At 42.2% G+C, this 72,089-nt stretch overlaps 1 protein-coding gene and 1 long non-coding RNA gene across 2 annotated transcripts; both read right to left on the reverse strand.

Annotated features, from left to right (window-relative positions):
- Window positions 1-8,964: 8,964 nt before the first annotated feature.
- LOC310758887 lies at window positions 8,965-11,539 on the reverse strand. Its single transcript, XR_014546057.1, has 2 exons — window positions 9,042-11,539; window positions 8,965-9,005 (listed from the first exon to the last, which is right to left on the reverse strand). It is a non-coding gene; the product is annotated as an uncharacterized lncRNA (long non-coding RNA).
- A 1,527-nt stretch (window positions 11,540-13,066) lies between these two features.
- Window positions 13,067-34,816, reverse strand: LYPLAL1 (lysophospholipase like 1). The gene is made up of 5 exons (XM_083606262.1): window positions 34,681-34,816; window positions 29,748-29,847; window positions 21,449-21,618; window positions 13,727-13,842; window positions 13,067-13,322 (listed from the first exon to the last, which is right to left on the reverse strand). The coding sequence occupies exons 1-5, from the start codon at window positions 34,763-34,765 to the stop codon at window positions 13,104-13,106; spliced, it is 690 nt and encodes a 229-aa protein (XP_083462388.1). The 5' UTR covers window positions 34,766-34,816; the 3' UTR covers window positions 13,067-13,103.
- Between the last annotated feature and the right edge of the window lie 37,273 nt (window positions 34,817-72,089).

Here is a 72,089-nt window from a genome sequence, read left to right on the forward strand (position 1 = left end):
TCTATAAGTTCACATCCTGTAGCTATCTGGGAAAGAAAACAACCGCTATGAACAATCCATTCTAGCAAAGTTGTTAACTCGAGTGGGCCAGATAAGGCTTTCTCGATGCCAAGATCTTTAATTTGGTTGTAATTTAGGATTCTGTGACATGGTTATTAACTAATGGATGAACTATGCACACATTCCCTGCCCCCAGGCTTCTCTTTAAACAATTAAGTAAAAGAAAACAGAGTAATTATATGCTTCCCCCCCCCCGCCCCAGTCAAATGTATTTTTGCTGCTTTCTACCATCGTCTTTGGCGCTGTGGGGGGACGTGGGTGGCACTGTGGGTTAAACCACAGAGCCTAGGACTTGCTGATCAGAAGGTTGGTGGTTCGAATCCCCATGACGGGGTGAGCTCCCGTTGCTCAGTCCCTGCTCCTGCCAACCTAGCAGTTCAAAAGCACATCAAAGTGCAAGTAGATAAATAGGTACCGCTCCAGCGGGAAGGTAAACGGCATTTCTGTGCACTGCTCTGGTTCACAAGAAGCGGCTTAGTTATGCTGGCCACATGACCCAGAAGTTGTACTCCGGCTCCCTCGGCCAATAAAACGAGATGAGCGCCGCAACCCCAGAGTCGGTCATGACTGGACCTAATGGTCAGGGGTCCCTTTACCCTTTCCTTACCATCGTCTTTATAAAATTTTGCTGGGTTTCCTTTACACCAGTATTGGCTATAGACCTGCCCAGTGATATCCCTGACACTGTTTAGTGGAAGGGGACAAACCTAGACTTGCTGAACGTTGGGCAGGTCTTTCTTTTAAATGCATTTATCTATTGCATTTCTATCCCATCTTTCTTCTCTGAAACATAGGGTGGCATACATGGTCTTTCCCATATTATCCTTACAACCACCCTGGGAAGTAGGTTCAGGTAAGAGAGAATGATTCGTCAGTGGAGCTTTCAACAAGGGTTCTCACCAGTCCTACTCTAACATGCTGATAACCTGCACCATGCACTCTCTTTTGAAATTGAGGCCATGGTGAGTGCCAAACCTCTGAAGAAGCAAGAATAATTCAAAGAGAGCTTTTCTGATATTTTCCTTTTCTTTTCTTCACCTGCTTTTGCATCATTTCTCCAAATATTATCCACCATATCTGGGGTTTTCTTCTCCTTTGGGGACAAAAAATGGATGGGGAATGTGTGAATCTCCAGATTTTGCTGGACTCTAATGGTTAGGGATGATGGGAGTTGTTCAACAACTTTTGGAGGACCACAGAGTCCCCATCCTTGACATAGGTCTATCTATGAAGGCAGACAGTTTATTTAAACATGTTTTTAGGGGGCAGTGGGTGGGTTTAATAAATTGTGTAAACTCATTTGCAAGGCTGCTTTTTAAGGAACAAACAGTGCACAGTTAAAACACGAGTTAATTCTGTTTTTACTGCATCTTCTGGCAAATGGGAAAGTTTTAAATGAAGACAGCTCTGGGCCAGCCAATGAATCAAGACATAACTGTTTTTCCCTTTCAAACCAGACTGGCAATTGGGAAATAACTAACATGTCATGTGGATGTGAACAAAAGCTGACAAAGAGACAGAGACACAGAGAAAGAGATGTTGGCAAAGAGCATTCTTTTGAAGCATCTCTTTCATATGTACTTTACTAGAACCTTTTTTTAAAAAATACACGCACACATACCAAATAGAAATGACTCTCTTGTCATTTATTCATTCATGGCCACGGAACTCCAACTCTCCATAAAACTCCACTCATGCAAGTAGGAATTTGTCCACGTATTTATTTAGGGGCTGAAGTTTTATGAATCCTACTCTCTCCGTGTACCTTTTCCTAAGAATAAAAATGGGCAATATGAGTCGTTTGTCTTGGTCACTTCATACCCTCAGGAAACATATCTCCAGGAAAGGACAGGCAGGTGCCAAGGCAAATAGAGAGAGTGGCAACTCTAAAAGGGAGCCGGAGAGAGAAATTTGTTTTATTACCACAATTTTCAACCCTTTTCTGTTTTCACATCTTGTATGAGCATTTGGATGCTTTACAATATGCAACATTTAAGTGGATTGGTGTGTTTTTTTTAGTGGAACATTTAAGTACAGCCCATCAACAGGAGGATTTTGGAATTAAGTCACTGCCAAACCTGTCACAGCTGCATGAAGAGTCCTCCCTCCCTGCCTCAACTTTTTGTCACAACTGCTTCAGCACATGTGTGTGTGAGGAACAGGTTTGTCGCGCGGCCAGCCAGCTTGCCAAACGCAAACACAGCCAAGCTTGAGGGTAGCAGTGTTCTGTCAGAGAAGCTGACAGGGTAACAAACTTCCTGATTTCCTGGCATGGAAGAAAAATGACTATATATTATTTCCAAGAAGAATTTAGTGATGCTGACGGGGGGCGGCAGCAGGGGGGCGGGGCGGTAAGTTATTTGCTGATTTAGGCACAGGTGCCGATCATTTTAGCAACACGATACTTTCCTTTACACCTTTTTATTTTTTAAAATATTTTTGTTGTGTTTCATTACATATTGAAAGGAGAGAAAAGACAAGCTAAACACTCCCCCACCCAATCTGAAGAGATAGTTCAAGATGTCAATATGGAGGAAGACATTAACACAGCGATATACGTGAATTATGGAATGCACTGTTTCTCCTGTAGAGTCTTTGTTTGTGTGCTGGATAAATGGCCATGAGTCCACCATTGAAGTTTCTCTTCTTCTCTCTCTCTCATTTTCCTTTTTGCTTTCTAGTCATGCCAAGTTTCTGTGTCAGTTTGTATCTTACACCATTATGTGCTTGCTCAGTCCCCTTGTTGTGTGAAACAGGAACAAAAAATGCCATGTGAGGCCATGTTGAAGGCAAAAATATAAATAAATAAAAGAATAACAATAAGAATAATAATTGCATACTGATTATATCAATTGAAGGTCATATTTAAAGCACTCATATCAGTTTAACAGGCATGGCTTCCGCAACGAATAATGGAAACTAGTGTGTTAAGGCTGCTAACCTCACAGAACTACAACTCCCAGTGTCCTCAACAAACTACAGATCCGAAGGATTCTCCACAACTGATAAAGTGGTATAAGAATGTTTTTGAATGCTGACCCAGGGAAGAAGACTTGAGCTCTTCCTCTTCCTTCCAGCTTGGGTCTACAACTCACAACATCCAGCTAAACTTTGCTGCTATTTGGTGGCAGCAACCTGGGGTTCCCAGGCCCAGATCTGATGCTGAACATCTAATTCCATCCACTCTGCATGGTTTTAGCTATTATTCTGAATCAATTTTTACCAAATAACGTATTTTTAACAGTGCCGGGTAGATGGTTCTAAAGCAACCAGTAAACAGGCAAGCCAAATCCTCTTCAGAAGAATTTACAACGAAGCCGTACTTTTCGCCAAGTTGTGCCCAACAGCATTTTAACGCTTAAACCTAAACCTACTAGAAAACACACATAAATCAAACAGGCACCACCACCCTATTATATACTTCCCTTTGCTATAAAGGGGAAAAAGTGGTATCATGATGAGGTTCCTGCGCATGAATGAAGAGCATTGAAACAGCCCCATGCGAAAGCGCTGGGGCTGGTGGTTCCACATGACATCACTGCAAAGATACAAGACAGATTTCTTGTTGATACAACCACTATTTAGTTTCAGTTGTGTGAGGTATCAGGCAACTTTTAAGGCTTGCCTCATGGATGTTAAAAAAATGTTTACCTTTTTCCAGGCAATTACTTCATGACTTCATGTAAGAAAAATGACTTCATATATAAGGAGTGAACACGCATTAAGCTGATTGACACCTTGGTTACAAAAACGCCGATTCAAAATAAAACATTACTGAAAGACGTGACCTTTGGGGAGTGATGTGAAATATTAATAATAAGCATTTCTGTACTGTGTGTCTCTTAGGAACAAAGGAAGCGGCCTTATACCAAGCCAGACCATCTACATTACTATTATCTTCTCCAGGGGTGAGCAAAATTCAGGCTAGTGTTGTGCTAGAACCCCAAGATTCACTAACAGGCCCCAGGAGCAAGAAATATACGCCAAGAATGAAAGATGGTGCATCTGTGCATGGAGCAACAGGAATGAGCTGAGTTTGCAGTCACAGGTCAAGGGCTATAGCTCAGTGGCAGAGAGTCTGCCTTGTAAGCAGAAGGTCCCAGGTTCAAGCCCGGGCATCTCCAGGTAAGGTTGGGAGAGCCTCCTGCCTGAAATCCTAGACAGTTGCTGCCAGTCAGTGTAAATAACACAGAACATCTATACCCTGCCTTTCTTCGATCACAAAACTCAAGGTTGCATGTGCAGGTTCCACAGGGGGGTCCTGTCCAGGCACTGACCCCAGCTAGACCTGTTTGGCTTCAGCTGCTTAATGTGGCTGCCCAGGTGAAGCTCTAAAAAGGTCTGCCAAGACCCGCAGAAATTTTCCAGAGGTCTGCTGGGAAAAAGTTTGGGAGCCACTGTACTAGACCATAGCTAGAAGCTTCTCTAATCAACATATGTTTCACCTGAAGCCACTAGTGTATAGGCTGGTTTTCCTTTAGATTTCCAACAGATACATAAGATTCCAGGTAGAGATGAGATAGCCATGTAATTCAGAGTAGTTTAGCATTGCCTGCAAAAATGTTTTGTGCTCTGCATGACTGGAAATTTGAGGAACATGAAGTAATGCCCACCTGAATTTGTAAAGTTGCACTCTAACTTTGAAATTTGAGATACTTTATTAAGGAAGGCTCAAGAGGCATTTTTGCTCTTCCATGAGCACAACACCGTACATTCTCAGGCATAGGGACATTGAAAGGGGATTTGACAGTGGTTCCGAGAAAAGCAAAATGTTTCCACGTTTGCTTTTCTGTATTTCTCTAACAGGTCAGTAAGTTCCACCATGACCAATATGGATAACTCTCAAGTAAATATTCCAATTTGGGTAGAATGAAACCCACTGAACTGAGCGGGATTTGCTCCTAAGAAAACCTGCATAGTTGAATACAGCCATGGCTCAACTACACAAAGCTTGTGTATGTTATTTTGAGGGCAAGATAAGTAAAAATATAAGATAATTACTGAATTTCTAAATATTTACTTTCAGATTTCTGTATAGGGGTTCTAACTGCGGATTACCTCAGTGAGATCATGGTGACAACCATTTACCAAGTGATAATTTGCCTTCTGGGCATACAAGCTCACAGGAAGCCATTAGTGTGGAGACACTGAGGAGCTAGAATAGTGGTGGTAGAACCACCATCATGTGTAGGCAATGTGGTTAAATAACCACACCACTTGGTAAACTCTCATCTGAATTCACCCAGAGCCTTGTGGAAACCTGCTGATTGAATCGAATTGTCATCTCAAGAGGAAGAAAAATATTCTAGCGGCTGCATTTGAGGAAACTCCAGACAGATCCAGCAACGCCTACTGGCGGGCCACATAGGAGCCTGTAAGGAAAGTATTGCGACTAAGTTTTATTTTAGGTTCAGAAGTGGGGGAAAACTTGAAGCTTCATAACATACAGCAGCGCCATTCAGGATCTGCCAAGGTTTCCATTATGAACAGCAACTTTCAGGAGCTTATAACCTAGTTGTAAAAAAATTGTTTTGGGATCAAATATGAAATAATACTGTCTCCACGTCGTATTTGTTCCATCTCGATTTTCTTATACTTTCTATTCGGAAGGGAGGGGAGCGAGGGAAAGTTGAATTAAGGGTAATAAAAAGAGACAAAATAAATTAGGATCAGATGCCGTCTGATTGGTCTACTGCTTTCAGTCCTCTGAACAGCCCACACGCTCAAGATTTGCTTTTGAAGCACATATAGCAGGCCTTATCCTCAGGTCTGAGACAGTAAAAGGTAAAGGTAAAGGTACCCCTGGCCATTAGGTCCAGTTGCGGACGACTCTGGGGTTGCACACTCATCTCACTCTATAGGCCGAGGCAGCTAGCGTTTGTCCGCAGACAGCTTCCGGGTCATGTGGCCAGCATTACTAAGCTGCTTCTGGCAAACCAGAGCAGTGCACGGAAATGCCATTTACCTTCCCGCTGGAGTGGTACCTATTTATCTACTTGCACTTGACGTGCTTTCGAACTGCTAGGTGGGCAGGAGCTGGGACCGAACGGGAGCTCACCCTGTCGCGGGGATTTGAACTGCCAACCTTCTGATCGGCAGCAGACCTTTGAAAATGAAATAGGAGTGGAGGGAAAAATTATGGAGGATAAGGGATAGGGAAGAAATTCATTCAGCTTTCATTTTAATGCAAGCGTACCAAATTTAAACCAATAGACTGTAAAAACAGCAGCAGCAGCAGCAACAACAACAACAATCCAAAACATAGCTCTGCTCCAAGCAAAGAATGCATACAAAAAGGCATATATTAATAAAAGGATGCTCAATAACGTGTATGTTAAGGAAAACAACATACTGAAACATACTCAATTAGTGGGAAATTGTTTGCAAAAATCCGTATTTGAAGCAAAGTTGCATGCAAAAATGGGTATATCGGGAGAAGCATGCACACACAGTTGCAAATATATTGTAGAAGTGGGGGGAAACAAGCTTAAGATTGAAAATTGAGAAATCGAGAAAAACCAAAAAGAACAGATTCATTCATCTTTAGTCTGGATAGAATATACGGTTTTGTTTCTCACTCCCATTGTATCCTCTCAGCAAACCAATGCAGCAGGCTACACTGTAAGGTATTGACTCATCCAAGGTTTCCCAGGAAATTTCATGAATGAGTGGAGATTTGAAACTTGAGTCTTCCCAGTTCTTAGCCAACATTTTAAACCATTGCTTTCGCGTTGAACTTTCCCAGGGTTCCCCTACGATACCTTAATTGTCCAAGCAGGGATAGAATCCTAGAATCTTGCTCTCCTACGGATTGAATGTGCTCATTGCTGGGAGAGGCTAGTGGACGAACAGACCTTTTTATTATAGCTGGGAAGTGCCTACTTCTATGCACTACATCAGCCACTGTGGTACACTTGCTCAGTCCATTTTTATTATGAGATGGCAGATCAGAAGCAAGTTCCTGCAGCAGCAACAGAGTCTTTCTGTAGATTTTCTGTAATCAGAGCCAACCATTTTACACAAGCAGGCCATCAGGGGCTTCTCTGAAACACTGGTTCCCATTTGAAATTTAACTCAATATACCTCACTTTTAAAATACAACACTATTGTGAGTGAAAGAGGTGCTTTAATATTCTTCCCATTGTGGCGCTGGCCAAGAAGAAGATCCTCCCTTGTATCTGTTCTGCTGGGGACGAGAAATATCACAATTAGATAGGTGAAGAACATAGAATGCAACAATTTATCCCAGTTTTTGTGATGGAATGGTTGAGACTGTGCGTATGCATGAATGTGCCCATTTGGATCTACTTATCCTGCATGCACAAACTGTGAAAGGAGATTGGGAAATGTGCATTTTTGCAAAATCCATAAAGTGATGTCAGAGGTTCTGAGATGCTCTCTGGTTTCCAGAGTGGACAGTTAATGGAAAATATGCCTGAAGTCAGCGGTGAAAGATGCAATTTCAGTTAAGCCAGCTGGGCAGATTCTCCTGTCTTCTGCCCTGCATCTTCCTGTGTAATGGTTTGATTAGGTTGACTTATTACTTCATAGTTTGAACGAACAACCTGAAAAATGAGTTTTCAATATGAAAAGCAAGAGCCATTTATGAATTACCTACAGCGATCATAACAAATTCGGTAATGTAGCCCTGACGACAAGATCACAAGTTCTTCCCTACCATATGAAGAAGATTAGAGATGGCAATAGTCTGGCATTAATCAAAGACACTTTCAGAACATTTGTTTTCACAGCAAGGAAAAGCTTGCCATTCTCAAGGCAGCCCAGCCAGCCCTTTAGAAGCTTTCATATTTTGCTTACAGAAGCATCCTCTTTCTTCTTTCTTTAAAAAAAGAAAAAATGAACCGAGAAAGAGCCAAGGATGATTTCACGAGGCATTTACAGAAGGTTTGCCTATCATCTTTTCTTTTTCACTTTTTGTCAGCACAAATGTGTTTTGGCCTTTGGAATAATTCTGATATCATCGTTGTATCATCAACACGGCTCCGACTTCTGGAGGTAAGTCAACGCTCAGTTATGTAACACAGAGTGAGTACCTTGTTAAAAAAAAAATCCCTGCGTGGTGAACCCATCATACCATCCTGCTTTGGTTGAAATAAGTTCAAAAACTAGACCAAGACAAACAACATTTGGCTAGCTAATGGGGCACAAGAGGGGCCTGCTCAGTGTTTTGAGCTGCCAGCCATGCCCTTTTCCAGGATACTCCATTCCAACCCCAATCCCAGTGGGGTGTAGGGGTGAGGAGTGAGTTAAGAGAGACAGTGTGATGCTGGGATGCTGGACTAAGACCTGGGAGACCAGGGGTGAAATGCCCACTTGGCCATGAAGCTCCCTGGGTGACCTTGGGCCAGTCATTGCCTTTCAACCGTACCAACCTCCCCAGGTTGTTATGAGGATGAAATGGAGAAGCAGGAGAACTGTGCATGCCACCTTAAGCTCCTTCGAGGAAAAGGTGAGATATATTATGTAAAAGTAAGCAACAAAAACCCCTGTCCTCTACTTTCCTTCAGTCAATGAGTGTTCCATGCCCACTGAGCTATTTTGGAGGGTTTTAACCAGTGCTATTTTTCTAGAAACTCACCATGAACACCTTCCTCGTTCTCTTAGAATGGCAATGGTGCCCATCTGAGAGGTGCCAGAACTGAGTTCTTCTGAGTTCCAGCTGAAAAAACCCTGATTTTAACTCCATAGGTGCCCCCTCCCCCCAAATGTTTTGCCCTGCAAGTCCTGGAGATTAGCCTGCCAGTTCCTCTCTATTGTACAATCTAGAGTTGCCATATGTAAGGATTTTCATGGATATTTCAGGGTGGAAATTGCAGAAATGTCTGGGAAAATCCGGAAGTATAGTAGCCCATGTCGGAATAGGTCAAAGAAAAGAAAAATAGCTCAAAAACTCATTTTATTTTATTGAGATTTTGCCAGAAAAGCTCAACAACTTTGCAGTTGTTCAGCAAAAGCTCAACAATTATTATTTTTTTAAAAAAATCGCTCAACAACTATCTGGATTTTCACTTTTTGAAATATGGCAACCCTATTGTCCATAGAGAGTGCCATTTTGGTTACAGAAGGACAGAAACACAGAGACACCCCGTCCCCTCTTCTGCCTTCCTTTTCCTCACATCTCTTCTTCCACAGCTTTTTCTCTACTTAACATATTAATGCATAGAATTCACTGCTACAAGATATGATGGTAACCATTAGCTTAAAAGGGGATTAGAGAAATTCACAGAGGATAATGACTAACAGTCATGGTGGCTAGGCTTTATGGGACCTGTGGATTCACAGACCGCATGCTAACACCAGTTACTGGAAAGGATAGGGGAGTGGGCCGTTGCCTTAGTGCCTGGCCTGTTGGCTTCCCAGAGGCTGGCCTCCTTAGCTGGTGCTTGGTAAATTAATAAATAGGAGGTAAATCAATAAATACGAGGGAGTAAGTCACCCACATAGGCAGTTCACAGGGTCTTCATGAATTTTGTAATGTTAAAGTTCATACTCTTTTTTTGATCTGTTCTTTTTGTATATCGGTTTATGGCTGATTTGTTGTAGTGTCGAAACACCTCTGCAGTTGTAATTTGCATCATAGCCTACCCTGTAATCTTAACCATAAAGGACAAGTTAGAAATATACTAAATAAATACTGACTTGATGTTGTTTGTTTTAACTGCATCTCTTGCAGGGTGGTTCAAACTGATAGGACCCCCCCACACACACTTTAACAAATTAATTAGCTCAAGCACACCCAATCTTTTTCATACATCTCTTGCTTCAACCCACAAATCCAGCTCTCCCCCCATCCCTTTCCTTCCCTGAATGAAGTTATTAAAGGATCCAAGGTCTATTTCCGTTCTTTCTTTTAAAACCACTTGACTGTCAGATGGTTTAATAGGGGAGACTAATTTAACTCCACAACCTCTTGGGCATTCCAGTTTTGTTACCAATAATTTTAGGCTTGATCAGCTGGTTTCAGTCTTGCCTGTAATTGTTCTCTGGCTCCAGCTGTCTGCAGCCACAAGTCAATTAGTTAGGAAGCATTGCTGTTCAAAGCACTAATCTATTCATGAATTGCAGCCCTCTTTTAAAAACAATCTATAATGGTGGAAGATTTTTTTTAAAAAAAGAAAAAAACCCAACTACCACCAAACTTTGTTTCCAAGCAGAACAGAAAACCTTTACAGAACCCAGGAGAATTCAAGCCTAATTTGAAGCTGTTTTCATTTGCTTGCTGAATTATGTACCTTGCCAACGTAAGTGGCAGCTCCAGAAGGTATCATGAAATGGACGGCTTAAGCCCACTCATTTGTTTCATTTAGATTTGCCAAACGGCCTTCAACTCTTAAAGACCGAAATGAGAGGCTACATGATATATTGGTTTAAAAAAGGCCCCTAGAAAAAAAGAAGTTACTGTTAAACAGTAAAGGACATTGACTAATTATTTATTGTGCTTCTGAATGAACTTTTGCTGGGTTCTGAAGTGATCACTGAAAAGCTGTATGAAAGTGGCTCCCTCTCTTTCAGCTTCAGCACATGGAGAAAAAGCATACAACATATTTAGAAAACAATTTCAGCAAGCTTCGGGATCAATGGATTTCATAAGTCCATTTTGGCAGAATGCAAACCTCTGCAAAACTATGCACAGAACAAAGCCCAACTGCTTTGCATAGGATTGCAACCTGGGAGATTTAGGTCAGGATCAAAACTATTTCAATACTCCAAAAAGCTTGTTCAATACCTGCCCCATGCTCCATGGCAAACTGCTTTTAAAGTGAGCTTGAAGATCTGTTTGTACTGTGTTTGTGTGTTCTGTTAAATAATTATTTACCTGAGACATAATTGTCTAAATCAGCCTGCTACCATTAGTAATAAAATCAATTCATATATACAGTAAGATAAAGGTAAGGTAAAGGACCCCTGGACAGTTAAGTCCAGTCACAAGCGACTATACGGTGCAGTGCTCATCTCGCTTTCAGGCCGAGGGAGCTGGCATTTGTCCACAGACGGTTTTCCGGGTCATGTGGTCAGCATGACTAATCCTCTTCTGGCACAATGGAACCACAATGTGCACAAGGAAATGCTGTTCACCTTCCTGCCGCAGTGGTACCTATTTATCTACTTCCACTAGTGTGCTTTCGAACTGCTAGGTTGGCAGGAGCTGGGACAGAGCAATGGGAGCTCACCCTATCACGGGGATTCGAACTGCCGACCTTCTGATTGGCAAGCCTAAGAGGCTCAGTGGTTTAGACCACAGAGCCACCAAGTCAAGTTTCTGGACTTTGCAGGCTATCCATCATATTGAGATGGGATCCTGCTAGTGCTTGATAATTCTATTTCATCCTGTTTAATAGATATACAAATCGTGATATGCACAACCAAGACCTGGGAAATTAAACAGATAAAACTCAAGAAATTTATGGCAACTTACTTTTCTGTGAGTTTTTAATATTTTCATTTGAATATCTGTGAAAAATTGTGGTACGACAAGGTTAAAGCACATAAAGCATTTAAAAACCATATTGTCAGGAAAGCATTGTTCAATGTCTGGATAAGATACAAAGACTTATTGGAAAATAAAACTCCAAGGTGGTTGTCACCAATGGAAGGCTCAGAAAAAGCTCAATATGGAGGCCAAATGGCCGAAATATTGGGAAATATTGGAACAAGAAGGAGATAAATTGAAATTGCAGAGTTTTGAGAAATTAAAAGATAAAGTGTGAGACTGGCTTCATTATTATCAAATAAGAGAGGCCTATAATTTGGACAAAAAAACTGGCTTCCAGGTGGAAAAATCAAAATTGGAAACAGAAGTGTTAGATCCCAAAACTAAGATACTTTCAAGAATGTATAACTTGCTGTTGAAATGGAATACGTAGGATGAAACGGTTAAATCTGCTATGATTAAATGGGCACAAGATATTGGTCATAACATTATGTTTGCGGACTGGGAACAGTTGTGGACCACTGGTATGAAATTTATGGCATGTAATGCCTTAAGAGAGAATATTATGAAAATGATATACAGGTGGTACATGACACCAGTCAAGCTTGCAAAAATATATCATTTGCCCGATAACAAATGTTGGAAATGTAAAGAAAATGAAGGTACATTCTTTCACCTTTGGTGGACGTGCCCAAAGATCAAGGCTTTCTGGGAGATGATATATAATGAAATGAAAAAGGTATTTAAATATACCTTTCTGAAGAAACCAGAGGCCTTTCTCCTGGGCATAGTCGGCCAATTGGTGCCAAAGAAGGATAGAACTTTCTTCATGTATGCAACAACAGCAGCAAGAATACTCATTGCAAAGTATTGGAAGACACAAGATTTACCCACCCTGGAAGAATGGCAGATGAAGGTGTTGGACTATATGGGATTAGCGGAAATGACTGGCAGAATCCGAGACCTGGGAGAAGAGTTGGTGGAAGAAGATTGGAAGAAATTTAAAGACTATCTTCAGAAACATTGTAAAATTAATGAATGTTAAAAATGATGTTGGATTGAAAATAAGAGGCACCAGCAACAAAGTTAGTGAGAATATGCAAAAATGAGTTGATAAGGGATGAAAATATAGAGCTATAATATGTTAAGATATAGAGTTAAGATAAACGAAAGAGGGTAAGGATTTGCTGATCTGATTATTGAAATGGGAATACAAAAAGGGGAGGTGTGAGGAAGTCAAGGAAACAAGCTAATGAGTTTAAAGTAATAAAAAATGGGTTTGTTTTTAACTCTTTTGTATCTATTTGTTTTCTTTCTTGTATTCTGTATGTGTATCTTTCTTTTTTCTCTTTTATGTAATTTTGTATGTTTCTTTTTTCTTTTTCTTTTTCTTTCTTTCTTTTTGGTATTTCGCAAATTTATGCTTTTGTAAAATTATAATAAATATATTATATAAAAAAATGAATATCTGTGAAAAAAATGAATTATGTCTATTAATAGGAAATAATCATATTACATGGTTGAAAGCCACAAAGCACAGAAAATTCCATGGCATTTCTTTTCTATATATACTTCCATTTATTGTTCATGGTTACTCTGGCAATTTCTTCAAAATCCAAGCTTGCAGTTTGTCCAGCTCACTTTTGTTTAGTTCATGATAAAGGTTTGGCAAGCTCAGAAATGTAGTCGCTACTCCCAGGGATTTCAACATCTTGTTGGTTTCTTCACCCCACGAATACAGAACCAGTTCATCAGCAGTTCCATGGCACTGAAATAACTCTGGTGGTTCCCTTTCAATTTTCTTCAGCGCCTGTTAGCAAAGGAGACATCTGTGCTGTTACCACAATAGAGAAGCGAAGGGGGATATTTTACAGTGGATATGCAGTGATCCACCTAGATTAGTGAGTGCATGGAATATCCAGCAAGTGTAAGGAACTGCAGAAAGATCAATAAGCAATTGCCCACTGCTTTCTACTTTCAGAACATTGGTCCATCTAAACCCGTTTACTGTGATTAGTAAAGTGTATCAGAGATCTTAGCTTTAAAGCTGAGACCAATGAGTAATCATTATCTTTGCTCAACTAAAAGATATTGAAAAGGGAGTGTACAGGGGTCTCTGCCACTTACATGGGGGGGGTTACACTCTGGCACAACCTTCTAAGATTTTAAATGGCCACAATGGGACAAACAGTTAGCAAAGAGTTTGGCACCCACCTGGTAAACAGCAGAGGTCTTACTGAGGAAGCTCGAAAGAGCAAACACTCCAGCTACATCTTGGTGGTACCTATAGGCTAACTGCATTGCCATGCCTCCTCCCATTGAAAAACCACCTATGGATTTTTAAGGGGGAAAACAATGTTAAAGCAAACATTCAGAGCTCTGAGAAACTATTGGAAATGCTTTCAGTGATGACTTTCTGCTTTCTGTAGGAAACACGTTTGAGCAAGCTAAAACTTAATCAAGTTGTACAGACTGTATCTCTGTTCACAAAGAAAAAAGGCCTGCCAAATGTCTGTGCAGCCCGGTCCATATTGACTGCGATGAACACTTTTGATTTTTAACCAATCTCTACCCCACAATATATTTGACTGTATATAAGGACTTTATAGTTTCAGTTGCACAGGGATTCCAAGGGACTATTCATACTTTTAGACAAATCAGACTTCTGGTTTACTTGGTGCCCCCTCTTTTTTTGTGGCTTCTCAAAGCATGAGAAGGGGGAAATGTGGTCTTTTAGATGTTGCTAGACTCCAATTCCCATCAGCCCCAGCCAGCATGGTCAATGGTCAGGGATGATGGAAGCTTGAGTCAACCTCTGGATGGCCACAAATTCCCTTCCACGTCATGGTGAATTATGAAGACCAAACTGGAATCTATAAGTTCAATTCTATGGAGACTTAATGGGGGTTCATCCACACTTCTGTGTGGTTTAATGTTTTATACTGCTTGTCGCATGGGTTCTGGGCACAAGTCTGAGAGGATCTTCGTTTGCCCAGCTACTTTCCCTGGGAAAGCCCATGGTTTACTGCTGGATCAGAAGAAACGCCAATCTGCAAAAAACCTAAAGAGGTAAACAGCAGGTTTTCCCGGGGAAAAGCAGCAGAACGAAAAAACCAACCCTTTCAAACTCATGACTTGAAATCATGGGAGCCCAAAGAAGTGGCACCCACTATGTTAAACAAGGCAAATGTACAAAGGTCTGCAGTGTAAAAGTGCGATCTTGTGCACTTATATGTGGAAATAAATCCCACAGAGTTCAACAGGACTTACTCTCAGGTAAACGTACAGGGATTGCAACAAAAAATCCCCCCAAAACTGCTTCCCATTTGTCTCATGAAGGCTGTAGTAGAAAATCTCCAGGTATCTTCTGAAAGAACAGGTCCGCTATGAAAATGTAGGTATGAACGACTATTACGCACTTTGCTCTTTTTTCAAAAAGAAATAACTGCTCACGAGTCCTCTACTTATTTCCTTATGCCCTCCAGCGAATGATGCCATCACCGCAACACTTGTAAAAATACAGTGGACAAGTTTCGCTCTGTATTAATAGATGCATATTTATGGTCAGACGCTGGTGCATAGGGTGCATACATAAAACTAAATACATTTGGATGTTTCAGAATTCAGAGGCAATATGGAGCACATGAATTTGCTCTGAATTTGGAAATGATTTGCAGCAGAATCCTTTGCATGTGTATTCAGAATTAAGTCCCCCCGATATCAACTGGCCTGGCTCTAAGCTAAGTGTATACACTTCTCTCTCTCCATTTCTTCTTTTCTTTTCAAAATTCACTTACACTGGAGCTCACAAAGCAACCTGCAATTACTCACTGGCAGCGCCTGATAATGCAGTCACCTTCTGTGAGGACAGAAAAGCTTACGGCTTTCATGTGGTTCCTGCTATTCAGGAAAAAACCTGAATGCCAGAAGTTGGTTTGTTGAAATTTGGTTTTGTAGGGGGAAGCCTGCAGTTTATTACTCAGAAAAACATGGTCTCCAGGAGAATTGTGGAGAGGGAAAGCTTTGCAGGCCCCTGGTCTGGAAACAGTGGGTTTCATTGAAGGGGAAATGCTGTCATTTCAAAGCACCATTCTTACCATGAAAACCTACACTAGTCCTGCATAAGCTCGTGTTGAGCATAATATGGATGGCACAGTCATAACAAGGGAGCTTTGGGGCCAATTTTCAGTGTCTAAAGTGAAATCTAAAAATAAAATGTATAGTGCAATAACTAGGCATGTATGAAATGTACTTGTCAGTGTCAATTTTGTATGTTTCATTTTTCAGTCCATTTCATACTGTTTCTGCAGAAATCTATAGGGTTTTTTAAAGTAATTCTTAAAGTTGCTTTTAAATACATATGTTATCATAGGTTATCTCAATGCACTCATTGCTAAATGTTTTCCCACCCAGTAAACTCACATTTGTTATGTATTTTGCTAAGGGGTTTTGTTTGTTTGTTTTGAGCCATGAGCTCTATTGCAAAATTTGGAGTTGTATGTATTTGCTACTTAATGCCCAAGTGGCTTTTGGTCATTACGTGGTATATTAAGGATAATTACATTCTGATCAGTGTATATATTAGTCCAGGAACTGTATATTAGATCAGTTTGCTTCTTCTTATTAAACAAATTTACAGCCCACTTTACAGCATAAAGCCATCAATGCAGTGCACAATCAAAAAACATAATAAAACAGAAAAACACAAGCTCTGAAAACAATAAAAACAATTCAACACACCCTGAAACACAAGAAAACCATCCCTACAAGTTCCAAAACCAGCAAAACAATTTCATCATAAATAAAATTGATATTCCTTATATGATTGCATTACGTGTCAGGAGAAGCCTTCTTTTAAAAAAATGCCTTGTGGACCAAACAAAATTCTCTTCCATCTCTAACAATAACACTTCACTGGATGGACAAAATATGTCTGTCCAATGACGTCACTGTAATACCATACAGACTGAGACATACAAGGTTTGTTTAATCATCTCAGTTATATGCGGTAAGTTGCCTGTGGCAAAAAACAACAGAACATGGTGCCTCAAAACTTGGCTGTGACTACAATCCTGGCACAGTGATGCCGCTTAAATCTTACTGAAGTGAGCAAGTTTACTGTGCATACACTCGCAGCAGAAATACAGTGGTTGCCATTTAAGTCTGAAATTGGCCACACATAACATAATGGGGGCATTTGGCACAGAACAACTAAGCAGAGCAGTTGCCCCAGTCAAGTTATTTCAACGAGTTCAGTGCAGGGTGTTATTCAATAAATGACAGTACCCTTTCTCATTCTTCTTCGTCATCCTGTCCAGACCCAGAAGCCAATGAATATGCCAATATTTATAGGAAACACGGCAACTTTCATATTCCTTCTCCCATGGCTCAGTAGCTACGGAAGAAGCCTAGCAATCAACAAGAAAGTAGTTGTGTGTCCTGTGTTATTGTAATGAAACAAGGGGTCAAAAACCATGCATGTATTCCTTGGCGTTCTGTCGAGTCTACGGCTCTGTCACAGAAGGTTTATTTTCATTGGCTGCTTATGAAAGCGACTACAGGTGGCAGGAACCCATTGGCTTGGATCAGCATTTCTGTGGCGTACCAAACTCGTAGAAGGAAGAAATAAGGGAGAAGGAAAAAAACGGTCCTGAGAAAACTACAAGAGAGGAAGCAAAGACTTTAAGAGCTAAAATCATATATGGTTTTACTCCACTGCCAGTACAGCAGAGGTAAAAATTGCAGCTTGCACCCGATCCTGCAATATATGTGACTCAAATGGAGATAGGGAATTTGTGGCCTTTCAAATGTTGTTGGACTCCAACTCCCATCAGCCCCATCTAGCATAGCCAATGGTCAGAGATGATGGGAGTTCAGTAACATCTGGTGAGCCACAATGGAATATTTTCCCAGAATGGGGAACAAAGTAACAAAGATGAACTGAGAAAATGCAATATACAAAAATAACAAAATCATAGGAACAGATCCAAGAAACAACACATTTAACAATTCTTACATGATTGAAACAAGCAAAACTACAGTGAGGCCAAATTTAAAATCTCCAAATACCCAGGTAAACAAAAAGAAAACAAACCAAGAAACACTAGGGAACATTCCAACCGATTAACCAACCAATAGTCATAATCCAGGGCCATCAGTTATTAAGAGTGGCTAGTTGCCCATGACGTAATTTGGAACGGGGACTTTAAACCTATGACTTGGTATGCACAAAGATGAGACTATCTGCTCATCTATTGTCCAGTGTACAGTGGTACCTCGGGTTAAGTACTTAATTCGTTCCAGAGGTCCGTACTTAACCTGAAACTGTTCTTAACCTGAAGCACCACTTTAGCTAATGGGGCCTCCTGCCGCACTGCCAGAGCACTATTTCTGTTCTCATCCTGAAGCAAAGTTCTTAACCTGAAGCACTATTTCTGGGTTAGTGGAGTCTGTAACCTGAAGCGTATGTAACCTGAGGTACCACTGTATTCTTATATTCTTCTCTGACTAGGAGCAGATCTCTGGGGTCTCAGAGGTCTTTCGTGACAACTACTTTGTGATCCTTTGAAAATGCAAACAAACCTTGGATGTCAGGGGTTGAACCTAAGACCTTCTGCACTCAAAGCATGTGCTCTGCATTGAGCTATGGTCTGTTCACTGTATGCACAGAGAATGAACTTAATGTGCATTAGCGTAACGTATTTAAATAGACAAAAAAGAATCGATGCTTAAAAACTGGCAGGTTGTTGAAAATGGAAAAAGTGACAATTATTAAACCAAGCGAAAGCTTGGCTCTAGTCGAGTTATTGAAATGATGCTTACCAGTTGAATTACAGAGTTATTATTTTGTCACTTATGTAAAAAAAAAAAGATGAGATCTTAAGATACAAGATGTCCTCACTGCATTACTTTATTCTTATTTTTAAAAATGGTGTGCTAATTCACCTGCTCTTTTTAAATAGCTCAAAAGGAAGTTTTCCTTGGGCAGCCACCAGTCAGCTCAGCCATCTCTGTGAAGCAGAGCGGTTCCACGCAAAAACATATTCTCCCAAAAGTGAATTTCCAGACAGAAAATGTCTCTCCAGAAGAGCCCCCTCCAAGACCTTGTTTTTCTGGGCCTCGGTGCAATGTGCTGTGTGTAGCTGCCCTCCCAGCCGGTCCTATGGAAGACACCTGCTCCTCTTCATATGCTTCAGTGTCAGCAGGTAAAATGGCGAAACCAGATCAAACAGACTCTGTGGACCATTTTCCACAAGCCAGGGCAAGGAGCCACCAAGGCAAGGCAAACAGGGACCTTCAAAGAGCAGGGAGTGGCCAGATCCAGAAAGAAAACAGGCAAGGAGTATTTTGGCTCCATCGCTCAGGATCTTGGTGGCATCTGGATGGGATTTTAGACATTCCCACATTAAAAGCAAATTTTCTCAATATTGGATTATTCATTGGTGTGCTCTCAACACCAATTTCACTCAAATGTGAAGAGAACTTTTTCCTCATGTGAGCAATCACACACGAAGAGAGGGCATAGTATGGTGTCAACCTACGGGCTGTAATCTATCCACAGGTCCCATCAGTGCCAAGATTTACTTTCCCCATCTTTCCTCCTCTGCGTACCCCACACCCTCCCCAAATCTGCTCCCCTAAAGTGTTAGGAGGCTCCCTTCAAACCAATTTAGGGGGCAAGGAGGGGGAGAACGTTCTTTGGCTCAAGCAGAAATCCTTGCACTGGTGGAACGTTCACTTTGCTTCATCATCCCTTCCCCAAAGCACTGGGATAGCCCTGGTAAAGTCCTGGATAGCCCCTTAATAGTATTCTGATGTACTGATTGTATTGTGTTGTAACCGTTTTACTGGAAACTGCTCTGGGATTGCAATGCAATGGAGGGCAGTTCATAAATGAAATAGGGTAGAATGCTGTGTGATGTTAAAGACTCACTTGTCTGTCCTTTGCTAGGTCTGCTAGTGGCGTTTGCTTGGAAAAAGCTGGACATTAACTTCCTTCTGCCTCTATACCACATACCCTCACATTTATAACATTGTTGATGTTAATTTTTTACAACTTTATTTTGGATCTTATGATTTATGTGGAAATTTTCCAGTTTATATTTTTTGACGTTTTGTTTACTGTTTATGACTAGTTTTGTTATGTTGGCGTTTATGTAATTTTTTATATGTTGTAAGCTGCCTTGCACATGGTTTGAACTTTGGAAAAATTAAATGATTGATTTACTCCTGTCAAATCACCTTTGCACTTAGTTTTTGTGACCCCCCCCAGTCACTAGCGTACGGGATTCAAAATAGTTTTTATATTTGCATTTTTGTTATTGTATTGTGACATTGCTTCAAGACGCTTCATAAGAAGCGATTCATAAATGAAGGGAAAAAATTATCATCTCTTTTTAAAAAAATCCCTACAATAGTGAATTGAAGCCTGGTTTAGGCTGCAGGGTCAAAATCAGAGTTTCCCAAACTTGGGTCTCCAGCTGTTTTTGGACTACAATTCCCATCATCCCTAGCTAGCAGGACCAGTGGTCAGGGATGATGGGAACTGTAGTCCAAAAACAGCTGGAGACTCAAGTTTGGGAAGCCCTGGTCTAAATGAATACTTCACAAGCAGCTTCCTCTCAAAGCGTAACCCCTAGGATTGAGCCCCCTGTTCTCGGTTCATGGGGGAAGAAGACACAGTCTTTAATTAAAACCTAGCTAAACATTAGTCCTGCCCACCCCGCTCCCCAAATTGCTTTGGTGCTGGATCCAGTTCGGGGGTGGGGTGGGATCCTGGATAATTTAATAATAATTAAAGAGCAACAATAGTTTCTAAGTAAAACGTATTTCCACAAAAATAGGTTCTTATGCAAATTTCTCACGTGTTTTCTGAGCCTCGTCTAGAAGGCATTTGAGCAGCCATAGAGTCTGTGTAAGAGATAGACGACATTGGCTTCAATCCACAAGGATGTTGCCCTGCTCAAGTCTCGTCAAAACTGACTGAAAGCTGTGGAAGGGGATGACCATAATGCAGGAATGGGAGAAGGCAGCTAGCACTGCCCTCTCCACCTGCTGTGTGGGGAAAAACAGCCATTTAGCTCCTCTTTTCCCAGAAGTAATTTGCTCAGTGGCCATTCCATCACACAATTAAACTTTGGTAGCCACAAAAAGTCAGCGTGTTTACTTAGGCCTTTTCACCTATTTCTGGCTTGCATTGCCACAATTCCTCTGAAACAGAAGCAGTGCTTCTACCGCCTCCCAGGCACAGCATCTCATTCCTCCCACAAGTGTGGTGCTGCATGCAGCAAAGAAAACCCAACACATGGGCACCAGCTTGCTCCTTGCAACTGGGCCATCCAGTTGAATCTCATTCCTCCCTATCCCCTTTTTTATTATGTCTATTAGGAGGTTAAGCCTGCAGTCAGAGACGGCATTGTTTTCTTAATCTTAATTTATGTACTGTGCCTGGAAAACCTGGAGCACTTTCCAAATAAATTAGCATTATTCTTGTGCAGTTGCTAGCTCTTTCAACAGAGTTCTGCACTACAGAACTTCCCATTTTCAGATAATAAGATGGAATCTGTTCCAACTACTGCTCTGCTTCTTATCCCAACTGGGATGCAAAGAAAACCTATGTCAGGTGGTGTCGAGAGAGAGAGAGCATATGCCTGCCCCGTTTTCTTCAAAAGACCCATCTCAAATGAAGCAGATGATGGGTCTCCTCTTTGCAACAGAACCTCCGTGTTACGAACTCTGGTGAAACAGAACTTGCTTCCAACTATAATGGCTGAAGATAGCACCGAAAAGACATTAGCACAACCCCTACCTAAGCATTCAGGGATTCCTTGGCTGCTCAAAGCCTCTATAACCACTCACCACATTCCCCGGTTTGGCTCCACTCACAGGATGAGCTCTCTTACAAATGTCAAATATTTTCTTCTTTCTAAATCTTACCCAAGAGTATCCTGTTCTTTCCAATGCCGCTTTTAACTTCATCATCAATCAAACTCGTAAGTGCTTGACACATTGAGTCAATGGTTTCAATATGTTCCGGGCAATCATTAGAGATCTTATATCTGTCATGCCACACGTTGGACAAGGACCCTCTCATCGGTGTATATGGTCTGGAAGAAAAGTCGATGAAAAAGGTGTAAGAAGAAAACTGTAATATATAGCCATGGAAATCAGGAAGCCATGCTACGCCCTAGGGCCTCTCCATGTGTGCCAGGGTGGGGGTGGTGATGGATGGCTGTCACTCAGCCACCCAGGTAAGGCTCAAATTACGGGTGGCTGTCTTAGTAATTTGGAGGGAATGTATGTCAAGAAGGAATGCCTGCGTAAGAGAAAAAGTCCATTGCCCCAAACAATTGTACCTAGATTGGTTCGTTGTTACAACTCATCAGATCTTACAGAGTGAAAAAGGCAGTCAAGGGGAAAGCCTGAGATTTAGGGTAGAATAGTAAGCTTTACTTAACACCAAGAACTTGGACCAATGGATGGAGCCACAGACCAGATTTGGCTTCAGGTTCTCTTTACAGCTATGAATACAGCAGGTGGATTTAGTTTGCTGTTTGTATCACGTTCCTAATGGAGATTTCCACAAGGTGAACAAGACCATATTTACTTTGAATGTAAAACATACGACAGAAATTCTTTATTTGGCTTTTTAAACCCTTCCAGTAATCTGGACCACAGACAGCCCTGGTATTAAGATATACGGTAAGTGGAGCTGCGTATGTCTGTGTGTGATACCATTAAGACCAGAGTATAAAATCAACCAACCAACAGCACCACCATATTGAATTGTTGGGTGGCTTTGGAGACTAGGTATCTGAGATTCTCTCAGTTTAGAACTAGGAGATTAAAAAGAGCCCCAAGTGTACCACGTCTTTCTGCTTATAGCAAAACTTCAATGTGTTTTCATAGATTATATCAAATTGCCATGTTGCATCCTTGGGGGTCCAAGGATTATACCAGCACATGAAGGTGGTGAATGGATGGAAGGATCCTGAGTGAGAGACAGGGAAGGGAAGACCTCCCAGGTTGAGAGACTTGGGAGAAGAAAAGAAAGCTCCCAGGTGAGAGCTGGGAGGGTCTACCACTTTCTGTGTGAGACGGGAGTCAAGAGATACCTTTGAGAGAGGACTCTGTGTTTTCTTTTCTCTTTCTCTGTTTTTATTTAGATAAGTTTATTTTATCTTATTATATCATGAAAAAACCTCCAAGAAAATCTTATGGAAAAAGAAAAAAACCCCTCAAATTGCTCTGTTGTATGCTCCCTTGGCAACATCTGCTTTAAAGGTGGCATATAAAAGATTCTAATGAATAATAAATACAACTTTTCAGTGCATGTTCATCATTTCCTTGGTTGCTCCCTACATGGTGCATATTGGCCCATTCCTATATGGGATTGCATCCCTTTGGATTAACATTTTCAGTAGATGACTTGAACGGCATCTGTAAATGTGGTTCCTCCTTAATGACAACTGGTGGCCTGATTTAGGAACTGCAGATGTACCAGAATTTATACTTGTTGACTATGGGGTTTGTAACAGCTTGCAGGTACGGCTTTGGTTTGAAATTGCAGTGCAACTTCCCACTAAAGGAGACAGTTTACAAACTTTCCATCCCCATATTTCTATGCGACTGAAACTATTCCATGTTAAATGCATGGAACCTGTGTTAAAGGTGGCTTATAAATACTTTAACCCAAGAGCTGTCACCACTGTGTGTGATTTGATCTTCATTAACCCAACGCAACTGTCTCATAGTTACCACAATGCACATATGGAACTCCCCTTTTCATATAGAGCTCCCCTGTTCTTTTCAACATGTGCAGCCATTCCTTCAAAAGTCTGTATCCTTTGCCTCCATTAATGCTAACGGTACCCTGCCTGACCCTTTTGCACATGATCTGCTCTTCTAAATCAGAATGCAAGAGAAGGTTTAGTTCAAAATGCATGTGCTTAAACAGGGGGTGCTGTCCCCTTCTCATCTTTTTTTTAAAGTGTAACAGAAAGAAGAATTTGTAGCTCACTTCTTCCAAGAAGCTCTGGAACTCAGCCTAGTTCCAGGACCATCAATCCAGTTTAGCAGCAAAATAAAACATTTGTCAGGTAAGGGACGATACAGTGTGGATCTGAAGCCTAATTCTAATGGGCAATTAGGCTGTCAGATGGTACAGAGAAGCAAACACTGCACCTTTTTATTATTTTTTTAAAAGAAGCAGCCAGCAGAGCCTTTTCTTGCAAACTGTGTGTGCTAAATCTGGGTAGACGTGGCTATAGTAAAGATGCCATTCCTTCAACAACAGAACAAAGAGGTTTCTTTTCTTTTCTTGACGTCCCTCTTTGTGTGGATTAATCCGCTGGTACTAGCTCCTGACGTCTCTTGGCTCTCATCCCATTGGCAAAAGAAGCGTTCGCCATCAGCACCGATGCCAACCTTTTCAACTACCACTCTGAAGAGCAGATTAATGTATGTGCACATGCAAAAATAACAATCTAAAAATGTCAGCTCTGCTTCTTCATTGTAATAAATGCCGTCTGCTGAAATTTCTTCTGCTTCCATCAGCCCTGGGCAGAACCCAACCAAAGTTACACAATGTTTAAAGTGTCCCCGATTTCAACGCGAGTTGATTTAACCACTTGGCCCAAGATCTCATCCATTTTAGTTCTTCACCCATCAAAGATGGATGCATATGCTTAATTACTTTCCTGAATCTGCGCCTAAGGCTTTGCAGTAAGGTTTTCCAGTTTCCATGTCCGTATGCTATAAAGCCAAGCCGACTTCAAAACCTCAAAACATCATTAAAAAGGATTAAAATAATTTCTAACACAAAAAAGAAGTCTTCCTCTACTAGAAACAGCCATATACTTTAAACCTGCCCCTGTATCACTTCATTGGCTCCAAACTTTCAGAAAATTTAGGATGCAAGACTTAATGGATTGGTTTTAAAGTATAAGCTAGAATGCATTTCAGGTTTATATTTATGCAGGGATAAAGCTGGCAATCTAAAATTCCTCAGGGACTATCTAGGCATCCAAACTTTTCAATAAACATATATATAATATTAAAAGCTAGCAACCCACCGAATATTACACTGTGAATGCCTGAACCAAGAGCAACTAAAAGACTCCAGCAGAGGAGGGAGGACTCAGTACTTGCACTTGGGGGATCCTGGGGCAACTATGATCATTTTAATCTCTTTACTGCATATCCTCCAGAAGCAAAAACTACAATGTCTAAGACAAAAAGAAAGAATTCAGGTACACCTGGCGCTAGTTTTACTAGCTTCCTCCTGGAAGAACTGATTTACACATCGGTGTAAACAAGGCTCTTTTGTCGCTCTACTTGATTTCCGTATACTTGGATGATCGGCTGTTGGGTTTTCCTCTCTGTATGGTCCATTCACACATGTAAGTCATCACTTGATCTTGCAGTTATAAAAGTACTGAATAAAACCATAAATGAATGGAGCCTCCAAAAGAGACACCAAGGAAAATAGTTCTTGCCTCTTGGGGTTACCTGGATGTTGTGACGAGAAATAACACATTTCTGGATAAGGAGACAAATTGTAAGGTGCCCATAATATAGAGTTCTAAAATCTCTAGTGAAATTTTGCACAACTGGGCCCAACAGGGCTTGGGTTTTGCCTCAACTGGCTGAGAACCCATAGCCCTCCAAGTGTTTGACTGCAACTCCTATATGTGAGCTCTCTAACACTGCCCGCCTAAAAACCATCCATTTGCCAAAAGCAAAGAGATCCAGTAGAAAAGAAATGCAAAGAGACTTGAACTTCTCCTGAGATTCATTGATGGCACCACAAAACAGAACCAAAGTACAGGAACCCCTGACTCCCTTGTAGACATCTATAAGGATCTCAATCTAGACAAGTCTGTGTTGGTTGAGGTTGGTGAACAGAGATGGGAATTAATGAAATATTTGCTTGAGAATCTGGGTGGGTACTATGCACTGGAATCTTGCCGACACAATTTTACTGATTCAGCCCAGTTATGATTTTTTAAAAGCTACTGTGGATCAAGTAGCTGCCAATATACTTGAAACAGGGCCAAACTGACTAGTGTTGGTGCCGACCTTTAAAGCCCTAAACAGCCTCGGCCCTGTCTACCTGAAGGAGCGTCTCCACCCCCATCGTTCAGCCTGGACACTGAGGTCCAGCGCTGAGGGCCTTCTGGTGGTTCCCTCACTGTGAGAAGTGAGGTTACAGGGAACCAGGCAGAAGGCCTTCTCGGTGGTGGCACCTGCCCTGTGGAACGCCCTCCGATCAGATGTCAAGGAAATAAACAACTATCTGACTTTTGGAAGACATCTGAAGGCAGCTCTGTTTAGGGAAGTTTTTAATGTTTGAAGTTTTATTCTGTTTTTAGTCTTCTGTTGGGAGCTGCCCAGAGTGGCTGGGGAAACCCAGCCAGATGGGTGGGGCATAAATAATAAAATTATTATTATTAATTAGTGATTCTGTGCCGTGGCCAGAGAAGGACTGAGGGACCTCCTATGAGAAGCTCGAGGTGGGGTGGGTGGGAGTCTGCATTGCTTTGTAAGCCATTTTCCACAAATATTTACTCAAATGAAAAGAGATCAAAATTCTTTGCAAAATGTATCCTGAAAAGCACGTAAGTTATCTGTGGTCTATTGAAAAGAACACATGTAGGGTATCTCTGTTTACTGATAGGTTAACTCTGGATTTGCAGCAGGAAGAATTTCAAGAAGGAAATGCTACATAACGCAAAGATTCTTTGACCTAGATTTGCCGAAGGGAAACATAAAAAGGTATGGCATAGTTATTTCAAAAAAGTGGAGACGGCATAATTTTAACTTGACCACGTTAGCTGCTACAATGCCAATTTAAACTATCACTTTCTATTGAACAGAAAGGCTACAACAAAAAAGGAGCAGTATTCTGTTCAAATTTAGACATTCAAAAGAAAACAAAAGGCTTAAGTCACACTTCCAGCAGCTGAAACATAAATTTGCAGCTATGTCTGCCCCGTTTGCTTTTAAAAACCACTTGGACAGACGTGGCAGCGCATGGTATTTTTTAAAGCCCTGACTTCAGTTACAGCACATTTACTCACAATGATTGAAAAGACAAAAAAGATTAAGATTGCAATCTTATGCAGTTTTACCTGCAAAAAAGCCTCACTAAACATAGTGGGGCTTGCTTCTGAGTAAGCATGTCTTTGATTACGCTAGAAGTTATATTTAACCACTGAAAGTTGATGCAGTTGTTATTTCTACATCTCCCTTAATTCAATGACTCATGCAAACCGTAATTCCCAGCCGGTAAGTTTGCCAGCGTTTGGAAAAGTATCGTTTGGCCACAACTATGAACCTTCTAGAACTCTGCTTTCGAAAAACACATCCCTTAAATTTACCTCCTGCATGCGAACCAGAGGGTGGGAGGCTCCCCTTTAAGTTGTTATCGACTATAAATTCCCATCAGCCACAGCCAGCAATCCCAGGGGTGGGTCAGGGATAATTGGGGGGGGGCACAGTTCCTCATGTCAGATGTAAACACTGGCTAACACACTATGTCCTTGGAGGCTTTTGGACCCAGCGACAGGAGAACCCTGAGAACAGTACATGGGCAGGGGGAAGTTGTTGCAGCTGGATTGCTTGCATGGAAGGAATGGAAAAGTGTGATTCTCCACCCCATGAGTCTTGCGGCTCCTTCAGTGCTATCACTTGTGGCCTGAATCAGCGCAATGGACACAATACGTGTGTTAACTGGCTTACCCATGCTAGAATCCCTGTGTTACCAAGTGCCGGCTTTCTGTGAATGAGACCATATAACACCAGTCTTGAAAGACCTACACTGGCTCCCAGTATGTTTCCGAGCACAATTCAAAGTATTGGTGCTGACCTTTAAAGCCCTAAATGGCCTCGGTCCAGTATACCTGAAGGAGCGTCTCCACCTCCATCATTCTGCCCGGACACTGAAGTCCAGCACCGAGGGCCTTCTGGCGGTTCCCTTGCTGCGAGAAGCCAAGTTACAGGGAATCAGGCAGAGGGCCTTCTCGGTAGTGGCACCCGCCCTGTGGAACGCCCTCCCACCAGATGTCAAAGAGAAAAATAACTACCAGACTTTTAGAAGACATCTGAAGGCAGTCCTGTTTAGGGAAGCTTTTAATGTTTAATAGGTTATTGTATTTTAGTGTTTTGTTGGAAGCCGCCCAGAGTGGCTGGGGAGGCCCAGACAGATGGGCGGGGTATAAATAATATATTATTATTATTATTATTATTATTATTATTATTATTATTATTATCATCATCATCATCATCATCATCATCATCTGGACTTCTCTTCCTTTCCTTCTGATGCTACTATTTACACTCCCATTTACACTATGGTTTGTGTGTGTATGTGGCTGGCCTCTTGGTGGTCTCTGTGGGATCTGATTGGCCATTGTGAGAACTAGACAGGCTGCTGGCCTGGTTCAGCAGGCTCTTATGTGTGTATAACATCACACACACACACACACACACACACACACACACGGGTAACATGTCATGCATCTGATGAAGCAGACTGTAGTCCGTAAAAGCGTACGCCATTTTCAATCTTTTAGTCCTTAAGGGGCCACCTTATAGTTCCTGTTGCAGCACAAAAGTATGCCTGTCATAGCACAGTTTGGGAATCACAGATTTACACCAAATTCTGACTGTGGGAAGACAGCCTATACTTAAAGTATTCCCGACAGATGTTTATCACATTGGTTGATGAGTTTTCCAGGCAAACTCTGCCATGCTGGCCTTGTCGCTGAATGTGAGCTGTGGTTGCATTGCTTAAAAAAAGAAGAAAAAAGAAGGCTCTGCCTACTTTTCACACAGACCTGGCAACATGGCATCACGAAACCTAAAATATTCCCACCCACAAATTGATGCCTGTGCTGCAATTGGCATGCTCTATATGCTAATCATTGACTTAGTGGCACAACAAATCTTAGGGTTGCACAGCTGGCCTGCTGGCACCAGGGAGACGGAATCTGGTTAATTCCAGTAATTCAGATTAATTAATTAGTGGATCAAAGAAACAGTTTTCGAGAGCCAACTAAACACCGCACAGAGTGTTATGCTGCATTAGCTATTTCTGCCATTCACCCTGATTGGACTTGCCTTCCTCAGCATCATTAATAAAGGTCTCAACAGCGGCAGTACATTAGAGCCCGAAAATAAAGAGAGAGAGAGAGAGAGAAAGAGAGAGAAAGGAAGGAAGGAAGGAAGGAAGGAAGGAAGGAAGGAAGGAAGGAAGGAAGGACAATGGCTTTAGAAAGGCTTCGTCTGATCTCTGGGAAACAGTGACATCAGACTCACTGCAGGTAACTCAGGAAATGTGAATGGGGTTGACAATTTGCGAGAGCGCTGAAGCCAAAGATCCTAACGAGAGCCATTTATTTAAAAACAAATATAGAAACTGAGCATTAATTTTTATTCTTCTCTAGGGGGTAGTACAGTGGTACCTCGGGTTACATACGCTTCAGGTTACATACGCTTCAGGTAATAGACTCCGCTAACCCAGAAATAGTACCTCGGGTTAAGAACTTTGCTTCAGGATGAGAACAGAAATCGCATGGCGGCAGCAGGAGGCCCCATTAGCTAAAGTGGTGCTTCAGGTTAAGAACAGTTTCAGGTTAAGAACGGACCTCCGGAATGAATTAAGTACTTAACCTGAGGTACCACTGTATACACATGTGCACATGTGGGGGGGGGGGAGGCACAATTACATGTACTGCAAAATCCTGAAATAATTGTTCTAATTTTTTTTTTTAAGAATAAAAAGCTTTATTGTTCCACTTCAAAAAGCACTTGCATATATGCTCGCTGGAGGCTTTGACACTAAGATTTTTTTTCAGATGGAGGATGCTGGATTTATCAATGGACTAGGGAACCTGTATTGCTATTCATACTGAGGAATAATTCATTGAGAACCCCACTACATATTGAAGAGCAGAGGTGGAGTGTTCTGCCCTCCTCCTATAAGTGGTTAAATATCAGAAGTCAAAGCCTACCTCTGTCATCAAATAAACACAGTATACAGCTTACTTACAACTTGCCCTCACACTGGGGGTAAATGCGAATGTCACAACATATCTGGAGAAAAGTAGTTTTGCAAATTCAACTTAGGACATATCTGCAAACCTTTATGTCAATTAGTTACAACCTTAATAACAAACAGTTTTTAAAGAAGGGAATAAAGGAAGGCTAGTATAAAAATGCATTAAAGAAATACCTGGCAGGAGCTGTTGGATAAATGACTTTTATATGCTGGAAAGACAAATCGTGACTCAGAACCCCTTTGATCCAGTCTCTTATTCCTTGACCGGTATCACCTAAGTAATACAGAAAGATAAAGGCTACTTTAGATATCTACACAATGCCAAATGCCAGTCCTTGTTCTTCATAATACACAAATATAGAATTGCATTATCCAAGAGAAAAACAGAACGTCATCTGGACAAAGGTGCTCAGCCTTATTGGATTTCAGGATAACTAACCACTCAGTGACCAAGTTCAGGTGATTATTCCAGGCTCCATACTCTATGGAGCTGGGACTCCTCCCCCAGTGCCCTGCCTATTCTCCTGTTATAGATTAGCTTTTGTGCAAAGATCCTGGCTTGTATTAAGCCAGATAACTGAAGCAGGGAACGCTGCCTTAATGTCAGTTAACAAACCACAGAAATAAGTCAGGATCACATTGTCCAAAGATTACCCCAAACAGATTCCCAGGTGAGCACATGTGGTTTTGAGATAGTTGGAGGACTTTTGTTTCCCAATTTTGCCAACTGGTGAAACAAAAGCTCCTCTTTTATGAATAACAATTATAAATTATGAGTATATTGGAGGAAAATATTGTAAGGGAAAGGATGGCAAGTCAGAAAGCTTAACAAGTTTGCGTACTTGAACTTCTCGTAGGAACGTTTCATAACAAGAGGAGCCAATGGACCATCTACTCCCATTGAATCCTTCTCTCACAGGGGCAAACCAGATAATGCTTTTTTTTTTTTATTAGATGCTTGTGGGAAACTGGCAAGCAGGACAAGAGCAGTCTCCCCTCCAAAAGATTCAAGCAACTGGTAATTAGCATGACTTCTTCTGTCTATGGAAGCAGAGCACAGTCATCATGGCTAGTACCCATTGACAGCTCTCTCCTCCTCCATGAATCTGTCCAATCTTCTTCAGAAGCCATCCAATATTATTACTATTATTATTATTATTATTATTATTTTATTTATACCCCACCCATCTGGCTGGGTTTTCCCAGCCACCCTGGGCTGCTCCCAACCGAATATTAAAAACACAATATAGCATTACACATTAAAAGCTTACCTAAACAGGGCTGACTTCAGAGGTCTTCTAAAAGTCAGATAGTTAGAATCATAGAATCAAAGAATCATAGAGTTGGAAGAGACCACAAGGGCCATCGAGTCCAACCCCCTGCCAAACAGGAAACATCATCAGAGCACTCCTGACATATGGTTGTCAAGCCTCTGCTTAAAGACTTCCAAAGAAGGAGACTCCACCACACTCCTTGGCAGCAAATTGCTTATAGTTATAAGCAATAGTTGCTTGTTGACATCTGATGGAAGGGTGTTCCACAGGGTAGGTGGCACTACTGAGAAGACCCTGTGCCTGGTTCCCTGTAACCTCACTTCTCGCAGTGAGGGAACAGCCAGAAGGCCCTCAGAGCTGGACCTCAGTGTCTGCGCTGAATGATAGGGGTGGAGACGCTCCTTCAGGTATACAGGACTGAGGCCGTTTAGGGCTTTAAAGGTCAGCACTAACACACAGAATTGTGCTCAGAAACATTGTTGTTGTTGTTGTGTAGTCGTGTCCAACTCTTCGTGATCCCATGGACCAGAGCATACCAGGCACTCCTGTCTTCCACTGCCTCCCACAGTTTGGTCAAATTCATGCTGGTAGCTTCGAGAACACTGTCCAACCATATCGTCCTCTGTCGTCCCCTTCTCCTTGTGCCCTCCAGCTTTCCCAACATCAGGGTCTTTTCCAGGGAGTCTTCTCTTCTCATGAGGTGGCCTTCACGATCTGTCCTTCCAGTGAGCACTCAGGGCTGATTTCCTTAAGAATGGATAGGTTTGATCTTCTTGCAGTCCATGGGACTCTCAAGAGTCTCCTCCAGCACCATAATTCAAAAGCATCAATTCTTTGGCGATCAGCCTTCTTTATGGTCCAGCTCCCACTTCCATACATCAGTACTGGGAAAACCATAGCTTTAAGTATACGGACCTTGGTCGGCAAGGTGATGTCTCTGCTGCTTAGAAACGTACTGGGAGCCAATGTAGGTGTTTCAGGACCGGTGTTATATGGTATTGGTGGCCACTCCCAGTCACCAGTCTAGCTGCCACATTCTGGATTAATTGCAGTTTCCGAGTCAACTTCAAAGATAGCCCCACGCAGAGCACATTGCAGTAGTCCAAGTGGAGCATGCACCACTCTGGCAAGACAGTCCACAGGCAGGTAGGGTCTCAGCCTGCATACCAGATGGAGCTGGTAGATAGCTGCCCTGGACACAGAATTGACCTACGCCTCCGTGGACAGCTGTGAGTCCAAAATGACTCCCAGGCTGTGCACCCGGTCCTTCAGGGGCAGTTACCCCATTCAGGACCAGGGAGTCCTCCACACCAACCTGCCCTCTGTCCCCCAAGAACAGTACTTCTGTCTTGTCAGGATTCAACCTCAATCTGTTAGATGCCATCCATCCTCCAACCGCCTCCAGACACTCATACAGGACCTTCACTGTCCTCAGTGGTTCTGATTTAAAAGAGAGGTAGAGCTGGGTATCATCCACATATTGTTGAACACTCAGCCCAAACCCCCTGATGAGCTCTCCCAGCGGATGCATGTAGATGTTGAAAAGCATGGGGGAGATGACAGAACCCTGAGGTACCCCACAAGTGAGAGCCCAGGGGTCTGAACACTCATCCTCCAACACCACTTTCTGGACACGGACCAGGAGAAAGGAGTGGAACAACTGTATAACAGTGCCCCCAGCTCCCAGCCCCTGTAGACAGTCCAGAAGGATGTTATGGTTGATGGTATCAAAGGCCACTGAGAGATCCAGCAGAACTAGGAAACAGCTTTCACCTTTGTCCCTAGCCTGCCGGAGACCATCAACCATCCAAGTGGTTGGCCATCATTGCCTCCTGTGGCATTGAGTCCCATAGTTTCTAAGTCATCCAGCATGCAGCTTCATTTCCCAACCTATCATTTAACAACGGATTATGAAATTCCCCCAGGCCAGTCCAGTCTTCAATGTATATTAATGAGAGCTTCCAAGACGCACACCAAATCTTTATGGTTGATGCACATTCAGGGAGAGAGGCTTGCCTACCCTTCACGGCCCTCCAAATATTGTTGGTCTTCTGCTTCCACAATGGCCAACCTGATACCAATGTGAAGTGGACAGGCAGGACCTGAGCACAACACTACCTTCCTCACTTGGGATTCCCAGAAATTGGCATTCAGAGGTATACTGCTTCTGGCAGTGACTCATGGCCTGATACTGTGCCATCCCATCCTTTGGTCCTCTTTCCCCCTCAGCTGCAACATCCTGAAATCTACACAGCAAGGGGGTATGAGAAAAGGGACTCAAGAGTTCATACTCTGAATAAATTTTCACTTGAGGAACAGATGTTGTCTCTGGGCCTCGTACTTGCAACTACAGCCCCCCCCCCCGATTTCCATGAAAAACGATCCCTTATAAACACAAGTTTACACTCAGGTAGTAAAAACATTTTAAACAACTTTAGAGTGCTATAACCCCTTTCACACTTTTTTGTGTAAAAAAAAAAAGTTTATTTAAAACCACATCTAAAAGCCTTTGATCTAGTCCACCTACGCAAACACTACAAATGAAAGGGCTGGAAGAGGATAGCACCTGCCGAGGAATAACAATCTCAGCATGCCTGTGGTCAGGTAAACAAGGTAGCCCTAAGGTGATGAAAGTTTCACAGGCGCTAAAGTACTCTGAGGCGGAGCACGTGCTGTCCACACATACATCCGTCCACCAAATCAACTTAAAAATCAGTGCAAACTGAAAGGCAATGGAAACGCGGAAGGCACACACTTCTAAGCTGAAACTGCTTTTGGTACTGTTGTAGCTAGGAAGTGGATATCAACATGGAGCGAGATGCAAGTCCACAGGAAGAATGTCAATCGGACCTGTCCCCCTAAATGCGCTTCCAGACTAATTTCGGGTGGGATTCAATTATATACTGTCAAATTCCGGTTGTGCAATTAAAGGCGATTTGTAGCTCTTGCGCAACAAACCTGCTTCCCCAATGGAACTATTGTTTTTAGCTTTAGTTTTGCAATAAGGAAGTCACAGGAAAATATTGTCCAATCTCTCTGTAAACAAGCAAGCCAATACACAAAGAATGGGGAACCTGGTGCCCTGCAGCTCCTGCTGGGATTACAGCTCCTGTCATTCCTGGCCATTGGCTATGCTGGCTGGGACTGATGGGTGACTGATTCCAGTAACACCAGAATGGCCAATTTCCCAAGCCCATTTAAAAGATCACCACCCAGATGTAAAATGACAGGTACACCATGCACTAGAAGCACATCCAATACTCATTTAAAGCATGCAATTTCCTCCAAAGAACCCTGGGAAGCATAGCTTGCTTAGGGTGCTGGGAATTTTAGCTGTGAGGGGGAAACGGCCATCTCCAGGATCCCCAGGGGGAAGTCACGTGCTTTAAATGTACACCGGATGTGCTTTGAATTCATAGGCACAACTTTCACCCAGCATTGTGCCACCCGAGGGCATCCGCATCTCTGCCAATTCATCCAGGATTGAGACCACCTTTCCGGCGGGCTTGAACTTCTGAAACCTTTCTTTTCAAGGAAGAGCTGTGGACACTCCCTTGGGAGCTGGCGGGAGGTTTTAAGCAAAGGTTGGACGGCCATTTGTCATGGATGCTTTTTGAGATTCCTGATTGCAGAGGGTTGGACTAGATGACTCTCGGGGGTCCCCTTCAAACTCTACAACCCCGTGATTCCTTGCACAAAGAAGGAACAAAAGCCAGTATATATAAAACACCCAACTCATGGCACCGCAACCGCCCACTCCCTTATTGGCGAAGCTTGGGGAGGCTTCCGCGGTGGCGCCCCCTGCAGACCGCTCTGCGGTCGGACTCATCCACCTGAGCCGTGGAGGAAGATGACGGAAGCCGTGTGTCTCCCCGCGGGGGCCACCACACTCCTCTGCAGCGCCGCTGGAGCCGCCATGGCTGTCCCAACCCTCCGGAGAAAAGGCGCGGCCAGGGCGCACAGCGCCGGCGCGTCGCACGGAAAGTCCGCGCCCTTCCATTGGAGGAGGAAGCCCTTTGCGTAAAAGCGCAGGCGCGGCTGCCGCTCTGGGTGAGGGGTAGGCTGCGCAGCTCCGTCCAGCGCTGGGTTAGCGGTCCTCAACCTGTGGGTCCCTAGATGTTGTTGGACTACAACTCCCATCATCCCTTAGCTCTGGCCTTGCTAGCTAGGGGTGATGGGAGTTGTAGTTCATCTGGGGACCCACTGCAAGCCGTGGATTGAAATGCGCCTATCTCCGCGTGGTATTGCAACGTTAGAAGGAGACGAGGGGAACTGCAGGGGAGAGTTGCTTTTTCCTTTTTTTTAACAGTGCAGTCTCACTGTTAATGCTCACTGTTAAGTTAATGCAGTCTCATTAACTTAACATTAATAATTCCCATTGACATCAACGGGGCGTATCCCAAGGGAATCGGCATAGGATTGCAACCTGATTGCTAAGCAATACCTGGAAACGCTTCACTGATCTGTAAGCTGTTTCTGCTAGTCAGCGATGCGATTCTCTGTAGGTAGCACGGGGAGGAGGGGAATGCGCTCTCCCCAGGGCCTTGTTTTGTTTCGTTTCGTTTCGTTTCTTTTTCTTATCAACATACAATTCAGGGTTGAGCCCTCATACTTAAAGCAGTTGCCAGGGTTGTGCACAGCGTACATATTAACGGTAACACAAATAAAGATGGCGGTCCTGTGCACACTTTCTTGGGCATAAGCCCCACTGGATTCAGTGGAACTTCTTTCTGAATAGAGAAACAGAGAATGGGGCTGTAAAGGCCTTGCAAAGGAACAAAAGGGGTTTTTTTTGGGGGGGGGAGGCGGTCTGAAAAGGTGACAGAGGGGAGGCGTGTGTTGGAAAGGGTGGGAATGCCAGCAGTAGACCAGCCCCTATTTCCTTAATTTAGTCCTACCATCCTTTCTCTCTGCAGAACTCTTTTAATTCCTCTTTTTTGTGGGTCATGCTCCTTTAAAGTCCCAGTGCTTTAAATCTTGGGGTTTTTTGGGGGGGGCTTGTATTTTTCTGTGAAAGTCTTCCCAGTGAGGAGCATGCCAGCTTCAGCTTTTCTGTGGGAAAAAGTAAAAGGAACTTCTGGAGATGTTTGCTTTCATTAGCAAAAAGGCAGTTATGATGTGGATTGATAATATGCAGTAAGATAATAGGCGGTAAGAAAGTATTTGGTTGAATTTCACTTAATCATAAGGGGCACAGTATGGGAAGGTGCCTTGTAGGACCAGTCAGGTAGTCTTTTCAACCTAGAACCTGCCTGGCATTTGGGAATTCATTAATTCCTTACCATCTATTTCTGTTGTGCTGCTGTTGCTGCTGCAACCCATCTTAGATCAGGCCATGACCCAGTAGCTGAATACCAATGAGCTAGTAGTCTAACCCTCCAGAAGGGAAGGGTCATAGCTTAGTGAAAGGGCAACTACTTTGCATGCAGAAGATCCCTGATCCAATCCTTGATGTCTGCAGGTAGGCCTGCAAGAGACCCTGCTGCTGCCAGTCTGTGTAGACAGTACTGAGCTAGATGGTCTGATTCAGAGTAAGACAGCTTCCTGCGTTCCCTTCTCACAGCAGGGAACCCATCAAACAGCTGTCTAGGCTCAGTTTGAAGACCTGAGTTTGAAGTGATGGAGAGTCCATTAACATACTAAGAAATTGGTTCTCTTGCTAGGCTTCTCTTAACATCAGATATGTCATCTACTGTTCAGCTGAAATATACGTACCTTTCTGAAGATGGTGGCAGCTGCGACAGCCATTTTGCCCACTGTTGGTCTACTCAGTGCTGGGCTGCTCACCCCCTGTCCCCATAGTCTCTCTCCCCCCCCCACGGCTGTTCTCTAGTAAGAGAGACCCACAGTGGTGGGGCAAGGAGAGGCCCAGAGGGCATTTTGACTTCACCAGCACTGCATCGAACTCACTAGGACTCAAATGCTTATGGGCTTGCAATCTTGCTGTGCGGGTGTTTTTGCATGTCATGCAGCCTGATCCTGTCCACATTTCTCCCTCCTGCTTTCTGCCTGTATTCTCTACGTTTTGCTCACACCTTCCTTGGCAACTAACCATACGTCCTTAGGGAGGCCCGGTGCTCACTTTGAGAATCACTGCAATTTGTTGAAGGCATTTTAATCGCCTTCATATGTGGATTAGTTCAGAAAACACATGTGAGGTAAGCACTTGTCCAGCCCCTCCCTGCTCCCATTTTTATACTTCTGGGAGCTCATGTTTATGGCTTCCACATTTTGCCATTTATTTGTCTAAAGTGGGGCGGGGATGTATTCCCCTCCCCCAGTTTATGTGCTGCCATAATAGCCTCCTCCCCCCTTTCTTGTTTTGTTTTTCATCACTTATTAGCTCAGCTCCCCAGCTGTGCAGCACCACTCCCTGGTGTGAACTACAGAGGCGTAATTCTGACAAGTTTACTTTGGCCCAAAATTTACGGCATTTCATATGGGCAAAGCAGTATCTTGTTCACATTTCCATTGCAATACACTTACTTTGTGTGGCAGCATCTGTCCTCACCGTGCGAGGAACCCTGAAAAGTTGGCGTTTTTGGAAGGTAAAAAATGACGTGTGCCGCCACTTGCTCATTACAGGAACAAAAGGATTGTCGAAAGGGGGAGAGAAGATACATTAGCTGTGCATGAGGAATGACGTTCCTTCTGCCGAGGAATACTCCACATGCCCTTTTTAGTGGTGAAACGCAACTGAGTTACGTGCACCAAATCACTTTTATATACACCTCTCAGGATATGCAGTGCACCATACACAAGGTTACCTGTCAGGTAAAGTAGGCTGAAAGATGGTGGTTTGCCCAAAGCCAGGAAGTTGATAGGTGGCTTTTTAGAGGCCTCTGCAATAAGAACATAGCAGAGCCTTTCTGCACCCGGCCAATGGCCTGTCTAGTCCAGCATCCTGTTCTTACAGTGGCCAACCAGATGCCCATGGGGACTTCAGCACAAGAACCCTCTTCTGAGGTTAACAGCAACTGGTATTCAGAAGCATTACTGCCAATACTGGGTTACTGCCACCTTACTCACTCACACTTGACTAATGTGGTGTACCTAGAAAGGCTTATTAAAAATGTGCTGTTCATCTAAAGCAGAGATGAAAAGCCTGTCCCTGTTTCACATGTTATTGACTGGGTCATTATAAAGAGAATTAGTGGTTCTTAATTGATTGGGGATTCGGTAGTGCTGTATTGTATTATTTATGCAAATTGATTTTCTCTGGAGTTAAAGATCTGACCGGGACAAACCTTGCTATGTTGAGCTCGTATTTTGCACAATTTGTATACGGTGTCTGTTTGATAATGTGTGGTTTGCTATGCCTAATAAAGGAGATATATATATGTTATTGACTGGATTCCAACTTCCGTCACATCCAGTGAGACTTAACTCAAATGTAGGATTCCATGTAAATATGCACAGAGCTGCATGGATGGCGAGTTGCAGCCTGAAGGTCTTTCACACAAGACACGGCAGCAACCCCAAAGGGGGAAATTGGGCTTGAGCAAAGCAAGTCCTGCTGAGTCAATTCCACCTTCCCTTTTCAGTCCTGTAAGATGGTGAAGGGTCAGTCTCAAGGAGAGCTAGGGCCAGGAGCTATAATGTGCAACTGGCTGCCCACAGAACTGGGTTGGAGCCACTGTGGAGGGAAGTGTGTGTGTGTGTGAGTGTGATTTCCTGTGAGTCATAGTATATGGGAAAGGGAATATAAACAAAGCTCCATAACTCAGAAATCATACAATACATTTTCAATGGCTTGTCGGAGACTTCTCACATTCCATCCTTTTGTTCCAGAAACTAGTGCAGCATCCGTTCACCAACAAGTGGCCATAGGGAAAACAAGTTGTCTTTGAAACAGTTCTCACACTTTTATTGACCTATTGGACCCAGGGAAACTCCCCAAGAAGTCTTATTTTAAACAAACAAACAAACAAACAAACAAACAAACAAACAAACAAACAAACGCTGATATATTAACTCTAGTTAGAAGGGGAAAAAACCTTTTGTAACTTTCATAAATCAAACTGGAGTCTCAAAGGCCATGTTTTAATGTGGTTATTTTGGAATAAGGTCCATTGACATTTTCTTTGAGATCCTGTGAAATGGGCAGTCTGAGGATTAGATACCAGAATGTCTATTAACAAGTCATTTCCCTGTATCAAAATATTTCTCCCACTTCTGCAATAATTCTTCTAGTGATACGATTTTAAAAGAAGGAAAATGGAAGGAATGGGGCCTGGGAGGGATTCTCAAGGCAACGAACAAGTTCCACTGCCTGTGGTGTAAACCAGCCCCTATCCCTGTTTTGTCCCCACTTATTTGACCCCATCCTATACCAGCTCTGTTACCTGTGGAACTGAGTGCTGCTGCTTTGTCATCTTCCATAAATTTAGGGCCCCTCCAGACATCCTTTTTAATGTGCATTCACGACTGTGCTCCTGGTGGTGTCAGTGCAGTTATAAGCCTTCCTGCTTTCAATACCATTTGGGCCTGCAAGAGTTTGGGGGCAGACATTACTGCTTGGTTTCCAACTGGTAAATCTGGCAACTTTTTATACCAGAAATGTTCCGGTTCGGTTTGTTTGATTTGTTTTGCTTTCTGTTGTGGTACAGAGTGCCCTTCCAGGCAGCAACAATGTGATAATATTGGAAAAGCAACACAGAACAGCTAATAAAGTGGAATGATGTGGGGATAGGCACATACTAATCCAGCACTATTGCATTAATGACATGTTGCAAAACCAGGCTGGAGGGGCTCTTTACATAGACAGATTGGGACTTAAATTCTTAAATGAATGCCTCTCCTGGTATCAGTTTACCTGTGCCTTATGATCTTCAGGGGAGTCCCTGGGGGAGATACCTCTAGTGGTGTTGTGGTCAAGGGCCTTCTTTGTGGTGGCACTAAGGAACGCCTGACTTTGTTTATTATCTTTTCAGCACAAAGTGCTGGTTTTGACTTGTAAAGCCTTAAACGGTTCAGGACCACAATACCTAAAGGACCGCCTCTCTCCATATGAACCTACCCAGACACTGCAAACACCATCAGATGCCCTTCTTTGTGTGCCCCCCCCCGCCCCACGAGAGGATGTCAACATGAGAATGGGCCTTTTCTGCAGTGGCTCCCTGTTTGTGGAGTGCTCTCCCTAGGAAGGCTCACTTGGCACCTTCATTACATACCTTTAGGTGCCAGGCGAAAATGTTCCTCTTGAACCGGGCCTGTGGCTGATTAACACCCTATATCCTTTAAAGTGTGTTTTTGGAGGGGGGCGGGTGGGTTTATAGGTTTGTTTTGTTCTTGTTTTTATTATGTATTTTGTGGTTTTATCTTGTATTTTTATGCTGTGAACCGCCCTGAGTTCTTTGGATAAAGGGCACTATACAAATGTAATCAATAAAAATAAAAAAAACAATGATGGTTTTGCTCCTCTCATAGCCACAGTCTTGGACTGCGGCAGAAAGCAAGCCTGTCTCTCCCTCACAAGCTTTAGCCTGCAGCCTGCATCTAGCTTCTAGCTCACATACAAACAACTCAACTTGGGCTTTTGTCCTAACTACCAGGAAGTTAGCCTGGCTATTCCAGCAATTGAATCCTTGCTGGATCCAGCCATTAAAAGCGACTTGGGCAACCAGCCTACCCCTACCCCCCCCTCCAACTCACAACACACTTTAGGAGCTATGGGGTTAAAGACTAAGACACTGTCAATGAATGCATATATGGGTGAGCTGGGGCTTCTAGCCTGAGCTAACGTGTCTGGTCTCAGGCATAGTTTTCATTCCAGATTAATTCAAGCAAAGTACAAACGTTGTCATTTTGTGTATGTAGCATATGGGAAGGATTAAGAGGTACATGAAGGTTCTTTATTTCCCTCTTCCTCTGTTTCTTATTTTCTCATGTTTACAGGAGGCCACTATTCTATTTTGCCTTCTGCTCAACGTGCAGGCCTCTTACAGAGTGCTCATTGTTGCCCCGAAATAGTTTTGCAGCTCAGCATTTGGTAATCCTGTTTGTTCCTTTCATTTGATCCTTTCACTTAATGTCTGCTTATTTTTACACAGAATCTCTTGAGTGGATGGTTTTGCTCCACCAGCAGGAAGAAATGATTTCTGAAGGATTCTCCTCCACTGGCCTTCCCCAACCTGGTGCTGTCTAGTGTGTACAGATAGACACACATTTTAAAAATGTATTAAGCTTGTTGAAAACCCTTTGTATCTCATTCCTTACAGAATCACAATGGCCTATGTTGCTCTTTTCCCTGTTTAGACTGAGCTGGGAAGGATTTCAACTGTGAGATGCTCTTGAAGAGTGTCTTCAGTACATCCCGCCCCCTTTTTGAACCTTTCCCACAGTTAACAGGAAGTAGTCTCCACATTAATTCTGAGTCAACTACATTATCCCACTTACTCCCTCACGGGGTATTCTGCACTCAACCTTGAAGCTGGCCAGGCATTTTCAGGCAATTTTGTGAACTATGCTTTCACCATCCACTGTGTCACACTCCATGTTGTTGCTAAGTGAGTGTAGACCCTGCCTTTCCTCTTAAAGGAGCCCAGGCTGGCTAATACACAAGCAGTATTAAGCTGGTCTCTGACCGTAATAAATTATCTACACAAGCAGTAAAACATCTAGAAATTGCAAAACAGAGGCAGACAGGGAAAGCTTGTTGGAAGAGGAAGGTCTTCAATAGGCTCCCAAAAATCCAGCAGAGAGGTCTAATATTTACCAGGAAGGGATTTCAAAGGGTTGGTGCCACCACACTAAAGGCCCAGTTCCTAAGGTGGTGTCTGAAGGATGTCCTTACCACTGGCGGAGGAAGAGGAGTGCGGGGGGAGCGCATCACCCCCGGCAGCACGATCCCCAGGGTGCCATCGTGGCTGCCGCCCCCCACCCGTGCTGGGCGCTCCACTCCCAGGACACGCACCAGCCCTACCCCCGCCTGCTCTCCGCCCCCGGTGCTGGAGCATGAAGCTCCGCCACTGGTCCTTATTTCAGAGTTGGGTAATCTTTCAGGCATCCTTGTTTCAATCTGGTTCTTTCTCTGATGTTGGAGTTACAGATATACTTCCCTGTGGGCATATCTGTGGTTGCCTAAAAACTCTGCTCCTGCCCAATACGGGCTTTAAGATCAGCCAATGAAACCCAGTTAGTTTTGCAACAGTGAGTGTAGACCCTGAGGGTTATCTGCTTGCGGTGACCAAGAAGTGGGCTTTTAAACTGGTTGCATCAACGGCATCAGAATACCCTGCCCCTGCAGAAATATGAGAGGCCCCATCAGTATTGGCATGCCCCTGGCTCTTATAAGACATACCTGCTCAGATAAGCGTTCCCCAGAACTTGAACATTCTCATCTAATTATTTCAATTATTCATTTTAGAAGGGCAGTCAGCACTGGTGAACCCTGCTGGAGAGCTGCATCCCTGACATCTGCACCAGACCTGAGTCACCTGATTCAAATATGTGCCACCTGAGTCACCTGATTCTGCAGCTGTAGGTGTGCCTGGATTGGATTATTATGTATCACAGGAAATCAAGACTGTGCAGGTCCATTATTGGAGGGTGAAGAGAAGAGTGACATGAAACCATGTCACTGAGGTTCAGATGTTGAAGAAGCCATAGTTTCCTATAGAATAACAACAGTAAAAACTCCACAGTGTTGGGCCCTGCCTCTTCATGCTGCCAGCAGGTTCATTTCCTGCATGTTTTCCTGAGGGGGGTCTGACAATTAGGGACAGGAAAGAAATTCAATTTAGTTTGCATTTAAAGATAAACTTAACCAAATTCTCACTTTTTGAAACAATACTGAAAGCAAAATGAGCACTACTCTGAGTTGTGCAATGCAGTCCTCCAGCCAAGTCGTGTATACAAAGATATAACTGCTTTTATTAGCAAACATGTTAAAATGCATTATATTAGGGGGAATTGCTGGCAAAAATGTATATAGTAGTCAAAAATGCATACAAAAATTTAAGACTAATTTAAGATTAGAAAAATGAAAAACCTGGAGAACTGGAATTGATGGATTTGCCCTTCCCTATTCATAATGCCCCTTTGCTATTAGCCAATCAAGCAGCACAGCTTGTCTTTCAGGCAGGGGGTCCTGCCTTTTGATTGGCTGCGTGGACTGGGTTCCCAATCCTCTTGTAGGTAAGCACTTCCTAGTTGCTTCCTCCCTCTCGTTGAAGAGAACCAATGCTAAAAAGCTGTGTGGCTTTTGCGGGAAAACATCCCACCCCCCCCATAGTACGCCTGAGAACATCTGCTCAGAAAAGCGACTCGGAACAGTACGATTCGGTAGCACGATAAGAAAACATCTGGGAAGCCTGTAGTCATGGGAGGAATATTATCAGCAGGAGGAGGAGATGGAGGATGCACCAGGGTTGGCAGTCGGTGAGGGAGAGGCAACACTTTTGAGCGCCAGGGGCATGACCCTGATTATTCCTTTTGTGCTCACGCCCACATCCAAAATCAAAACGTCGTGATGATAGAGGTGGGGAGAGAGGAGAAGGGAGCAGTCAGGAAAAAAGGAGCAGCTACAATTTATGGTGAAAGAAACAATCAGATAACAGAAAGGCATCTTGGGCTGTGCGTGTGAAGGGTAAGGCAAGCTCTCCTGCCCGCTTAGGACAGCCAGGAAATAGAAGGTCAAAGGGAGGGTAGCCCATCGCTAGTCAAGCACAATAATGGCATGTGAAAGGTTTACATAATCGGAACCTGGTATGCGCATTGAACCTTAACCGCTCTTTGCCTTTGTTGTGTTTTACACGCCGGATGAATCTCCCAATTTTATTGGGCAGTGGTGGGGGGAAGAAAAAGCCTTGCTCTTATTAAAATAATATATAAACAGTACCCTGCCTTTGTACATATATCTCTCTATATCACTATACAGCCACACATACAGGTTGCAAATTTGATTTCACCGTTCTTTTTCTTTGCCCGTTATTGGGCACGTGACGCACAGCTGTGATTTGCTCGACATTTGGCTTTAATTGATTTGCTTTCAGTTACAAGCACGCTGACAGTGTTTATTCGTTCATTTGGCAATTTAACCAGGGAGCAAGCCTCTCTTACATAGACGTTGCCCACAATTTTGGTCCTGTTGCAATAAACATTTCAGGCTTCTGATTTTTTTTTTATTAAAAAAAATGAAAACGGACAAAAGCCAGGTGTACAGGAAGAGACGATATAATGAGTGAGCCTGGGTAGGAAACAGCTGCATTTTCCGTCATCTGCCATATCAACCAAGGACTAAGCATCCCTGGTCCTTGTCCCTGAAAGTTTGCTGCACATGTGATGGTGTGAAGCAAGGGCTTGAGTTGGAAAATACAGTACAGTAGTTACCTCAAAGGTCACCAAGCCCTGCTGACACAGGAAGCCCAATTTTCCAAACCGCTTAAAGCTCTGCTCCATATATTATTCCTTAGTCTTGGCCATCCCCCACTATGTATAAGTCCCTGTACAATTTCTTACTCCTTTTAAAATCTAATGTCTGGGATTTGTATTAGGATGATCAGAAATAAAAAATGTGTTTGGGTAGTGCCATCATCTTTATGGCTCCCCAGACATCACATGTTTCATTTTCTTCATGAGAAAGTATTTTTTTTAAAAAAATTCCTTTAGTAATGGTGTGTGATTAAGGAAATTGACCATTCTATTGTATTTCAGTGCCTTACGAAAGATCTTTAGACCAGAGTCCTTCTGAATTATCTGTTGTGGTGTTGGCACCGTGTTTAGTCAGAGAACCTCTGATGCATTAGAATTAATTTGGAGACCTGCAAGTGATCTGTATTCTTCAGGAATTAGGCATTAGCTTAGTAATGGATTGATCAACTCTTGGCATTATTGCCCTATTGTCAGCACAGAAATTTACAAGATGGGGTTTTTTGGGGGGGGTATGTATACACTATGTCTGGTTCTAGGGTGTACGGGATGTTAGGGGAAGGGTAATATCTCTGGTGGGGGACGTGTGATGATCCTTCTGGGGTAGTCTGTCCACTTTTGGTTCCAACCTTGCACCTGTGGCTCCTAGAAGCTGTCAGTATGTGGCAGCGGCCACACCCAAGGAATGGCTTAACTGGCCGGCTAAACAAGGGGAGGGTAGCCAATGGGTCTCAAACCCTCAGTGAGTTAGGGACTTGCCCTTCATGCAAAGACAGACTCTGGTGGATTGAGCAGACTAGACTGACCATGGGTCCAGTGGCCAATTTCTCTGACAATAATTTTGCACCTATGTTTTTGAGTGAAATGGGTCATTATGATCCTGCTTGTTCACCATCCTTATCCATTCCCTCCCCTCAGTGCCAGTATTCCTTTCAAAAGGAGGGGTTGCGTCCTGCTGACATTACTGCTTTGAATAAATTGTGAAAGAAAGAGGTTGCGTCTTCTTTACATTTTTTCATAGTAGGCTCCTGTATAGCAAGGTTTTCCTTGTTTTCATTTCTTTCTATAACTCTTCCGTAGAGAAAGGGCTATTTAAGTTAACTCTATGATCTTCTGATATTTGTTTCACCCCTACTTTGTTTAGGTAGGCCATAATCTGAGTGGAATGCAGCATGGCTGGAGAATATCAACTGGAATAATATTTTTCAAATTGGTTCAAAATGTCGTTGTCCAAAGTTTTAGTCCCATTTGATCGTCTGAGGAAGGTGAAATCGGCAGTCCCGATTAGCAGTCTTCTCCACTGCTTCTCATTATACTTCAGCAGCAATTATGGTATCTTCATTTTGATTTATTGATTTATTGTCATGTCTAAATTATGTACTATTGGTGAGATCCAGCACACCAGGAGCAAGTGTCCAGAGGGTCAGGGATGCGCTGGAGCAGATTTTGATTCAAGAAGAAGGAGGAGAGAAACCAGAAACCACCTTGGAAATGGGTGTGCTCTTGCTCATGGGAAGTTTTTAAACAGAGGTTGGATGACCATATTTTAGGGATTCTTTAGCCAATTCCTGCATTGCCAGGGTGAGACTGGATGGTGCTTGGGGTCCCTTCCACCTCTACAATTCTCTTATTCTATTATTCAGAAGCAACACTGCATAAGCAGGTTTCTGTTGTGTAGGTGGGTGGACATCATTGGTTTTGAACGGTTTGCATGCATATTTTGCAAAGAGAGGGATGTAGGTGCGAGTAGTAAAATAGTGATCTATAACATATTAACTATATACAGTGATACCTCAGGTTACAGACACTTCAGGTTACAGACTCCGCTAACCCAGAAATATTACCTTGGGTTAAGAACTTTGCTTCAGGATGAGAACAGAAATCGCATGGCGGCACAGCAGCAGCGGGAGGCCCCATTAACTAAAGTGGTACCTCAGGTTAAGAACAGTTTCAGGTTAAGAACGGACCTCCGGAACGAATTAAGTTCTTAACCCGAGGTACCACTGTATTGTAATATATCAATGCAAAACTTTAAAAGGTTTTATCAACTCTTTAAAAATCATGGCAGATTAGCAGGAACCATTTTTTTTTTTGTCCCTCTGTTGCTGCTTGGATCAAAGCTGTGCAATGACTGGAGAGAAGCAAAATCCCCGCAGCTACACAGATCATCCTTGCTAGTCACCCGCCGGAGAGAGATGAGAAGGGAAGAATAATTCTAAAGCTAATAAACATTCAAAACCATTTATTTCAATAGCTAATAATCACAGCATAACGATTTACAAAAATTGTCTGCCCTCAGTTTAGCTAAGGTTTTCGCCTGTGATCATGGTAATCAGTTCTGCCTTTTTGACGAAACGCATGCTTGCACAGCTTGAAACATTTAAAAACCTTTCAAGTTGGTCTTTGGCACGTCTAATGGTATGTACTGTGCTTATGACAGTTAATCATGTGAACTGATTCTCTCTCCTGCCCTCCCCGCCCCCATCACTTGAAAATTGGTGGATAAGATTATCTTTTTGTTCACATTTTTCAAACACATTTCTTCTTCCAAGTCAAATTTCCAGTACATGGCCCATAATCCCTAAGTAGTTAACCCTGATTTTTTTCCGGTTTCTTGCTCATGTGTTGCTTTATTGTACGCTTTGAGTTATGACTCTGTAATATTGCTGATTTATTAAAGCTGCAATCCTAAGCATACTTACAAAAAGGTAAAGCCTGTTGCATTCAATAATAAACAAGGAATCGTGTAAGACTGAGTTGGGTGAGGCTTAAATCAGCCTATCTGTCAAGGACCTGGCTAAATGATAGCAGTTTTCCAAAAAATAAAATAAAAATTGGTCAGAGCACACCTGGAATACTGTGTTCAATTCTGGGCACCACAATTTAAGAAGGATGTTGACAAGCTGGAACGTGTGCAGAGGAGGGAAACCAAGATGATTAAAAACCTGGAAGCCAAGCCTTATGAGGAGTGGTTGAAGGAACTGCGTTTATTTAGCCTGGAACAGAGGAGACTGAGGGGAGATATGATAGCCATCTTCAAATATCTCAAGGGTTGTTACATAGAAGAGGGAACAAGTTTGTTTTCTCCTGCTCTGGAGGGTAGGACTCAAACCAATGGCTTCAATTTACAAGAGAGGGGATTCCAACTACAAATCAGGAAGAACTTTCTGACAGTAAGAAGAAGAAGAAGAAGAAGAAGAAGAAGAGTTTGGATTTGATATCCCACTTTATCATTACCCGAAGGAGTCTCAAAGTGGCTAACATTCTCCTTTCCCTTCCTCCCCCACAACAAACACTCTGTGAGGTGAGTGGGGCTGAGAGACTTCAAAGAAGTGTGACTAGCCCAAGGTCACCCAGCAGCTGCATGTGGAGGAGCGGGAATGCAAACCCGGTTCCCCAGATTACGAGTCTATCGCTCTTAACCACTACACCACACTGGCTGTTTGACAATGGAACTCTCCTTTGGGAGGTTGTGGATTCTTCTTCACTGGAGGTTTTGAAGCAGAGGTTGGATGGCCATGTGTCATGGATGCTTTAGTTGGACTAGATAACCCTTGGGGTCCCTTCCAACTCTTCCAATTCTATGATTCTATATAATACGTTAATGAACCATTTGCTGGAAAGAATGAGACTATCTAGCAGTTAAGAAGAGAATACAAGAAGAGCCTGCTGGATCAGGACAAGGGCCCATCTAGCCCGCATTTTGTTCTCACAGATGCCAACCAGAAACCTGTGGGAAACCTGCAAGGAGGACCCAAGCACAAGAGGACTCTCCCTTCCTGTGGTTTCTAGAAACTGCTATTCAGAAGCATTGCTGCCTCCAACTGTAAAGGCAGAGCATGGCCATCATGATGGATAGTGTGCTGGGCGCGGGGGTAACCCACGAAGCGCGGTCCAGGACCAGTCCAGAATCCGAAGGTTCCGCTAGGAGTCAGTCCGGCAGGGCCAAGGCAGGAAACCAGGCAAGGACAGATACAGGATCTCAGGCAGGATCTGGCATACAGCAATGTTGCTCCTGCAGGTCTGACAGCCTTTTATCTTTGTTGGGGTAGCGGTCGGTCCTGATCCCCCGGTGATTCACCTCCCTGTTTCGCCCAAAGGCGAGCACTCCTCCTGTGAGTACTCAGGTCGCTCCTTCTCTCAGACCTTAGTCTCTGCAGCTCAGGAGATGTCAGTGGGTTACTAGACCAGTGGCGTAGCGTGGGGGGTGCAGGGGGGGCCGGCCGCACCGGGCGCAACATCTGGGGTTAGGGCAAATCCATGGGTTAGGGGGCGCAAATCCATGGGTTAGGGGGCGCAAATCCACGGGTTAGGGGGCGCAAATTACTTGCCTTGCCCCGGGTGCTGACAACCCACGCTACGCCACTGTACTAGACCCATGGGCCACCTCAGTCTCCCCTGACCAAACTGGTAGTGGAGCAACTGTAAGCGATGGCCCAGCTGAAGACAATAAGGTAATCCCCACATCTGGAGCCAGGGCAGGCTCAGGCCCCTGACTCGGCCCAGCTGGTGTTTGTTGCAGGGGAACCTGTGCAGACTGGGACTCTTCAGAATCAAGCCCTAGACTTGGTTCAGGTGATACCTGAGGCAAAAGATCCGATGCAGACTGAGTCTCCTCTGGTTCCGAGTCCGAGCCTGAGTCCCAGGCCATCACAGTTAGCCCTTGTAGCTCTGTCCTCCATTAATTGGTCCAATCTTCTTTGAAAGCTATCCAGGTGGGTGACCATCACTGCCTCCTGTGGGAACAGGTTCCATAGTATGAGCTATGTGAAGAAACACTCCCCCCCCCGTCCTGAATCTTCCAACATTTCACTTCATTGGATGCCCACAAAGTTCTAGTGTTTTGAAAGAAGGAGAAAAACCTTTCTCTACCCAGTTTCTCAATGCCATGCTTAATTTTATAAATGTCTATCATGTCACCTCTTAGTCGCCTGTTCTCTCAACAAAAATGTCGCAAACGCTGCAGCTTTTTCTCACAGGGGTGCGGCTTTAACCGCTTGATCTTTTTGGTTGCCCTTTTCTGAACCTTTCCCAACTCCATATCCTTTTTGAGGTGTGTGCTCTTATTTATTTGTATAGCATTCCATATCTTCATCGACCGGGAGCAGGTTAAATGTGTGCTCTCCACATTTTTGCCAGTAGTTTGCATGCCTTGCTAAACATATTCACATCTAAGGGCTTCTGAACATATATAAGAGATAGCAAACAATGTACTTAAGATACAGGTAAATTAGGGCCCATGAGGATGATACAGTGGTACCTCGGGTTACATGCGCTTCAGGTTACATACGCTTCAGGTTACAGACTCCGCTAACCCATAAATAGTGCTTCAGGTTAAGAACTTTGCTTCAAGATGAGAACAGAAATCGTGCTCCAGCGGCGTGGCTGCAGCAGGAGGCCCCATTAGCTAAAGGAGTTGCTTTAGGTTAAGAACAGTTTCAGGTTAAGTACAGACCTCCGGAACGAATTAAGTACTTAACCCGAGGTACCACTGTGGTAGGATTCAGGTTGACCTTGAGGTGAAAATATATGTGAATCCAGTATAACTCAGAATCCTCTTAGTCCGTTTGAAGTAAAGAATTGAACCATGAAATAGTCCAGCATTCATATTAAAGTAGGAAAAAGAAAACTGATGGCAGTAGCTAGAAACACAATGGATCACAATACTGTTTGAGAAGGCAGCTGTGCAGCATATAAGAAATTAAAACCAATTGGGGGCCCTTGGGGAGACTTTAATGCTTATAACACCAAGGCAGGCTCAAATGACTCTTAGATGCATAATTACATGGGATGGATAACTCATGGAAGAGTGATCCAGTAAACAAGGGATTAATTCCTCAAAATATTGTCAAGGCACCTCCCTTTCTGTGTAAACAGAAAAGGGAGGGCCTGAAATGCTTTGCAAAGTAGGGCAGCATTTCCAGTTCATTTACGAGCACAGCTGAGGAGACATTATCTCCGAGATTGGTGAAAGCATTCTTATGCAATAAGGAGATCATTTGTTTCTGGTGTGACTTCCTCTGGGCAGATGTTCTCCACCACCCATGAATCCAAAAAGCAAGGGTGTACAGCTGACGGCGGGTGCACACTTAGCCATTTGTAGCACAGAGAAGTCGCTTTCCTCAATAAGGATTTGAGCCTGCTCTTCCATAACATGTTGCCTTCAATGCCGATTGGTTCTGGATCCTGCCAACAACAAGGGTGGGTGTGATTACTTGATACGTGTTTGAAAACTCTGACCTTGAACAGATTATCCACAACTTTTCTTCCCCACACATGCCCCAGGTAAATGAATAAAAAAGTGGGCATTGTGATCTTGGTATATGCCCAGTCGTAGCATCACTGGGCAGATGTGGATACACCAACTATTGCTGGGAACACCTCCATCTATTTTCATATGGACACAATGGGAGGTAACGCAGAATCAATTTGCATTGAGATTTCATTTTCAGAATGCCACTTGTTTGTGAAATAGCTCTTTTCAGGGGCATAGATATGCAACGGGTCCAGAGTGTGCAGGGACTAGGTAGAAAAGCAAGATCTCAATGTGCATTGAATATAATGTTGGATGTATACATGCAAGAAATCACCACTCAGCCATGGCTTGCCTTGGAATGCATTGTATAAGTGCATCAGAAGCTGCAGGAAAGCATGGTAAGCCTGGGCTGACTTGGGTTCAAATCCTCAAAAGCTTTGATACTCATTGGATGACTTTGGGCCAGTCACTCTCTTTTCACCTAACCTGCCTCGCAGAGTTGTTGTGAGGATAAGCTGGAGGGGGGAACCATGTATGCATCAACTTCTAGGGAAATAAAAAAACACCACCTGTGACTGAAAAGCTATGGAACGGTAGGATTACCTAGGAGGAGCTATGCCAGCACTAGAGGATGGAGCATGTACTTGTGTTACTTTGGCTCTCCCCAGGAAACCATGCTATATGCTTCCTATAGTCTTACAATATAGGCAACAAGGAAGTGGCAACCACAGGCCTTTGTAAGACTCTTTCCGTTGATTTTGGGCTTCAGGAGAGTCACTGAGAGTCACCGTGACAAAGTTGGAGAACTCAAATGACGCTGTTCAACTCCTGCATACATGAACCTAGAGCTTAAAAGCATCTAACTCGCCCCATCATGCGGGCCAAGGGCAAGTCGCAACACTTCATGGAACAATGGAATAAAATCAGCAAAGAGGTACCCATTAAAACAGAAAATAATATATACAAAAACTAATTAAAATTGCTCCACATCTGCTTAAACCTGGCCATTAAACCTCAAAGCCAGCCCAAACAGGTATGTTTAGGGCTGAATTCTGCTGAATCAGCCTGGGTAGGGAAAGTGCCTTTTGATGTGCCCTCGCTGCTGAATTTGGCACATGGATAGTTGCAGTCATAAGGGCGGCTTTGCTTGATGGGACTTGTCTTGAGTGGGGCATCAGGGAAGTCTCAAATGACCTAAGCAGTCTGTGGCTTTGCAGTGATAAAATCAGATGATGATTTCCTGGAACTTCCATAATGTTCTGCCAGTAGTCTCAGCTTCAACATAAAGGGGGATGAATTATTTCCCCTTATTCTACTTGCTTTCATTCAGAATCCATGCATTCCTGCCCATCAGTTGTCCACTTGTTAAAAATACTGATGGACAAAGACAAAGGCATTGTTTACACCAAGAGGATGGATGTTATCCTATTTGCCTTACGCTTATGCCGCCTTCTTCTTCTTCTTCTTCTTCTTCTTCTTCTTCTTCTTCTTCTTCTTCTTCTTCTTCCTTTGTCCCAGGCAATAGGTGGTACTCACAGGGCTCAATAAACACCACCACCCAATCAAGGATCACATACTGAATGAAATGGCGCCAGAAGACTATGTAGCTTGAAAATGTACCTTGCTTATGCTCAGTGACATCATCACGTTGTTGTTTAGTCGTGTCTGACTCTTCGTGACCCCATGGACCAGAGCACGCCAGGCACTCCTGCCTTCCACTGCCTCCCGCAGTTTGGTGAGACTCATGTTTGTAGCTTCGAGAACACTGTCCAACCATCTCGTACTCTGTCGTCCCCTTCTCCTTGTACCCTCCATCTTTCCCAACATCAGGGTCTTTTCCAGGGAGTCTTCTCTTCTCATGAGGTGGCCAAAGTATTGGAGCCTCAGCTTCAGGATCTGTCCTTCCAGTGAGCACTCAGGGCTGATTTCCTTAAGAATAGATATGTTTGATCTTCTTGCAGTCCATGGGACTCTCCAGAGTCTCCTCCAGCACCATAATTCAAAAGCATCAATTCTTCGGCGATCAGCCTTCTTTATGGTCCAGCTCTCACTTCCATACATCACTACTGGGAAAACCATGGCTTTAACTATACGGACCTTTGTTGGCAAAGTGATGTCTCTCCACCCATCATCACATGGATGGAGCCATCTGACTGCAGTGTGCTGTGATATCATTCACCGATTCCTTGATTTTTTGTTGGATAGGCTCAACATTAACCCAGGAAGAAGAAGCTAGAGAAAGACAACATTAAAAGGGGACAAACATTGTATCTATCTGTCTTGGGGAAGACTCTACCCACAATCGTTAGTTTTTGCTTCAAAAAACAAATGGGTGAATATTTGGTGCCGGTCCAGTGCATATTACGTATGCCATTAAAAGAAAAAGCTATCCTGGTGAGGAAACTGCATGATAGCTAACTGGATGCTTCTCTATGAAGTATTCTCTCACAGAGATTTCAGCGCATCTCTTTTCTGGGTCAGTTGCTTCTCTGTTTTGAAGTACAGTACTACCCAGTTGCCACAGGGGGAACTGTTGGCCTAATTTTGCCTTTGCAATCCCTGCCATTGAAATGATTATTAAGCTAATAATTTACACTCCTATGATACAACAATCTCTTGTGTTTCAATCGGTTACTATGTTTTGTTTACTGTTTATGACTACGGAGTTGTTTTAACTGCTGCTCATTCGACTTGCACAGTTTGCATGGTTTATTTATCCTCTAGATTTTCACAAACCACTGATTGATATAGGGGGGATTGATTTATGTCCCCCCCTTTTAAATCCCACAAGCTCTGAATTAACCACTGTTCTCTCATATAGAAAAATATGAACACTGAACAATGGATGTCAAAACCAGCTTATATTTATGCTAGCTTCTGGTTTTATCATAGTGGAAAGTTTGAGTCTTTTTTTTAAAGTTCTATGACTCCATCATTTTCGGGTTATGAACTCAACAATTTTCCCCTTCAGATATTTCTCTTCGTGTCAGCTTAAGGACTCAGTTTGTGCTTAAAGAATTGAGTGTTTGTATGTGCAATGTGCGAGTAAAGCTAGTTTTCCCAAACTGGTGCCCTTCAGATGTTTTGGAATACGTGCTCATGTAAATTATATTGGTGAAAAGTATCCTGAAAAAAATAATCAGTGTTCTGTTTTCTGAGTAATGTATGTGTATGCAGATTTTTATTTTTATTTTGTTTTATTTCCCTTAGCTGCAAAGCTATAGGCACAGCCTTAACTAGGTCAAACTACTGCTGCATCTAGTCACTGTCTTGCAGTCCAAGATTCTGTAAGACTACAAATATTCTCAGAATTCCAGTTTATTTATTTAGTATTCTATGTAATTAGCAACATTTCTAAGCTCTACAGCATTTAAATCCTGCTCTTCCTGCAAGTGCCTCACGGCTGAATTCATAGTCCTTCCTTCCACTAGCACCTCACATTTTATCTTCACAACAACCCTGTGAAGTAATTTGTGTCCAACTCCATCCCTGCATGAGCAGAACAACTTGAACAACTTGCGCACACAATGAACCTTCTTCTTCCTCTCTCCCTGAACCCTCACACTGCCTCTCCACTCCAAGTCTACTGTGGTGTCTCCTCCCAACCCTCTAAGGCAGATTTGGGATGGTGGAGAGGGGTACCCTGTAGGAGGAGGAGGAGAGAGAAGAAAAGCTCCACTGTGCTTGTTCAGTCACTTCCTTGGATTCAACCCTTTAGGTTGAAAGATAACTGCTGTTCTAAGGTCACTTACTGAGCTTCATGGCTATGGAGTGGTGGAGGAGGCCCCACTCAGGTGAAGAGAGCCTTCTTCTGTGAGGAAAGCGGCCATTTTGAGATCCCTTTGCCTTGCCTTCTGACCACTCAACCTTTGGACAAGTGCCCTCTGGTCTTTGCTCCATGAAACGTTGGCACATGGCACTCCTTTGTACCAAGAAGAGTTGCCACATGCCAACCTTTCAGAATTCATCACCACTACTATTGACCATTAAATAAATATCCAGCTCTACTAGGTCCTGTACAGGACACAGAACTTGTGGGTTGTATCTAATGTTACTCCTACTTAGAGTAGACACACTGAAATTAATAGGTGTGCCTAACCTCATTCCATTAATTTCAATGAGCCTACTCTGGCTAGAAAAGTTCCATATAACTGCAGGTCTTTAAATCTGTCACTTTTCTTAGAAAAACAAATGGGAGTAAGCTTAATTTTCACCCTCACTGTTATGACAAACACTTTTTAAAAAAAGAAATTGTGTTTAAAGGGGTCACTTTTATTTTGAAGAAGAACCAGCAACCCATAAAAAGTGGGGTGCCCTGTTGTTGAATGTGTTTCCCACATGTGACGAGGTGATGGTTTCCTTCAAAATCTGCAACAAGGTGCTATTTTCCCCCAAAAGCGAACAAGCCAGTCCTTCCCCAGCTTGTGGCAAAACAAGTGTGCAGATGTGGACACATGGGAGATGGGTTGATGGGGGCGGGATCTGGAAAGATACTGGATCATTCCCTTAGTTGTGACTGAATTACTAACTCAACGAATTAAAGCCATTCTTAAACCACTTGGCAGACCAACAAAAATTGAATAGGTTTTGCTAGTGAAGAATCCAAACCTGAAATTAAACTAGGGATGCATGAATCTGTTGCTCCATTTCTGCATTGGTTTTCCTTTTTTCCCCTTTTTGAAGTCTGCAAAAACATTTTTACACATTTCCATGCACATTTCATCTAATTTTTTTAAGTTGATTTCACTCATAAACACATTTGGGGCACACTTTTCTCCAAAGTGCCTTTTGTATTCCTTTTTTTAAAAAGGGAAAACTGCATCAAACAATTCAAAGAAATTCACATTTCAAAGGATAGCTGTACTTCAGTTTGTGTACTCATATGAGAAGTGTGAGCTGGGTAAGTTTGCATTAAAATTATAAACCCTTATATACTCTGTGGGTCACTGTGGTCTGTGGGAGAGTTTCTGCTGCAAGTTCCAAGGATCTCAGAAGCCCTTACTGCAGTAACTCAGAGCAGGCGTTTTAGCGAGGCTGCTCCTATTCTGTGGAACAGAATCCTTGTTGAGATATGACAGGCAGCCATCCCCTGCACTTTCCGGAAATATCTGAAGACATTTCTGTTCCAACAACCTTTCTAGCTGAGGCTACAGGTCCTTGCCATGGGCATCTCCTTCAAACTGTTTAAAAATTTCTATGGCATTATTTGTTGTGTTTTTCCATGACTTTTTAAAGCAGTTTTTATGGAATTTTATACATAACCTTGAGCCACGTGTGTGGAAGGTGATAAATAAACAAATAAAATGTGAACCAAACAAATTTCTGCACTATCCCTAAGTGAACTTCATGCTTTTTGAAATAATGTTTCACAATTGGATGAAGAATACAACTAGACCCTAGTACATTACAGATAACTGCCTCTCTGGGTAGTTTTTGTGTGCCTGTAGAAAATGGAAAGAAATATATATATATATATATTTTAAAAATATTTTTTTTACTGGAAATTCCCAATGTGTTTTATGGCATTATTCTTGATCAGTCAGGAGAGAACAGTATAAAGATGTCTCTGGTGAGGTGTAAGGTGTTTCAGTACCTTTTACCACGCAATAAAACTGCTTGCTAAGAGACCAGTGTAAAATTGTACGTTTTAAAGAATAATTCGCAAATACATTACACCTTTAAAGTATTTTTTTTTTACCTTGAATGTAAAATGCGCTATGTTAAATGTATGACTATATAACTGCACCTCTACCTTTTAGCTATAAGTGCAGCCTGCTTTATTATGGAATATAACGAGTGGCTGCATGAAAATGGTTTTAAATAGATTTACTGCTATAAAGTAATAAAAAGATCAACCAAGAGACAAGTTACAACTTTTTCCAAACTCTTCTCATCTAACTATAGAAATGCTGTTGGCTGCTTCAGTTTGCCCTGCAATTAACAGCTCTGGGGGAACAGCCATGTTTTGGCTGAACATTGTTGACATCCATCTGTTTCGGGAAAGAATGGAGAGGTGTGCTTTCAATGGTGAATCCATTGGAGAGTTACAGCGCCTGCTGTAACACAGAAGAGACATGTTCTGTTGCAGCTGGGGCAGATAAAGGCGTTCAGTTGTGCTGCTGCTGATACACCATGGCATTTCTCCTCTCTGCACTCCTCCCAGTGATCATTTGTCCTCTCCTCACTGCTGTGGATTCACGACCTGACTGTCTGTCTCTAGCCACTGCGGTCATCTGCAAGGGATTCCCATACGGTGGGGTTGATGTTGCCAGCCTTAATGTTACATTCACAGACATCTTTGTAACACGGAGTTTATCTGCCAACAGGCCTGGTGCCTGAAACCAGCTCCTCATAGAGGAGATCCTTGGGGATATTGCTATCTTCCATTCTGTGGATAAGACAGCATGGACATCGCTGAGACAGGAGGATGTACATGCTGAGAACGGGGGTTTGGGCGAACACATCTTTGTTTGAGACTTTGTCTTGCCATGTGATGCCCAATATCTTCCTGACAAAGCGCATGTGGTATACATTGAGGAGTCGCTCCTGATGGTTGTAAGTTGCCCACAGCTTACTTCCATAAAGCAGTGTGTTCAACACGCAAGCCTGGTAGACCTTCATCTTGGTGTTGGTCGTTGGCATCACATTGGTCATTGGCATCACCCATAACCTTTTGGAGAGGTGAGCCATTGCCGTAACTACCTTGCCAATATGCTTGTCCAGTTCAGTGTTGATGGAGAAGTTGCTGGTTATGGTGGAACCCAGGTAGATAAAATCATCTACCACCTCAAGCGTGTAGTCACCAATGCTAATGTGTGGAGAGTTAGTAACATCCTGACCCAAGATGTTGGTCTTCATTAGGCTGATGGTGTGGCTAAACTTGGGCAAAATGGTTGATGAGTCTCTGTAGAGCTTCCTCAGAGATTGCAATCAAGGCTGTGTCATCTGTAAACAACATCTCTCGTATAGGGACCTGCCATACTTTTGTCTTGGCATGAATACATGCCCTAGTACAGTGGTACCTCGGGTTACAGATGCTTCAGGTTACAGATGCTTCAGGTTACAGACTCTGCTAACCCAGAAATAGTACCTTGGGTTAAGAACTTTGCTTCAGGATGAGAACAGAAATTGCGCAGCGGCGGCAGTGGGAGGCCCCATTGGCTAAAGTAGTACCTCAGGTTAAGAACAGTTTCAGGTTAAGAATGGACCTCCAGAACTAATTAAGTTCTTAACCCAAGGTACCACTATATATGCTTTTTGTACAAATTTTCTGGCTGGAAAACTATATTCCACAATTCAGAGAAGTGTAAATAAAAAAGAAGAGAGGATGTGTTTTGGTTCTCATATTGCTTCAGAAACTGTGAATTGCCGAATAAATTAAAGAAAAAAATGATGACTAAAAATCTGGGAAAGGATGAAAGAGAAAAACTAGAGATACAGAATGGAATCAAGGTGGCCAAAAAAATAAAATATCTGGGAATTTGGCTAACTACAAAAAATATAAATCTAATTCAGGACAACTATTTGACAACATGGAAGGAAATTAAAAAAGATCTAGATACATGGAACAGAGTTAAACTTTCGTGGATGGGAAGGATGGCGGCAATAAAAATGAACATACTCCCAAAAATGTTATTCCTGTTCCAAAACATTCCAGTGATTAGAGGTTCCAAAATGTTTAAGGATTGGCAGAAAACTCTTTCGAAATTTATATGGCAAGGGAAAAGACCGAGAATTAGATTCAAATTACTCACAGATCGAAAAGAAAGAGGGGGATTCTCGGTGCCAAATCTGAAATTATACTTCGAGGCCTCCTGCCTTTGCTGGATCAAAGATTGGATAAATTTGGAAAACACTGACTTGTTAGACCTAGAAGGTTTCAACAATAGGTTCGGTTGGCACGCCTACTTGTGGCTAAACAAAGAAAAGGTACATAAAGGGTTTTCAAGCCATATTATTAGAGGGCCTCTATATGAAGTTTGGGAGAAAAATAAAAAACTTTTAGAATGGAAAAAACCCTGGTGGTTATCACCAATTGACATTTTAATAACTAAAAAAGCAAATATGGAAGGAGAAAGATTGACCTACGAAGACCTACTGATAAGATCAGAAAGCAGCTAAAAATTGAGAACATATGAGGAATTGAAAGACAGACTAACAGGCTGGCTGCAATATCATCAAATAAACGTAATACGGATGGAAGATAAAAAAGTAGGGATAAGTGAGAAAAAATCCAAATTTCAGATAGAAATAATTGAAGGCAAAACCAAGTTATTATCAAAATGTATGATATATTATTGGAATGGGATACTAAAGATGAAGAAATAAAGGAGGTCATGACAAAATGGGCAATGGACTTGGGATACAATATAGAATATGAAAAGTGGTCGAAATTATGGAGCAATGGAATGAAATTTACGGCATGCGTCACACTCAGAGAAAATTTAGAAAAGATGATGTGTAGGTGGTACATCACACCAGCAAAATTAGGAAAAATGTACAAAACAGGAAATACGGCCTGCTGGAAATGTAAAATCAAAGAAGGCAATTTCTACCATATGTGGTGGACTTGCGAAGAAATGAAGAAATTTTGGGATTTGATTTACAATGAGTTAAAAAAATATTTAAATATACCTTTCCTAAAAGACCAGAGGCCTTTTTACTAGGAATAATTGGGGATGAAATTAAAAAAGAAGATAAGACATTATTCCAATATTGGACAGCAGCGGCCAGAATACTAATTGCACAAAATTGGAAAAGTTTGAATACCCCAACGGTCAGAGATTGGCAAACAAAATTATTTGAATATGTTGAACTAGCAAAAATGACGCAAAAATTTAGAAACCAAAAAAATACAAAGTTTATTAGTGACTGGAATAAATTTATGGTATATATTGAAGGAAACTATAGAAATTTAAAAACTATAGCAGGTCTGATATAAACCTTACGATGCGCAAACCATCAATAATTATTAGCTGCAGAAAAAAGAAAATTTCTTTTTATCAAGAAGCCCGAAATCGGGAGGGAAGGAGGTCAATAGGTGCGTAGAAGAAAGATCTAAATACCTAAAGATATAAAGGTTTAAAGAATAAGATAAAGAACTGTAACAGAAATTGATGGTTTTTTTTTCTGGTGTTATGTATGGATATTTTTTCTCTCTTGTTTTTTCTTCTTTTTTCTGAAACTGTTGTTTCGCTTTTTGTTTTTTCTTTTGGTTTTTTTGATGATTTAACTGAAACTCAATAAAAAGAAATTTTAAAAAAATCAGAAACTGTGAATTGGGTAGGTTCACTTTTAAAGGAAAAAAATGGATCAGATCTCTCCCATACCCCAACCCCAGAAACATCTAGCACATTCCTTCTGATGAAACCTTTAGAGCAAAAAAAACAGTGGAGATCTGCTCCAGCTTTTTACCTTCCCTGCCCATTGCACCCACTATAGCTCAGTGAAAGTAACTCGGTGGCAGCTGTGTAGGCTGAATAGGATGAAGATATTGACCTATTGGAATAATTGACATAGCATAACATATGCCTCCTTTTGTATTCATCTCAAATTTGTCTCAACGCTCCTTCCAACTTTGCCTTCTCCTCCTCACTTTGAGGTTTTCCTGTTTCTTTGTTGCTTAAGTTCCCACCCTCGCTGAACGGTGTGTCATCAGCAAGTGCTGCGTTTGAAGTTGCACTTTCACACTCTTCAAGGCCATTCATAAACATGGTAAACCAAAACCGGATCTCAATATTGACCTTTCCATGCACACCAGTCATTACCTCTTCCTACTCCCAACTCTTCACTTTTGCTAACGCCTTCTGTTTCCTGTCGGTAAGCCAATTTTTACATTGACAATATTTATATAGTCGTCTTACACATTGGTTTCTGAGGGCAGATTATTCCTGGCTTGAGCGTGGGTTTGAAGGAGGAGAGGTAAAGGCTGCCATGAGCCTTCAGCTCCCATCCCAATGGCTTTGAACAATACAAAGGCCTAATGGACTTCTAATATCTGTAAATGGGGTAGCTTCTAGGATTTGGTCTCCGGTGAAAGCTGACACCATCCCATTTTGTAAAGCAGATTTCTTTTTCTTTTTTTAATGAACTGATTATATTTTGGAAGACTGTGAGTGCATGCTCCTCATATTCCACTCCAGTACAGGGCGACTCATTTAACCCTTTCTAAAAAGTAAATAATTCCACACATAATTACCTCCCTCACATGCCTATCTCACTATTTCATGGGTATCTTCCTTTCATGCTAACTTACAAACTCCGAAACATCAAATTCTTGAAGGAGTGCCTCTCCCTGTATATGCTGCTCCATTAGAGTTGCAAAGGAGATTCTTCTTGATGTTCCACCACTGGGTGAAGCCCGTAGGGCGGTGAGACAAGATAGGGCCTTCTCTATGGTGGCACCGTAGAGGTATGGCTGCCACCATCATTAATTAACTTTTGACACAAAATAAAGACACATCTCTTCACCCAGAACCTTGGAGGGAGTTGATCCAACAAAGTCAGTTGGATGATTGTCCTCTACATCGTAATGCATTCTTATTTTAATTATGGTTTTTAACTGTCAGTTGAATTCTATTGTTTGAATGTATTGAGTTTATGGTCGTAAAATTGGGTTGGAATGATAACTATCAAAAGGTAGTTTAGAAATATAAGTAAGTAAGTAAATAAAGCATATCTCCTCCCTTTTTAACGAAAGTAAGGTGAGCAGCATACTTTTATACCCTCTGGTTTACGCCTGTCAGTTGCAGATTTCCCCATATTACATTTATATCCTACTTTTCTTCCATGATGGAATAAAAGGCAGTGTACATGGGGCCTTCAGGCTGGCCCCTCACCCTCATGGCTGAACCACTCATGAGGCAAGGTGCCTCAGGCAGCAGGATCCGCAGGGGAATCAGATTTTGCCTCCATCACCTGCTTCTGTTACTTCTGTGGTGGAACCCATGGCTTTGGTGCACTCCTTGAAGGCTAGAGCTACCATCTCCTGCAACTGCCCATTGTCTCCTCTACAGTGGCCTCTTGGCAAATAGGCGGCACAGCTGGTCTCTCTCTCCCTCACCCCCAGCCAGGGAAGAAATGGCAGGGGCTGCCCTCTGGGGTCTCTTGGGTTCTGCACCTACCAGGCATGATTCAGAGTGGGCCCCTCCCCCCCATCCCATGACAAACTTTGATTCCCATTTCAACTGTCAGGTAAGGTTGATTTTATTCCTCCCCTTGTTCCTAATATAGATCTTCACTCACCCCTCCTTCCCTGGCTGGAGGGGGGCACCATTTTGTAGTTTACCTCAGATGCCCAAATGTCTTGGGTTGGCTCTGCTCACTAGGCGCTGCTCACTTCCAGTTCAAGTGTCCACAAGGTTGCTGCACAATGGAGAAAATACCCTTTAATGCAAATTCTGGCAGAATAGCAAGATTCAAATGAATTTCTCCTTCCTTCCTCCAATGTGGTTTTTAGTCAGTTAATTTAACAACCAGCCATTATTATTATTATTATTATTATTATTATTATTATTATTAAATGTATCATTGATTAACTAATTTTTATTTTACTATTTTTAATAGATACACTAATAAAAGATGCAGGTAGCAAGCACCACCTTTTAAAAAGTCATTTTTCTTGCTCATGAAGGAAGAATGTGGCAGGCAATGGCCTAGACAGCATCATCTAAAACCAAAGAAGCATGCTTTTTTACTTTGAATAACAGTCTTTTATTCACAAGCAGATTTAACTGATTAATCATTTAATTGGTTGGTACTCATTCAAGCAATCAACTGTTATTTCTTTAACTAAGTCACAGTTCTAAGTTTTATCTTAACTCCTAACTTTTCCCTAAAACAGAAAGTTAGGATCTAGGTGATGTTGATGATGAATGGGAGAGGACAGAACTGGTTGCAAATAATTAGTCAATGTAAACAAGGAGGTCAAATATGCATGACACCTCAGCAATTCTAGACAACAGTTATTGGTAAATTGTCAAAATGTTACTCTGGAAGCAAGGATACAACTTCCCAAATAGTTTCTATAACACTATATTCCTCTCCAGAGCATAATTATGAAGGCTGTTCAGCATTGGTTGGTCTAGTGTTAACGGCACAAAGCAATCATCTTTTCTAAGAAAACATTACAGTTTGCTTCCTCCAGAGATCCAATAAAGATTTTATGTATTCAATTTAGCCTTGTTCCACTTCCATTGTGAAGTTAAACACATTTATTTATGCCATTCTTCCTGCATGTCTGAATATATTTATATATAGCTGTAAATAGATATTTTATTTTACATGAAACTAATGCCTTCCGGTAACTGTTTGTACTGGGTTGTGTCTTTTTGTGTGTCTCTGTGCTTTTGGAATATAGTTGCAAGTGGTTTTCATAAAGGAACTTTGGTGATAGAGGTTATGTTTCTGAGTATCAAATTCTTTCCTGGATGTGTCTTTAAGGCTCAACCAGTGCTTATCCAAAAAGTGCCATCTGGAAATCACCCTCTGACCTTTCCAGTAAACCCAAGCGTGTGGGATCTGGTTGTGATTATACAGTGGCAAGGTTGCGGTACTCAGCACATTCTCAAAGATGCTATCTTATTGCTTAACCTGTTCTCAAGCAGAGCCTTAGAACCAGAAATTGATTTCTGGAGTTATGCTAATTCCCCAATAAATTAGGTCCTTGAAAACTAACTCTTGTGGAATTGAGAATGTTTGACTTGTGTGTTGCTCACTGACCTTCAGGTGCCATCCTAAGTCTATTGTCTCTCAGGCAGCCCAGAAAATGTCCAGATCTGTGTTGCTATAGCCGGTGGTTATTGATTTAGGGCTCTGTTGCCCTTTTATGGTTTCTTTTTACATGAAATGATCTATATTTTTGATACTGTGTTGGTTTTTTTATTGTAATTTTGATGTTTGTTGGTAGTTGTCTTTTACATCTGTAAGACAGAAAGCTGAGCTGAATATTTTCTTTTTAAGCAGCACTTCACAGATGAAAAGCGACACATACAGTTTGTAAGACACATGCAGTTGCCACTTACACGTGGCCAAAAAGTTGGAAATGCATCACCAAAAAGGAAAACAAAAGAGAATACAGATTGGCATAAAATCTGCATGGGGCAATTTAGGATGCAGTCCAATGCATGCTTACATGAGAGTAAGGGCTTACTTCTGAGCAGGTGCACCTTGTCCCCCTCAATATTTTTTTTAAGGGGGCCAGCCGCCCCAATTTTGAGGCGACCCTGCACACATCACAGGTCCAGTGGCCAGCTCCTCCAGAGCACTTGGCCTCCTCCATTGTGCACATGTCGTTGTTAGAATTCCTGCTCCATGATTGCAGTCATAGGATTGTTGACAGTGTATGTTTTGATTCCACAGAGTGGGAAGTGACGAAGACAGGATGTTTGTGTTAGTGTGTTCCATGAAGTGGGACTATTGCCCTTTGTTCTTTTTCTCTTTGCTGTCTGATGCTAGAGAGAGAGGGAGCCACGTTGCAGTGCTCCTTGTATGTTTATATGTAAATAAAGTAGATTAGCCAAAATGCTGAGTTGCTGAGGTCTGTTACGCAACTGCGCAAACTCTGCGGATCCCTAAGTGTGCCAGTGTCAGTTGGCATCGGTCCTTGTGATGTTTGGGCAGACAAAAGCTTTTGAAGCTCCCGAACGATTGACCAGGAGGGAGGGAACATGCCAGTTGGGCATGTGTCTCTGCCAAGGTCCTACTTGATTGTAGGCTGAACTCCTGACAGTCGTGACACACGGAAGATGCAGGCGACATGCCTGCCCTCCCCAATCTTGAGGGCAACCTAGTGCCTCTGCTTCTGAGTAGATATTTTGGGGGGAGCATGATAATAATGATGGTAATTTTGTGCCTTTAATGATTGTAATTTTATGCCTTATCTACCACCCTTCTTCATACAGAGCACAGAGCAATGAACAGCATCTATGAAGCAATCAGTGATACAGAACTGAACTATTAATATGTAAAGAATGGACACAAATCTAGACTGACTTACATACTTTATTTGATGAATTATCACTCATTTATGTAGAAATGCAGCCCATCACACCATACTGGGGAATAGGTCTGTCATCAGACACCTGGCCCTTCTGACCAGGTGCTATAAGAGCTGACGGCCAACTTCAAGGTTTCTCCTGCTCTCCCATATTATGGTTCTTTATCTTTCAACTAGGCTTGGAAAGTCCTTCAAGTATAGAACATCTTCAAGTAGATTCTCTGACAACCCTTTGAACACATGGTTCTGCACCAGTTCCAGAAGCAACTTCCCGAGTGGGGTGGATTCACTCTGTTGGTTTCCTGGCAAGTGGGTTGCTTTGGCTTACCTGGAGGGACAAGTTAGCAGGGAGGTTGGTGCAGTGCAAACACACCAGCAGGAGTGCTGGATTGGCTCTGCCACTGCATTTTCACTGCACTGAGTTCCCCTCCATCTTGTGCCTCCCTTTCCCTCCTAGCAAGCAACAGTGACTCACCTGCCAGGAAGCTACCATACTGGCTCTACCACACCTGGCAAACGGCTTCTGGAACTGGTGTGCATTCCTCTTAATTCTCAGTATTTACATCACCACTGGCACTTAGCATCTGAGTCTGCTGTTGGGGAGAATGATTGTATACAAATGCTGGAAGGGTCCTTAAAGAAACTGTACTTTTTTTGCAAGGCTTGTTTGAGTTTTTCAAGTTGCATTTTTCCAGTGGGATTTATTGATGCAGTGTGTGTGTGTGTGTGTGTGTGTGTGTGTGTGTGTAAATGTGTGTGGGGTATTGAGTCAATCACATTCTAGGAAAACACAGTTTCATCTATTCAGTTAAGCCCTAAGTTAAATACTTTAAAGCCAGCACAACTGAAACCATTCAGATCCCCTATAATCTCTCCTGTTTTCAAACTGCACAGCATTACAGATGGACTTTCTCTACACAGGGTGCACTATCTACTTATCTTCTGAGTGATCTTCAGCATAGATAAGCCACACTGAGGAAAAACATGGATAAAAAGCATTCATAGTAATAAATGTGCTGTTTTGTCAAAATAAATGTTGGGCAGAGACCCAAAACTGAAGGGACTCCGTTTTTCAAAAGTAAAGTTGTTCTTTAAATAGAAAGACTTTATAGAAATAATCTTATCTTGATAAATACCCCATTATATATAAAAAAGTTTTGAGACATAAACGAAACAACTGGGATTGAAATGTTGCTTCTTACAGAAAGTGGAAAGGGCTTACAAGAATCCAAGCCAAATATCAATCAAGCCCGAGGACTGAAATGTAAGCCAGTTTGTGTGGCAGCTTTGCCACCAGGTAATGCAGGCCACAGTCACACCAAACATTTAAAGCAGTATGATACCACTTTAAACACAGCTTCCCTCAGAGAATCCTGGGAGCTATGATTTCTTAAGGGTGCCAAGGGTTGTGAGGAAACCTATATTCCCCTCACACAGCTACAATTCTCAGAGTTCCCAGTAAAGAGGTTGGACTGTTAAACCACTCTGCCAAACTTGTACTTCTGTGATAGCAGTAAGGTGGTCTCCTAACAACTCTCGGCACCTTTAACGAACTACAGCTGCCATAATTCTTTGGGGGAGGCCATGAGTGTTTAAAGAGGTAACATAGTGCTTTAAATGTATGGTCCAGAGGCAGAGTGCTCCTAAGCAATGAGACGTGTCCCTTTCTTCTGGACATTGAGCCCAGAGGGAGAGTAAAGTTGCATTCATATATGGGATTTGTCATACCATTGCAAGTAGATAAATAGGTACCACTGTGGCGGGAAGGTAAACGGCATTTCCGTGCGCTCTGGCTTCCATCACAGTGTCCCGTTGTGCCAGAAGTGGTTTAGTGATGCTGGCCACATTGCCCAGAAAGCTGTCTGTGGACAAACGCTGGCTTCCTCGGCCTGAAAGCGAGATGAGTGCCTCATACCATAGTCACCTTTGACTGGACTTAACTGTCCAGGGGTCCTTTACCTTTTACCTTTTACTGGTTATAACGAAAATGCCTCCATCCTGATTTTTAATGTTCCTTTTACACTGCAGTACCTCCTGCATTACAGAACGGAGGCTTTTTGTTCAATATACCACCATGTCACACTAAATTTCATTTGCGCTAGTAGGTGTGGTGTGACGAACGTCATTACACATATCACCATTCCACCACCTTCCCGGGCATGAGTGCTGCTGACCCCCCATGGTTTCACCTGAACTTTATGAAATGGTCCATTAATAGTCCTTGCTTCATTATAGTTGGGGAGAAACCTGGGAAATAGTTGAGGTACACCAGTAATAAGTGGTGAGATGAGATACAGGGGGCATTCTGTGCCAAACATTGCCATGTATTTCAAAATCCTGCCCTTCTCAAAATAGAAAAAGCAATGCAACCTATATTTCAGTGTGCAGGTATGTGCCCTCAGTATGTATTCTAAGAATTCAGAGTATCAACAAAACTCAACTGAAGCAAAGAGCTGTATAAACTCTTGCTATACCAGTCTCCATTTCTGCTGATGCAGTGCTTCAAATATTTCCTATTCTTCATTATCTTATGCCAAAGGCCCAGAGCTTGGTTTTGATAGGGGAAACCACCCAGAAGCTTGGATGTTTATCTGACATTGGTCCAGATGACCTGGCCAACTTCCTAAGGGGACAATTTCTTCCTTACTACAAATCCACAGAAGTTGTACTGATCTTGACTGGCATTCCTGTATCAGTGCAGGGTATACTGCAAACTGCAGAATGCTGGTGACACCTCAGCAGCTTAATTTGCTCATGTATAGACTCCTCCATACATGACCAAAGCATGATCATGTGGAGTGGAAGAGCCTGTATACATTTTGCTGAAGGCATGTAGATTCTCCCTTAATCTACTGCTGAATTCAATACAGACTGGGAATAAGCTTGAAGGAGCGGGGATACCTGAGGATCAGTATGCAGGGTCCACTTCTCCAGCAAGTCTTGAAACATGTGGAGGGAAACATCTGCACTGGGTTACAGTTCTCCTCCTTTCCCCAAATCTCAGTGGGTCATGCCCCTGAATCGTGAATATTTATAAGGCCTGACAAAGGTATGCAAATTTATTCCTGTTCCTTCCTTTAGGGTGTTCCCCAAAGCACCAGGGAATAAGTCCACAGTTTCAGAAACTCTATTTTATCCATTTTAGTCAATTTCTGGAACAATGAAAACATTTTTTGGTTTAAGAGAAAGAAAGAAGGGAAAGAACACAAGCACAGAAAAATGGCATTAAAATTAAATTCCTGACTGCAGCAAAAAGCCTCCAGCCAAAGCGCTCAAGTGGGCAGCTGAGCAAAAGGAAACGGTAACATTTCTTTTGCAGAATTTACACTTTTCAAGCTATTGATGGAACACACAGTTCTGTGCATGGATTATTGGAGCAAAGCACTGAAGTAAAAAAAAAATATTCCATGGAGCCACACAAATGGGATCATGTCCATGGTTTCACTCTTCAGTGCAGAGTTTTTACTGTTGATATTGCCTGCAAAAGCTTTAGATGGAACAAGTGACCTGTATTTCTGCTTATCCCCAGACCATGCTGCTTTAATCTAGGCTCAGTTTAATCAAGTGTGAGTACTGTGCCAACGTGATCCATGTTCTTTTTGCTATATGAATGGTCACCAAGTTTGCCATGGCTTTTATGTGATTGTTTTTAGACATCAACATCCTCAATCTAGTTTATAAGCATGCTTTGAAATGTATTCAGCTGAACTCACAAGAGGCTGACGTATAAATCTTGCCATTACTGTAACTTTAGAATGATTAATGTCGAAAAACAGGCTCTCTTAAGTTTGCAATTGGCACAGAAAAATTGCTAATTAGCACTAATGAATCACCAATTTTATGACCCAGCCTGCTTTCCAACTCCACCAAAACATAAGGATGATTTAATTTGTGCTGAAGGTTTTAGTGTCTGTGTTTTAATGGAACAATCGTTTGACACCAGTGTCTATTTAATGTTGCTTTTTGGAGGGGAGAAAACCCTCTTCAAATGTTATGGAAGGCAAGATTAAGCTTCCCTCTTTTCTAACAAAAACAAAGTTTGCGCTCAGAGCCAGTAACATGTAAACTTCCGAGCAAAAGAAGTGCTTTTGGTTAGTGTAATCACTTAAATTATTTTGCTCTAATGCAGTCTACTTTACAGTTGGGATTTATTGCTCTAGCAATAGAGACTGCTTCAGCGAAGTGTCAGGCACTGGCACCAAAGTCCAGCTATCAGGCTTCTGAGTTAAGGGGGATTTTGAATCCTGATGTATCTTTTCCCAACCCACTCCTCCAACATGGTTAAGTCAAAAAGACTTATATTCACTTTACTCTTTAACAAAAGGGTAATTCCTTTTTTTTAAAAAAAAATTATTGAAATTTTACAGACAAAAGAGAATTACAGAATAAGAAAAGAAATATAAATATAAAAAGAAAAAAGATACAAAAATGCAAAGAAAAATACAAAATACATGAGGAAATAAAAAACAATTAAAAAACAAATCAATCTTTTCGTATCTTATATTTCAATTACTTGTTTCCTGACCTCCTCACACCTCCCTTTTTTGTATTCCAATTCACATGGTTAATTCAGCAAATCCTTTCCCTCTTTGTGTTTATCTTAATTCTATAACTTAACATATTATAACTTTATATTTTCATCTAATTATCAGTCCATTTTTACATATTCTTTTTAACCTTATTGCTAAAGCCACTTCATTTCAATCCAACATCATTTTAGCATTCATTAATTTTACAATGTTTCTGCAAATAGTCTTTAAACTTCTTCCAATCTTCTTCCACCAACTCTTCTCCCTGGTCTCGGATTCTGCCAGTCATTTCCGCCAATTCCATATAGTCTATCACTTTCATCTGCCATTCTTCCAAGGTGGGTAGATCTTGTGTCTTCCAATACTTTGCGATGAGAATTCTTGCTGCTGTTGTTGCATACATAAAGAAAGTTTTGTCCTTCTTTGGCACCAATTGGCCGACCATGCCCAGGAGAAAGGCCTCTGGTTTCTTCAGGAAGGTATATTTAAATACCTTTTTCATTTCATTATAGATCATCTCCCAGAAAGCCTTAATCCTTGGGCACGTCCACCAAAGGTGAAAGAATGTACCTTCATTTTCTTTACATTTCCAACACTTATTATCAGGCAAATGATATATTTTTGCAAGCTTGACTGGTGTCATGTACCACCTATATATCATTTTCATAATAGTCTCTCTTAAGGCATTACATGCCGTAAATTTCATACCTGTGGTCCACAACTGTTCCCAGTCAGCAAACATAATGTTATGACCAATATCTTGTGCCCATTTAATCATTGCAGATTTAACCGTTTCATCCTGCGTGTTCCATTTTAACAGCAAGTTATACATTCTTGAAAGTATCTTAGTTTTGGGATCTAACAGTTCTGTTTCCACTTTTGATTTTTCCACCTGGAAGCCAATTTTTTTGTCCAAATTATAGGCCTCTCTTATTTGATAATAATGAAGCCAGTCTCGCACTTTATCTTTTAATTTCTCAAAACTCTGCAATTTCAATTTCTCTCCTTCTTGTTCCAATATTTCCCAATATTTCGGCCATTTGGCCTCCATATTGAGCTTTTTCTGAGCCTTCGCTTCCATTGGTGACAACCACCTTGGGGTTTTATTTTCCAATAAGTCTTTGTATCTTATCCAGACATTGAACAATGCTTTCCTGACAATATGGTTTTTAAATACTTTATGTGCTTTAACCTTGTCGTACCACAAATATGCATGCCACCCAAAAACATTATTAAAACCTTCCAAATCCAAAATGTCTGTGTTCTCAAGAAGCAGCCAGTCTTTCAGCCAGCAGAATGCTGCTGATTCATAGTAAAGTTTAAGGTCTGGCAGGGCAAATCCGCCTCTTTCCTTTGCATCAGTTAATATTTTGAATTTTATTCTGGGCTTCTTGCCCTGCCAGACAAATCTAGAAATATCTCTCTGCCACTTCTTGAAACAGTCCATCTTGTCCAAAATTTGCAATGATTGAAACAGAAATAACATTTTTGGCAATACATTCATCTTTATAGCTGAAATTCGACCCAACAAGGAAAGCTTCAAATTTGACCATATTTCTAAATCTTTTTTCACTTCTGTCCAACATTTCTCATAGTTATCTTTAAATAAATTTAAGTTCTTAGAAGTCATATTAACTCCCAGATATTTTACTTTCTTAACTAATGTTAAACCTGTCTCCTTCTGAAACCTCTCTTTCTCAATCGGTGTTAAATTTTTCTCAAGAACTTTAGTTTTTGACTTGTTCAGCTTAAATCCTGCCACATGACCAAATTCTTGAATCAGTTCTAATACTCTTTTCGTACTAGATTCTGGCTCCTGTAACGTCAAAACTAGGTCATCTGCAAAAGCTTTCAATTTGTATTGTTTGGCTCCGACCTGGATACCATTAATCAGACGATCCCTTCTAATCATATTTAGCCAAACCTCCAGGACCAAAATAAAAGGCAATGGGGAAATTGGGCAGCCTTGTCGTGTACCTTTCTCTATCTTAAATTCCTCTGTCATCACATTATTGACTATTAGCTTAGCCTTTTGTTCTAAGTAAATTGCACTTATACCATTCTCAAACCCTTGACCTACCCCCATCCCCTGGAGATTTTTCTTCATAAAATTCCAAGAAATATTATCAAAGGCTTTCTCCGCATCTATGAAAATTAAAACTGCTTTAGTATTAATATTCACTTGCAACTTCTCCAAAATGTTGATTATGTTCCTTGTGTTGTCAGACAAGTGCCTACCTGGGAGAAAGCCAGCTTGGTCCTTATGTATCTCTTCCACTAATACTTTTTTTAATCTATTAGCCAAAATATCAGCAAATATTTTGTAATCCACATTGAGCAGGGATATGGGGCGGTAGTTCTTAAGTTGTGTCTTTTCCGACTCAGTTTTCGGTATAAGTGTAATATAAGCTTCCTTCCACGACTCTGGCACTTTTTTCCCCTCCAAAATTTCGTTACAAACCTCTTTTAGTGGCTGAATTAACCAATCCTTCAAAGATCTATAATATTTTGAGGTTAAACCATCCGGCCCTGGAGATTTACCCAACTGCATATTCTGAATGGCACCTTCTACCTCCTGTTCTGTAATTTTATGGTTCAGCATTATCTTGTTTTCCTGAGAGATTTTTTGTAATCCATTTGTTTTTAAAAATTGGTCTATATCAAACTTTTTCTGTGGCCCTTGTGTATATAACTGTTTAAAATACCTCTGGAAGCATTTTCTAATCTCCACTGTTCTTTCCTTCCACTTCCAAATTAGTGATAGTATTGAGCTTTTGTCTTTTTCTTCCTCTACTGCCGCTGCTTTTTCTTTTGCTTCCTCAGCTGTCTTTCGATTAGAGGCAGATTCTTGCAACAATTTTTCAATAGATTCTGTATTGGAATTCACCTTCTGTCCCAAGCTATTAATGCTAACAGTATTCTGGTCAATTTTAGTTGTTTGTTCAGTAACTTGTTTACTTAGGCTTTCCAATTTTTCATAAATTTTGCTTAGTACCGAAGTGAATCCCTCTTCTGAGGCCATTCCTTTTAACCCAGCTTGTGCAGTATCTTCCCCCTGTGTCACAGGAGGGCCAGGAACAGATGGTCTAC

The sequence above is a fragment of the Podarcis filfolensis genome, assembly GCF_964270895.1.
Source record: "Podarcis filfolensis genome assembly, chromosome: 3".
NCBI classification, from domain to species: Eukaryota; Metazoa; Chordata; class Lepidosauria; order Squamata; family Lacertidae; genus Podarcis; species Podarcis filfolensis.

What these genes read in the sequence shown, in the direction of transcription:
- LYPLAL1 (XM_083606262.1), bottom strand. Translation starts at nt 34,765, where the DNA reads ATGGCGGCTCCAGCGGCGCTGCAGAGGAGTGTGGTGGCCCCCGCGGGG. An exon ending in CATCTTCCTCCACGGCTCAG is followed by an intron (nt 29,848 to 34,680) that starts GTGGATGAGTCC and finishes TGTATTACTTAG; the next exon opens with GTGATACCGGTCAAGGAATA. An exon ending in TATCCAACAGCTCCTGCCAG is followed by an intron (nt 21,619 to 29,747) that starts GTATTTCTTTAA and finishes CTTTTCTTCCAG; the next exon opens with ACCATATACACCGATGAGAG.